We start from the raw sequence: 72,089 nt of genomic DNA, 5'->3' as shown, positions 1-72,089 counted from the left end.
TGCCCGGCCCTGGTATACGGCCAAACAGTTCTTTAAAAAAGTCTGGGTTATCCCAATTTGGAGCGTACACACTAACTAGGACCACCGGCACGTTATAAAGTCTACCCTGGACAATAACAAAACGCCCGCATTTATCCCTAATAACACTGGTTTGTATAAATTGTACATTTTTGCCAATCAAGATGGCTGTACCGCGAAATTTAGAATTTAATTCAGAGTGGTAGACCTGTGATACGCATCCTCTCTTTAATTTAGGAATGTCTGTAGTGCGAAGGTGTGTTTCCTGTAGGAATATTATCTCTGCTTTCAATTTGTTTAAATGTGAAAACACCTTACTTCGCTTTACAGGATGATTGAGTCCCCTCACGTTCCAGCTCACAAATTTAGTCGCAGGTCTATTCATTCCATCTGCAGAACCCATGGCTGATAAAGTCCAACTCAGTGCTATTATGAAAACTCATCTCCAACGCTAAGAAAAAGAAAGAAGGTAAAGGGGAAAGGAACAAAGACACAAAGACAGAGAAAAAACAAACTGTGCAAAGTAAAAAGAAAACTTTTAACTCACCCATTAACAACACAAACCCCTGCTGGTCCCTCCCCAAATGAGAGACTGCACCCCCCCAACCTCCCAAGCCACTATGGAGTTTCATAGAAAGAAGAAAATAAAACTTACCGAGTGGAGCTGAGGCCCCACACAAACCTTATAATAACCATTTAGCCGAACATTTTAAAACAGTCAAATTATCCATACTTGTTCCTACATTAGAAGACAGTTCTGAGTGAGACAAAAAAAAAAAAAAAAAAAACACGCCTCAATCCGCATATGCAACTAGCCGTCAGTACACCCACTGTCCAATGCCACTGAACTGATCCAATGTCCCATGGCATTACATTGCAGCAATATTGATCCCCAACAATAATTGGTTCACTCCAATACTCCCACCAAATATATCGAGGTGTGTAGCCGAACAGACACCCATATTAATCACTCATAAGTCCCCTGACGAAGGTAACCGCCTTCTCTGGGTCAGTAAAGCTCTTCTGCTGGCCGTCCCGAGTCGTAATCCTCAGTTTTGCAGGATACAACAGCCCGTATTTTACTCCCTCGCATTGCCGTAATAACTGTCTCACCTGTCCGAAAGCCGCTCTCCGTCGCGCCACGTTCTGCGTGTAATCAGGGAACACTCTGATAGTGTCGCCATTTTCAGATACGAGTTTTGGAGATGTAACAGCCTTTCGTAGAATGCTTTCCTTCTCTTGATAGTAATGGCATTTGACGACAAAGGCTCTCGGTGGCTGCCCATCTCCCGGGGCTTGCTGCAAAGTACGGTGAGCCCTGTCAATAACTGGCGGCTCGTCCAGGCCCATCACTTTTTGTAAAAGTTTTGCAACGAAGGTGCTCGCTGAAACGCCTGCCTCTCGTCCTTCTTTCACCCCAAAGATGCGTAAATTACATCTCCGTGATCTCGCTTCCAAATCCTCAGCCTTTGCCACCAAACTCACCACCTCTTTTTTCAGTTCAGCCACCTGCTGCTCCAGATTAGCGATAGCATCCGAGTGAGTGTTAGCTGCAGTTTCCAAGCCTGCGGTGCGCTCCTCTAGCGCGTTAGCTTTGGTGTTAGCCTGATCGATTGCACCTTTCAGCTCGTCTCTCAGACCACTGATTTGCTTGCGTATTTCTTCATTTTGCATTTCTGCTTTCTCATCCATTTTCGCCAGCAGTTCATTTCTTAATGAATTTATTGCTTGCAATATAGCTGACTGCCCCGAGCTCGTGCTTTCTGCTGGTTCGCTAGCTTTAGCAGCCTTCCTCAGGTCCGGCATGTTTATAGATGGCTCAACTCAATTAACAGAATAAAAAACAAAATTCTCACAGTTTACCAATGCACAAAGTGTCTGTATGGCTTCATACACCGAAAAAAGTGTCTTGTCAACGAATTTTAAGGTTCATGTGGGAGAGCTCAGTTAGACACGTCTACATCTCTCCGAGGCCCAACCGGAAGTCTCCGACTAATATACATTTAATATGTTTTAAACGGTTCGCGTCTCCAATACGCATTAAGCCAAATAATGAACAAAAGACTGACTAGGAGGCAATGACATTATTTTTAGGGGTTCAAACATGCAGTGCTGAAAGCCTATTGTAATTGTTAGGATTTGTATTATTATTATTATTTTTATTATTATTTCACCTTAAAACTGAAGGGGCAGCCCAAACCGTAAGGCCTAGAGAGCTGAAACTTGGTCATAAGGTAGTAGTCTTGCTCTCTACTCAGGCGCAAAGAACTGGCCCAATCAGCCCAATGGGGGGCACTACAGCGATCAAAAATGCGTTTTTGCTAATATGTCCTAAACCGATTGTCGTAGACTAAAAAATGTAACATTTAGGAAACCTTGGGTCATGGCAAATTTGTAACGGTCACTGTGATTTATGGTCTAGGAGGCCTTGTTTTTCTGCAAATTTTACATATGTCCAAAACCTACTTTTGCAAACTAGTCCATGTTTTTCGCCCAATTGGAACCAAACCACTGCAGAAATGTTCTCTGGACAGTGAATATTAATAATTATCAAAAAAAAGTTGAAATTTCCATTCACTGTGGCAATGGGACGCCAAAACGTTCGAAAGTCAAGGACCAATTTTACGCAACAGACTATAACTCAATGAGATATCTTGACCAAACTCGCTACACCTTTGTGGTAGCTAAAACTTTGGTCAAATAACAAAAATGCACAGATCTGCCACTTGGTGGTGCTATAAAAGGTAAAAACATAAAAATGGCTATAACTACTTAACCGTTGGTCCAATCAACCTGAAAACCTTGGTTTGCAGCATCTTTGTCCAAAATGACAAAAGAATCTATGAGGACATAGGCGTATCTCAAAAAACATGGCCGCCATTGGTCAAAGAATTCTGAGTACCTATTTGACAAAGTTAACAGAGGTCAATCGGAACGAAACTATGTCGGCATGTTCGACTGATGGCCCTAAAGTACTGTAAGAATTTTGAAAGAAATCGGCCACTAGTTAGTGCTAACGAGTAGTATGGCTCTGTGATCACTCGGTGTTTCATATTTTAGGGCTGTGCGATTAATTGAAAACAAATCAAAAGCGCGATTTTAGGCATTGCGATTTGCTAATCACAAAAGCCTGCGATGTTGACGCAATATTACTCTGTTCCAGAGCATATGCATGACTGTCAGCCTTGAGTGACAGTCTTACCAATAGAGTGAGGGCATCTTCGTTCTCCCTAATCAGCACTGCTCTAACCAGGGCCGTCGCTAGTGGGGTGAAGAGTGGTGACAATTAAAGGGGCCCCCACTGCCCAGGGGGCCCCACAAAACCCAGTAGCTATAGCTATAGGCCCCGTTCTGTGAATTATTATAATATTAATAATAGACGTATGCCACAGATCTTAATAAAAACCACAGAAACATACAATTTGATATAAGTCTTTCAAATATCTGCTCGTCACCCCTCCCTAGAATGGTTTAGTCCGATATGAGGTATTTATTAATTATTCAGTAAATGCCAAACATGTGAGGGACCGAATAAGTCATAAGTCCCACCCTAGCTTGTGAAAAAGACCAATCTGTGTAGACGCGGCATTCTTTACAACAGGTTAGTGTTGTAATTTCGATGCCGGGTTTACTTTTGTGGGAAAACTACCATCGGGCGGGAACTGTCAGTTTTTTGTTTTTTTTTATAACCGGCGCGCAAAACAAAACTTGATACGAGTCATTATTCTTGTCGCAAGCATTATATTGTATGAAGTGCTTATACATATAAAAGTAACATTATGTCACACACCTGTTTGCTGATGATGCATTAAATCATATTAGATAAAACATGCATCCAACAGTGCTCTTGGATGGATATATTTAAAATATTATGCAGTACCAAATTATCTTTATAAAGATTGAGAAAATTAGTAATTTTAGTTGTTTTATTTAATTTATTTATTTTTTGCTCTTTCCTGGATTCTTGTCAATTTCTTTATGTTTACTTTTTGATTTATGAATTATATCGACTGATAAGAAACAATTAAATCGCTGGTCTTAATAAAATTGGTTTTACTATTTAATTATTTCTTAACTTTTGTTCTTTTTTTTTAGGTTAGTTTGGTTAGTTTTTTTTTTTTTTTTTGGTTTAGTTAGTCATGAATAATTGCCTCTTAATAATTCTGTTTAATAGGTTATTGCTTAATGGCAATTTTTGATGTAATATAAACATTTACCTTTTAAAATACTGGGCCCGTATTCATAAAGATTCTAAGAATCCTCTCAGAAAACTCTTAATTTAGCTTAAAAACTTTTACGTAGGAGTCTTAGCTTAAGAGCTATTTGGGATCAATCTGAGAGCAACTCTGAGTAAGGAAAAGACAAAAACTTTCATCTTAGTGAGGAGGCGGGGTTGACCCCGTTGCTATGTATGACACAATCTTTTGAAGACTGATTGGTTGGTTCAGACGTGATTGGTTGGTTGTCCAAGCACTTTGAATTTACCTGAGTAATTTTTCCTTTTTGACAGTTCTCTCTCTCTTTCTCTCTCTCACACACACACACACACATTATATGTGTGTATATAAATCGTGCGCGGTTACGAACATAACCTCAGTTCCCTGAGATATGGAACGAGTACTGCATATGGGGAAAAACTCATTTTTCCTCGATACTGAAGCCTTTTTTCAAAAATGCAGTGCAACTGCACTGCCATTGGTTTAATCTGTAAACTTTTTTTAAACCAATGAGAGCGATGCGTAGCTGCCCGAGCCTGTGGCGATGCAGCGCGCCAAAGCCCGCCAGAATGGGCGGGGCAAATGGCTATATAAGCAGGCAATCGCCAAAGGGAAATCAGGTCATACGACTGAAGCGACAACATTGAACCCGCAGCCTCGTGGCACGGCATATAACGCAGTACTCGTTCCGTATCTCAGGGAACCGAGGTTACGTTTGTAACCGAGTACGTTCCCTTTCGATACTTCACTCATACTGCGTATAGGGAATGAATTAAACTGCGCCGTGCCACGGTAGGGAACGACAAGACTTATATTGAACACCCTGGGGTCCAGAGAGGGCCGGAGCCGTCGAACCCTTGACGCTACACTGCTAAGCGGGAGCTAGCTCCCTGGAGGTGGTATGATGACGGAGTCTGTTAAAGGCCGTCGCATCAAACCGAAAGAACCCGAGCATGTAAGGTCGGGATATCCAAGTTATAGAATCTGACAAAAGTGGACGGCGAGGACCAGCCGGGCGCCTCACAGATGTCCTTGATAGAGAAACCACTAGACCAGGCCCATGAAGAGGCCATCCCTCTAGTAGAGTGGGTTCTTACTCCTATGGGGCACTCAAGGCCCATAGAGGAGTAACATAGAGCGATAGCTCCAACTATCCAACGCGAGAGGCGTTGCTTTGAGACTGAAGACCCCTTGGTGCGGCCACCAAAGCAGACAAAAAGCTGGTCAGATTGCCTGAACGGCTGTGACTGCTCAATGTATATCCTCAAAGCCCTCACTGGGCAGAGTAAATCCAGCTCTCGCTCACCTGACAATGGAGGCAGAGTTGAGAGGGAAATTACCTGTGCTCTGAATGGTGTCGAGAGCACTTTAGGGATGTAGCCATGCCTGGGTTTTAAATGACTACCTTCGAGTCATTGGGCCCAAACTCAAGGCATGCAGGGCTCACCGAGAGTGCCTGCAAATCGCCAACACGCTTGACCGATGCTAGAGCAAGTAGCAGAGCGGTTTTGAGCGTTAGGGCCCGAAGGTCAACTGACCGCAGCGGTTCAAAGGGAGGTCCTTTGAGTGCTCCAAGGACCGTGTGAAGGTCCCAAGTGGGAACGGTGAGAGGACGTGGGGGCTTCAACCGCCTAGAACCTCTCAGGAAACTCACAATGAGGCTGTTTCGACCCACTGATTGGCCAGCAATAGGAGCATGAAATGCTGCGATGGCTGCTACGTAAACCTTGAGCGTGGAAGGGGTGAGACCCTTGTCTAGACGCTGAGGAAATCAATGATTTGACTCAGCATGTGCATGGACCCACACACAAAGGTAGACACACTCTGGATCTAATCATCAGTAGGGGTCTTAACATTTCATCCATTGTTATTAAGGACATAGCACTATCTGATCACTTCTGTATTTTCTTTGATATTTTGATGTCTGCTACAACTGAATCTAGATCGGTCTCTGTCAGAAGGAGATGCATTAACGAGAACACAAGTGTACTATTTATGGAGGCTATATCTTTGACACCAAGAATTTCTGCAGATTGTTGATATTCTCCTTGATTCCTTCAACTCAAAAGTTAAGAATGTTTTTGATGATATTGCTCCAATAATAGTCAGTAACAAAACAAACAGACAGAAATCAGTTTGGAGAAGATCAACAGCAGTTCAGACTATGAAAAGACAATGCAGAAAGGCAGAGCTGATGTGGCGGAAGACAAAACTTGAAATTCACTATAGCATCTATAAAGACAGCCTTCATGCTTTTAACCCCTTTGCGTGCAAACATCGCTGACGGCCCCAGTTTATTATTGTTTCACTTTCACAGCACATTAAACATCACTGTCTTACTTCATCTGGACAAACTGTGCATCAATGGAAAGTTTAAAGACTCAAGCTTCGATATTTGACCAATATTTTGATAAAACATTGTTGCAGTGACAGATATTTAGTGATTTATGTCAGGAGTGCAAAATAATAAATCCGTATTATGCCACATTTTGAATAGAAATTCACAACTCACTCATATTCAGTCACGTCAAGAGCGGTTTATTTGTGTTCACATAGACTCACTGAACAGCGTCAATAAGGATTTATAGACCAAAGATGCATATCTGCGGAGATATATGGATATATTTACTGATGTTTACTTCATATTTCTTCAGACAGAATCGTCATTTCTATTCATTTTCCACGGATTTACGCGATCAGATGATAAACAGCCTCTCCCAGCGATCTCTGTGTGTGCGTGCAGTAGTCACAGCTCGTGCGGTGTGTGACTCAGACTCTGATTGGGTCTTTCAAACGTCAATCTTAGAGTTTCATATCTGGACACCGCCCCATCGTGTCACATGCTTCCTGCACACTTCCTGGTAGTTATCTGGCCAAAACAACACTGAAACACCTCTGTACACACAAAATATCCGAATAATAAACCCGCGATTACGATAGTAAAGCTTGGTATGAGAATTTCTTGAGATCTGGGGCGTTTTTATAAAAAAAATCGAAAATGTACATCGGAAATGCTAACTTGTGCAGCGATGAAAAAGGCTACAAATAACATATTTTTACAACAGTAAACGACCAAATTCCACCCCTGATCGCTAAAGGAAGTTATTATAAACACTCGATCGGGGTTTAAAGTGAGTTTTGAGTAAAAGTGTACTAATAATTTCATAAATTGTCAGATGTAGCTTGATGCTAACGTTAGCACCAATGCTACTAATAGCAGGTGCTTTTCTTCTTCATAATGCATTTTTGTCTCAATAATTCACGTAAGGTCGTAAGAAAATGTTTTGTTGTATTTTTATAGTAAGACTTTTGATAAATAAGGGCTAAATGCAAAGAGAGACTGAAGTGAGATCGCTGCTTTGTTGCTTTGTAAAGCCTGAAAAACCACAATCAAGGCTAATAAAGGTGGAATAAAAACAAAAGAATAATGATAAAAGAATAATGCGGATAATGTGTCATACTTGGCGGAGGTGTGAAAGAACCGTTTGGTGAGAACAATACAATCATGATTCGGGCAGTTTTCAACAGTGAAACATACACATGTTTACATGTGAGATCTTACAGAGATGACAAGGGCCATAAATCAATCTGATTAGCCTTCTCTAAAAACACACATGACATGGCCTTAGAAAATATTTCATAAAATTCACAGTTTTACAGATTCGATTATGAAATTTTTTATGAAGTCTTGGAAGACTTGTGGCCTTAGCTACACTGTGTTTTCAAACTCATTTCCTACATCAACATTTTTTAAATACATTTAAAACATATGTTTTTAATATTTTTATTTTTGTTTTTATGTTTGAGCTTATATATCTCTATTATCATAACAGTCTGAGTGATTCTGATTCCTGAACAGTAAACTTTAAAGTGTCAGCTTTGTGAACAAAGGTTGATTATGTATCTAGTCAGAAAGAATCATGAGCAGAAACCTTTTTATTTTGGGTATGTAATTTCGGTCTCCATGCCAAAAAAGGGGGGTTACTAGTAAGGGGTTAATGTGAAACTAGCCACAGCTAGACAGAATTTCTTCTCAAACCTTATAAACAGTAACTTAAATAACACTCGTACTCTTTTTGCCACTGTTGAGAGACTGACAAACCCCCCCAAGTCAGATTCCCAGTGAAATGCTATCAGAAAGCAAATGCAATGAGTTTGCATCCTTCTTTTCTGAGAAGATCATCAATATCAGGAAGGCGATTAGCACATCCTCAAGTAATGCAGAGGTCAGACAGATTAGGCCACAATATCAAAAAGATACTATGTCGATTTTTGAAGCAATTGACAGCAAAATTCTGGAAGACATAGTGCAGCACCTAAAATCGTCAACCTGCTATCTTGACACACTTCCCACATCTTTTTTCAAAAATTTGCTTAACTGCTTAGAAGCAGATCTTTTAGAAGTGGTAAATGCCTCACTTCTTTCTGGGACATTTCCAAACTCGTTAAACACTGCAGTTGTTAAGCCCCTCCTGAAAAAGAGCAATATTGATAACACCATTTTGAGCAATTTTAGACCAATATCGAATCTTCCGTTTATAGGTAAAATTATAGAAAGGGTCGTTTTTAATCAGCTGAACAAATACTTAAACTCAAATGGATACCTGGACAATTTTCAATCTGGTTTTCAACCGCATCACAGCACAGAGACAGTACTCATTAAGATAATAAATGATATTCGCTTAAATTGTGACTCTGGCAAAATATCGGTGCTGGTATTGCTAGATCTCAGTGCTGCATTTGACACTGTCAATCATAACATACTACTAGAGAGACTGGAAAACTGGGTCGGGCTTTCTGGGATGGTACTCAAATGGTTCAGGTCATACTTAGAAGGGAGAGGCTATTATGTGAGTCTAGGAGAGCATAAGTCTAAGTGGACATCCATGACATGCGGAGTCCCACAAGGGTCAATTCTTGCACCACTCTTGTTTAGCCTGTATATGCTTCCACTAAGTCAAATAATGAGAAAGAACCAGATTGCCTATCACAGCTATGCTGAAGATACCCAGATTTACCTAGCCTTATCTCCAAATGACTACAGCCCAATTCACTCCCTCTGCCAATGCATTGATGAAATTAATAGTTGCATGTGCCAGAACTTTCTTCAGTTAAACAAGGAAAAAACTGAAGTCATTGCATTTGGAAACAAAGATGAAGTGTTCAAGGTGAATGCATACCTTAACTCTAGGGGTCAAACAACTAAAAATCAAGTCAGGAATCTTGGTGTGATTCTGGAGACAGACCTTAGTTTCAGTAATCATGTCAAAGCAGTAACTAAATCAGCAAACTATCATTTAAAAAACACTGCAAGAATTAGATATTTTGTTTCCAGCCAAGACTTGGAGAAACGTGTTCATGCCTTTATCACCAGCAGGGTGTACTATTGTAATGGGCTCCTCACCGGCCTTCCCAAAAAGACCATTAGACAGCTGCAGCTCATCCAGAACGCTGCTGCCAGAATTCTGACTAGAACCAGAAAATCTGAGCATATCACACCAGTCCTCAGGTCCTTACATTGGCTTCCAGTTACATTAAGGATTGATTTTAAAGTACTTTTATTCGTATATAAGTCACTAAATGACCTAGGACCGAAATATATTTCAGATATGCTCACTGAATATAAGCCTAACAGACCACTCAGATCATTAGGATCGAGTCAGTTAGAAATACTAAGGGTTCACACAAAACAAGGGGAGTCCTCCTTTAGTTACTATGCCGCCCGCAGTTGGAGTCAGCTTCCAGAAGAGATCATATGTGCTTAAACACTAGTCACTTAAATCTAGACTTAAAACTTTTTGTTTAGCTGTGCATTTATTAAATGAGCACTGTGCAGTGTCCGAACTGATTGCACTATATTTTCACTGTTTTTTTATTTTATTTTATGTAAAATCATTTTCTAACTGTTTAAATTCATTTTAAATAAGACCATTTTTTTATAATTTTAAAAGTTTTAAAAATGCATTTTTTATTCTTGTTATTATTTTTCTTCATTATTTTTTTTACTTTCTTTTATGTAAAGCACGTTGAATTACCATTGTGTACGAAATGTGCTATATAAATAAACTTGCCCTTCCCTTGCCTTGCCTTGCTCTTGGAGAAATGACCGTATCGGAGATACATCACACTCAACAGGGTCTTAGTTTTGTGCTGAGCACCAGTCAACGAAGACTGACCATTTCTGGGCGTAGAGGCGTCTTGTAGACGGGGCTCTTGCCTGAGCAATGGTATGTAGCACGTCCCCGGGGAGGTTCAGAGGCTCCCATCAAGGGAGCATACATGCAGAGCCCAGAGTTCCGGCTGTGGATGCCAGATTGTCCTGTTCACCTGAGAGAGGAGGTCCCTCCTCAGGGGAATCGGCCATGGGGCTTTCATGGAAAGCCTGAATAGCTCCGAGGACCAAACTTGGCTTCTCCAGAGTGGGGCCACCAGAAAGACTGTGCCTGTCTTCCCTGACTCGTCTGATGACCTGAGGGATCAGAGCAATCGGGGGAAAAGCATAAAGAAGGAGGCTGGGCCAGTCGTGGGCCAGCGCATCTGTTTCCTTTGAAAAATAAGTTGGGCAATGAGAGCTGCTTTCTGAGGCGAAGAGGGCGACCTCTGCCTTCCCGAAAATCTCCCAGATTTTGAGAACTGTCTTGGGATGGAGCATCCACTCGTCCGAGGGGACATTGCTGAGAGCCATCTACTGAGCTGAGAGCTGCAGAGGAAGTGTGTAAGCGGGCCGAGTAGGGGGCGCCTACTTGACGACATGGAGTCGTCAAGCGGCTCGTCCTCTGATCCGCCAAAAGAAACAAGGTCGCTCACTTCAGGGACGCTGCTCTGGGCGTGAGAAGAGGACAGGGGACGGCTCTCTCATTGGAGAGGGTGAGGCACGCGGGTGCTGAGCCGGCGTGAGCTCACCCAAATCCGGGTGCTGAGCCCCTCTTCCCCGCTGTCTTTTCCTGGCCGGCTCGCGGTCAATTAAAGACAGCAATCCGCGAGCACAGAGAGGCGAGACTCATGCTCTCACAAAAGCAGCATGAAGTCTCAGTGAGTGCAGCCTCAGCGTGGGGTTTACCCAGGCAGAAAACACACTCACCATGGCCGTCGTCATCATGCAGAGGGGCTCTGCATGTGTCACAGCTGTGGCGCGGCATGGCTGCCGCCGTTAAAACGGCGTTAGAAATGCTCTTTGAGAGCAGTGAAAACTGTTGGAAAAAGCTCTTTTGTGATCGCCGGATGGCGGCAGGAGATCGCTGAGAAGCGGCCCGAAGCGGGCTGCCCGAGATCAGCGCTAAGAGCGGCTGTCTGCTAAAACGCCGGCGCTGCAAGCGGTCGGCAGTCTCAGCTGGTCCGCTGCGGTGCCTCTTCGACGGCGAGAGCTCGTTCCAGGTGAAGGCGTTCAGCAAAGATCCAGCGAAGTGAAGTCGTCGCTGAAGGAGTAAGATCTGATTTCCTCTGGCGATTGCCTGCTTATATAGCCATTCGCCCCGCCCATTCTGGCGGGCTTTGGCACGCTGCATCGCCGCAGCGCTGTCATTGGTTTAAAAAAGTTTACAGATTAAACCAATGGCAGTGCAGTTGCACTGCGTTAATGAAAAAAGGCTTCAGTATCGAGGAAAAAAGGAGCTTTGCCCCATTCGCAGTATGAGTGAAGTATCGAATCCTTTTTTTTATTTATAAGGTATTTGATTGGCTTACAATGATAAAAATTGTTCCACTCTTTCCAATTACAGTGATTGCTGTCCTAAGTGGCAGTTTGAATGTTGGTTTTAATGTATCAAACATGGAATCAAAGCCAAGAAGGGCGAGAAAGCCAAACTGGACAGAGGAACAGTGTTTACTGTTAGCCCAGTTAGTGGATGTGTCACAAGGTGACGATCTTTAGGGGCGGAACCAAAATTCGGGAAGTTTGGTTCCACCCGGAAGTGTTTCCGCCCGGAAAAACAGAACACCGGAACTTCCGGTAGCGCCGTAAGAGGAAAAATCAGGGAATTCGATGCACCTGTGCCTAGTTAGGGACAGCGGTCGGTGATTGGAGGATACGCTGGACAAGGCAGTACTTAAGGCCAATTTATTTCACAGTCTGGGAGCTCTTTCTGGTGTGTGTGAAGCACTGTGTTGTGCCCGTCTTGGTGCGCTGCTGGTGGTTGTCTAACTCTCTCTCTCCCTCAGGCTGGAATTGTATGATTGTGAAGACATCGCGAACCTTAAAGGTTGAGAAGTGAACGGATTATACGGCGAACCGAGACGACGTGAAAAAGGGGATTGGAAGCGGCATTGATGTGAGTACTAAGAGCCAGTCGAAAGTGCCCTGTATATTGACCTGGCGTTGTGTAGATCTCTCCAGGAGGAGGAGGGCGGCCCTACCCCTAATATAGCGTGGTGGGAGAGCCGAAGGAATACTTATTGAAGTAGTCACAACGACGACATCACTAGCTAGGCCGCATTTTCCATCGCCAGATCCGAACCAAGCGAAGTGAAGGAAGACGGGTGTCCTTTTCGTACACTGAGTGTGGTGGGTGAGTCTTCGTGCTGTGAAAACCTATAATTTTGACGTGGTGCTGTATATTGCTGTGGGTTGCTGTGTATTGCCGTGTGTCCTGTCAGATAAACCCCCGCCTTCACGCACTTCGTCGCGGGAGGACAAGGAGACTGCTGGTCCTAGCCTAGTTCAGTACAGTATATGTTGTGAGCGTGCTTCAGATCTCCGGAGATAGCACGGTACGCTGTGTCCAGCCCAGAGGTGAGAGCCATCCAAAGCAGAGTAACTGTGCTTTGTGTCCAAGTTGATACCTGTGGAGAGGAAAGGAAAGAGAGAGTGAGTAACACAAGGAGAAACAGAGGAAACCTGTACTTACAGTACGCTGTGTTCAGCCCAGAGGTGAGAGCCATTCAAAGCAAACTAACTGTGCTATTGTGCCCAAGCTGATACCTGTGGAGAGAAAAGGAAGGAGAGAGTGAGTAACACAAGGAGAAACGGAGGCAACCTGTACTTACAGTACGCTGTGTTCAGCCCAGAGGTGAGAGCCATTCAAAGCAAACTAACTGTGTTATTGTGCCCAAGTTGATACCTGTGGAGAGAAAAGGAGAGAGAGTGAATAACACGAGGAGGAATAGAGCGAACCCTGTACTTACAGTACGCTGTGTCGTGCCTAGAGGTGAAAGCCATCCAAAGCAGAGTAACTGTGCTTTGTGTCCAAGTTGATACCCGTGGAGAGGAAAGGAAAGAGAGAGTGAGTAACACAAGGAGCAACAGAGGGAATCTGTACTTGCAGTACGCTGAGTCCAACCAAGAGGTGAGAGCCATCCAAGGCAGAGGAACTGTGCTTTTGTGTCCAAGTTGATACCTGTGGAGAGAGGAGAGAGGGTGGATAACGCGAGGAGAAATAGAGCGAAACCTGTACTTACCGTACGCTGTGTCCAGCCCAGAGGTGAGAGCCATCCAAAGCAGAGTAACTGTGCTTTGTGCCCAAGTTGATACCTGTGGAGAGAAAAGGAGAGAGAGAGTGGGTAACACGAGGAGAGACCGAGGAAACCTGTACTTACGCCGCTGCCTGTGGAGAAAGAGAAAGCGAGTGAGCACCCAAGGAACGAACTGCGTGAACCAGTACTTACTGTGAGCTGTAATCAGCGAAGAGGTGAGAGCAAAACCAAGCCGAATTAACTGTGCCTTTGTGTCCCAGCCGTTGCCTGTGGAGGAAGAGAAAGAGAGTGAGCACCCCGAGAACGAACTGTGTGAACCAGTACTTACCGTGAGCTGTATTCAGCGAAGAGGAGGAAGAAGGAGGGCGCTACGGATACCTAAGACTCAGGCCGGGGCCCGAGTCCCACGCCCCGGATCCCCGTGGCCCCCTTTTGCTCCCTGACCTCTTCCCGGCCATAGCCCATCTGGAGGGCCGAGTCAGAGTTTAGTTTTAATTGCCCTTTCCCTATTCCCCAAGCTATTTTTAAATATTTAAATAAAGATTGTTTTATCACTTACTTGTTCTCGTGTTGTTTGGCCATTGGGACCTCCTCGAGGTGGAAGTTGAGAAGGGGTGTGGCTTAGTCAAAGCATAGCCAGCCCCTGGGTGTGACAGATTTGGCGTAGTCGGCAGGGTTTCCACCTCGAGTTGAGTAACCAAGGTCGTCCAATGACCGACAACGCGGGGCCTTCAGCCCAACCCCGTGCTATGCCCGTTTTTATGGGGAGCCCCTGGATCCAAAAATATGGGGGGACAGAATCCGAGGTACGATTGTCTGAATGGAAGGCCCAACTAGAGTACCTGGCCGACCTACAGGGCCTTAGTGCAGCCCAGCGGCTTCAATTTGTGTTAAACTCCCTGGATGGAGAAGCGCGGCGAGAGGTGCATGCCGCCCCCGAAGCCGTTAGAGCCAACGCCCAAACCGTGTTCCAGTTCCTCACTGAACAGTATGGTGACCACACCCCCGTAGCTGTCCTTCGCTCCCAGTTCTTCAATTGTAAGCAGGGCCCCCGTCAACCGATTAGAGCTTTCGCCCTGAGGTTGCGAGAGCAATTCGCCCGACTACAGACCCGTCAGGACCACGGGTTGGGAGATGGAGAGACTCTATTGCGGGACCAGTTTCTTCTGGGGCTGAAGGAGGGTCCGGCCTACGTATCCAGTTTCGAAGGGACCCGGGTCTTACGTTCGAAGATCTGAAGAAAGAGGCACTGGCCCTGGAAGGTGATGAGACTGAGGTGAGTGGTCCCCCAGTGTGTGCGGTCGTCAGTGAAGTAGCACCAGCACAACCCGGAGGCCCTGACTGGAAGCAAGCACTGAAGGCTGAACTTTTGAAAGATGTCCGCGATCAGATGTCTGAACTGTCTAAAGCCCTCGTAGGAGAATTGCGCCAAGGACGGGCGCGGGAGGAACCACGGCCGGCGCCTCGAGACCGAGTGTACTCAGAGGGAGGCCGAGAGCCGTTCAGGCGCCCGAACCACTTTAACCGGCCCCGTTTTGAATGGGACGAGCAAGGGCGACCCATCTGCAACCGCTGTGGCAAACCAGGTCACTATAGCCGCCAGTGTGGGCCCCGCAGGGCGTCAGAAGGGGGTTTTTAGGTCGGCCGGCCACTGTGGGTCGTGTGGCCGGGACCCCTCGAGAAGACCCTGGAAGAGGATATGGCTCTAGGAGCCAAATGATTGGGCGTAGCCCCGTGGCGAAGGTGAGAGTGTGCGGCAAGGAGATTCAATGCCTGGTAGACACAGGCTCCCAAGTGACGTTATTTGCTGAGAGTTTATCCGAAGAAGTGTTTGGGAAACAAGGGGCACCAGGGGCGGAGGCCCCCTGGCTTACTCTGAAGGGCGCAAACGGCCTCGACATCCCATATATTGGCTACCGATTGACGGACCTAGAGGTTCACGGAGTGATGGTCCCCCAGAAAGGTGTGATTATCGTGCAAGACCATTGTCTGGGTGCACATCGAGCCCTGTTGGGCATGAATGTCCTCGCTGATTGCTGGGAAGAGCTATTTCGGGCTAGGCCCGTATCGAAGATACCACCTGCAGAGAGGCCCAAGTGGGAGTGTGTGGTAGCTGACTGTCGAAGGGTGCAAATGAGCCAAGTCCGCAGAGAACAGGAAGAGGTAGGAAGAGTGATGTGTCGTTTTGCTTTGTCTGTCCCCGCAAAAAGTGAGGCTGTTGTGTGGGCGCGAGTACCGCCCCGAAGAGCGGGCCCAGAAGAGTGGGTGCTGGTGGAGCCCCATGTGGATTGTCCACAAGTGGAAGTGGCACGAGGACTAGCGACGGTCCGGCGGGGGAGAGTCCCCGTGAGGATACGGAATGTACACCCATACGCGGTGCAACTACATCGGCACCAACGATTAGCCCGTCTGACAACGGTTACACCCCACCAAGTAAGGGAAGAGAGGGATATTAGTTTTCGTCAGGTGTGCCCCACTGTCATCGAGGTGGCCCTGACACAAGTAGACACCCCATGGGGTGGTATGGAGAGGAGTGTGCCGAGCCACCTGGCGGGTGAGTCATTACAAGGGGAGGATTTAGAGCAAGCACAGACACAGAAGTTACAGGCCCTCCTTCGGAGATGGCAGCATGTGTTCGCCACCCACGATGAAGACTACGGATGCACCCAGGTGGTACAACATCATATACCTACCGGGGATGCAGGGCCCAGCCAGGAGAGGTATCGCCCAATTCCGCCCACTTTGTATACCGAGGTACGTACACTCCTGCAAGGCATGCTGAAGCAAGGAGTTTTCAGGGAAAGCAGCAGCCCGTGGGCGGCCCCCATAGTGCTGGTGCAAAAGAAGACGGGGGCTTGGAGATTCTGCGTGGACTACCGTAAGCTGAACCTCGTGACTAAGAAAGACGCTTTCCCTTTGCCGCGGATCGAAGATTCGCTTGCCAGCCTCACGCAGTCGGCATGGTACTCTACCCTAGATTTGGCCAGTGGCTACTGGCAGGTGCAGGTGGCCGAAGCAGACCGGGAGAAGACTGCCTTTACAACCCCGTTTGGACTATTTGAATGGGACCGGATGCCTTTTGGGCTCTGTAACGCTCCGGCCACCTTCCAGCGGCTGATGCAGCGGTGCTTGGGAGGTCAGTTAATGGAGTCAGTATTAGTTTACCTGGATGATGTGATTGTCTACTCCCCAGATTTTGATTCACACCTGAGGCACCTCGAGGAAGTCTTTCGGGCCATGGAGAAGTACGGATTGAAACTACAGCCCAATAAGTGTCACTTACTACGGAGAGAAGTTAACTTTCTGGGCCACGTGGTCAGTGCGGCTGGAGTGTCCGTAGATCCTGGAAAGGTATCGGCCGTGACGGACTGGAAGGCCCCGAGGACAGTGAGGCAAGTGCGATCCTTTTTAGGATTTGTGGGATACTATAGGCGTTTCATAAAGGACTTTTCAAAAATTGCTAAACCCCTTAATCAGTTGCTGGTTGGCACAGGTCGTAACCGGGGCCGGGGGTCGCCCAACGTAGACTGGGATGCAAATTGTGAGTCGGCGTTCCAGACATTGAAGCAGGAGCTGCTACAGGCCCCTATCTTGGCATACGCAGATTTCACAAAACCATTCCTTTTGTATACAGATGCCAGCAATCTCGGGCTGGGAGCGGTGTTGGCTCAACGGCAGGACGGAGTCGAGAGGGTCATCGCGTACGCCAGCCGGAGCCTCCACCCAGCCGAGAGGAACGATGCGAACTATAGTTCTTTCAAATTGGAGCTGCTGGCGTTGAAGTGGGCCCTAAGTGAGAAATTTAAAGACTACCTCTGGGGTGCCAAGGTGACGATCATTACAGACAATAACCCATTAGTACACTTACAGACGGCGAAGCTGGGAGCCGTGGAGCAGCGGTGGGTGGCCCAACTGGCCAACTTTGACTATCAACTACAGTACCGACCAGGGCGTGAACACACGAACGCGGACGTCCTCTCAAGGCTGCCCGAAGCGGAAAGCCCCGGAGGGGCCAGCCCGGAGGAGGGCTATATGGTAGGAGCAGTAGAGGCACCAGGCAGCAGACAAGAGGCCGTGCCTGAGAACTGGGGATGGGATCCCCGTCGGTGGATGGAGAGACAGGCCAGGGATCAAGATGTGCGGCTGGTAAGAGAATGGCTGGAACAGGGCCGACGGCTGACGCCAGCGGAGAGGTTAGCCCAGACGGATACTGGGAGGAGGCTGCTGGGGCAATGGGACAGGCTGGAGCTGAGAGATGGCGTTCTGTGCAGAAGGGTCAGTGACCCGAAGTTGGGCGAAGAAGTACGCCAGATCGTGGTACCCGCAGATGAGGTAACGGCGTTAGTTTCGGCGTACCACAACCAGTTGGGGCACCAGGGACAGGAGAGGACCGTGTCCCTGCTTAGGAGATTCTTCTTTTGGCCCGGGCTAGAGGCATCGGTGCACGCCCTAATTCAAGCTTGCCCGAGATGCATATTGTTTAAGTCCAGACGGGAGGTCCGAGCGCCAATGGTACCCATCCATGCGAAGGCCCCCCTTCATATCATGGCTATGGACTTCTTGACACTGGGCCGACCACGAGATCGCTACCAGAACATCTTGGTAATAACGGATTTGTTCACAAAGTACGCTTGGGCTATCCCCACCCTCGACCAGACTGCAACCACCACCGCTACAGTTTTATGGCGGGCCGTCTTCCAGACGTTCGGATGCCCGGAGTTTCTGCACTCCGATCAAGGAGCCAACTTTGAGTCCAGGGTAATTAGAGAACTATGCCAGTTGTACGGTTGCACGAAAACTCACACCACTTCGTATCATCCTCAGGGGAACGGCGGCTGTGAGAGATTCAATCAGACCCTATTGGGGCTGCTGGGGACCTTGGACCAACAACGGCAGGACGATTGGGTGAGTGCATTGCCAAACCTCCTACAGGCCTATAACAACAGTATACATAGTACTACGGGTTACGCCCCCACTTACCTGATGTTTGGCACACACATACGAAAGCCTACTGACCTGGTCCTAGGAGTGACAGCCGACCAAGAGGAAGCAAGTGTAACGGAGTGGGTGGGGCGCCATCACCAGCGCTTGCATTTCGCCTACGAGCAGGTGTCGAAAAGGATACAGACGGCAGGAGAGAAAAGTAAGCGGTTGTATGATCGGACTGCTAGAGAAGCCCCTCTACTGCCAGGAGAGAGGGTGTTGGTGAGAGATAATCGGCGGCAGGGGAAGGGGAAACTGAGTGACCGTTGGGAGGCCACCCCTTATGTAGTCTGCCGGCAGCAGAGGCCGGGACAGCCGGTCTATACCATCCGGCCAGAAGGGAAGTCAGGCCCCGACCGTGTGGTGCACCGGAACATGATTCGCCCATGCCCTAACTACCCTGAAGCCGTGGAAGAAGTCCCCACGGAACCTGTACCAGCGGCCCCCTGGATTGAAGGTTGGGCTGTGGTACCAGGGAGACCCGTGGTGGCACCACCCCCGATCGCCCCGAGAGAACCAGAAGCAGCCCCTGAACAAGCTGAGCCCGATTCACCAGTGAGACGATCCCAGCGAGAGAACCGAGGCCGACCCCCTGCCCGCTATGGGGAGTGGACAGCCCGAGGACGTTCTAGGGACTAGAACGGATTGGCGGGGGAGGATGTCACAAGGTGACGATCTTTAGGGGCGGAACCAAAATTCGGGAAGTTTGGTTCCGCCCGGAAGTGTTTCCGCCCGGAAAAACTGAACACCGGAACTTCCGGTAGCGCCGTAAGAGGAAAAATCAGGGAATTCGATGCACCTGTGCCTAGTTAGGGACAGCGGTTGGTGATTGGAGGATACGCTGGACAAGGCAGTACTTAAGGCCAAGTTATTTCACAGTCTGGGAGCTCTTTCTGGTGTGTGTGAGGCACTAAGTACTAAGAGCCAGTCGAAAGTGCCCTGTATATTGACCTGGCGTTGTGTAGATCTCTCCAGGAGGAGGAGGGCGGCCCTACCCCTAATATAGCGTGGTGGGAGAGCCAAAGGAATACTTATTGAAGTAGTCACAACGACGACATCACTAGCTAGGCCGCATTTTCCATCGCCAGATCCGAACCAAGCGAAGTGAAGGAAGACAGGTGTTCTTTTCGTACACTGAGTGTGGTGGGTGAGTCTTCGTGCTGTGAAAACCTATAATTTTGACATGGTGCTGTATATTGCTGTGGGTTGCTGTGTATTGCAGTGTGTCCTGTCAGATAAACCCCCGCCTTCACGCACTTCGTCGCGGGAGGACAAGGAGACTGCTGGTCCTAGCCTAGTTCAGTACAGTATATGTTGTGAGCGTGCTTCAGATCTCCGGAGATAGCACGGTACGCTGTGTCCAGCCCAGAGGTGAGAGCCATCCAAAGCAGAGTAACTGTGCTTTGTGTCCAAGTTGATACCTGTGGAGAGGAAAGGAAAGAGAGAGTGAGTAACACAAGGAGAAACAGAGGAAACCTGTACTTACAGTACGCTGTGTTCAGCCCAGAGGTGAGAGCCATTCAAAGCAAACTAACTGTGCTATTGTGCCCAAGCTGATACCTGTGGAGAGAAAAGGAAGGAGAGAGTGAGTAACACAAGGAGAAACGGAGGAAACCTGTACTTACAGTACGCTGTGTTCAGCCCAGAGGTGAGAGCCATTCAAAGCAAACTAACTGTGTTATTGTGCCCAAGTTGATACCTGTGGAGAGAAAAGGAGAGAGAGTGAATAACACGAGGAGGAATAGAGCGAACCCTGTACTTACAGTACGCTGTGTCCAGCCTAGAGGTGAAAGCCATCCAAAGCAGAGTAACTGTGCTTTGTGTCTAAGTTGATACCTGTAGAGAGGAGGAGAGAGAGTGGATAACGCGAGGAGAAATAGAGCGAAACCTGTACTTACAGTACGCTGTGTCCAGCCCAGAGGTGAGAGCCATCCAAAGCAGAGTAACTGTGCTTTGTGTCCAAGTTGATACCCGTGGAGAGGAAAGGAAAGAGAGAGTGAGTAACACAAGGAGCAACAGAGGGAATCTGTACTTGCAGTACGCTTAGTCCAACCAAGAGGTGAGAGCCATCCAAAGCAGAGTAACTGTGCTTTTGTGTCCAAGTTGATACCTGTGGAGAGAGGAGAGAGGGTGGATAACGCGAGGAGAAATAGAGCGAAACCTGTACTTACCGTACGCTGTGTCCAGCCCAGAGGTGAGAGCCATCCAAAGCAGAGTAACTGTGCTTTGTGCCCAAGTTGATACCTGTGGAGAGAAAAGGAGAGAGAGAGTGGGTAACACGAGGAGAGACCGAGGAAACCTGTACTTACGCCGCTGCCTGTGGAGAAAGAGAAAGCGAGTGAGCACCCAAGGAACGAACTGCGTGAACCAGTACTTACTGTGAGCTGTAATCAGCGAAGAGGTGAGAGCAAAACCAAGCCGAATTAACTGTGCCTTTGTGTCCCAGCCGTTGCCTGTGGAGGAAGAGAAAGAGAGTGAGCACCCCGAGAACGAACTGTGTGAACCAGTACTTACCGTGAGCTGTATTCAGCGAAGAGGAGGAAGAAGGAGGGCGCTATGGATACCTAAGACTCAGGCCGGGGCCCGAGTCCCACGCCCCGGATCCCCGTGGCCCCCTTTTGCTCCCTGACCTCTTCCTGGCCATAGCCCATCTGGAGGGCCGAGTCAGAGTTTAGTTTTAATTGCCCTTTCCCTATTCCCCAAGCTATTTTTAAATATTTAAATAAAGATTGTTTTATCACTTACTTGTTCTCGTGTTGTTTGGCCATTGGGTTGGCTTTGGGGACCTCCTCGAGGTGGAAGTTGAGAAGGGGTGTGGCTTAGTCAAAGCATAGCCAGCCCCTGGGTGTGACAGATGAACACAAGGCCATTCTTAAAGGAAAATTCGGGCTCGGTGTCACAGCAAGGGACAAGAAGCAGACATGGGAGCGTATAGTACAAACTATTAATGATTCATTCCCCTTGCTTGTGTGCACCTATAAGCCTGCTATATTCATAGATGCGGTTTTTTGAGCCTGCAAGGTGGGACTGTCCAGAACTAAATGAACTGCGACACAATAAGATGTTCTGAAAGTGCTGTAATTGTTTGTGTGATCACTCTGCTTACAGAAGGTTGTGACAGACCCAAATCATCACTATTGCATTGTTGCATTTTCCCAGTTGCCAAATATCGTAATGTAGTGATTAATTTAATATCTGGCGCTATGGCATTTCTGCGCTATGTCAGAGATGTTAGCATGTCTCTAATAAGATCAGTCACAAACATGATCCCTGCACGATCTAATCTATAGCTTCTTATTAACTCACTGTCATCCATTGTCTGCAACACATTTCTTCTGCCTCTGCGTCTTTCTGCCATTTTCTCTTCTGCTAAAGAAACTCTTAAGCCTCTTAAAAGTCTTTGTCTGTGCTGCTAACAAGTTTGACCTTAAAACCTCTTTTAAGGGTTAAGATGCTTTCTGAATTACTTTTTTCTTTACTAGGATTTTTTCTTTAATTTTAAGAGTAAACGCCCACATTTCTAAGATTTTTCTTAGAATTTTGTCACTAGGAGCTACTTTTTGCATTAAGATTCTTTATGAATACAGACCCTGGGGTTTACAACTACTTGACCATATTCTGTTGCATGTAAATAGACTGTCAACGTGATATGATATTAAGACTAAACTTACTACAATGTCCTGTAGATGTGGCATCGTCTGATTCACAATCCCATTCCAAAGATGACTTGGAGAGTCAGTGTGTAAGATACTCATTGGTCATACTGAATTCACATTAATCTTTTAATAATTTGTATTCAGTATTTATTAATCACAACTATATTAAACAGAACCAGATAAGAAAACACTTATATATATATATATATATATGAGTCATGGTATTTGTTATTTACACAGCCAGGTTCCTCAATCCAGCAAATGCATGAACGTAGGCCAGCATCAGTAAGTCAAGTTCCAAGTGAAGAAGCTGAAAGTAGCACCAGTCAGGACACAGTCACAGACAGCCCAAATCCAGCAAGCACAGGGAGAAATAAAGGTGATAGTGAAGGAGATTTTTTGACAATTGATCCAGGATTATGGCCAGAGAGTTTCACAGATCGTGAACGTGAGGTGATCATAGGAAAGCTAGCCAATGCCAGTCAGACAGACCTGAAAACTATTATGCACAAGGATTCAGAAGGAAAGAAATTTCCAGAGTATCCCCAGTTTAGTAAGTCAGCAAATGGGCGAGAGAAACAGAAGAGATTCATTATACTGTGTGCCATGCATGCTCTTTTCACACAATGACCTCAGAAAGACATCAACTAGTGCACTAAACTCTAAAGAAGGGTACAAAACAGCAGATCTAAAAGGGCGGAGAATGTACAATAAATTCCCTGACCATGAAGCAAGTAAGGCACACAAAGCATGCTACCACAAGTGAAAAAATCTGAAATATTCTTTGATAGAAGCAAAAGGAATAGATAGCAGAAAAAAAACATAGTTGAAAAAAACAAAGCAATTCTTGAAAGAATATTAGATGTCTTACTTTTTTTGGCATCAAGGAACTTACCATTCAGAGAGACCACAGACAATTTAGGTGATGTTTGCAACGGTAACTTTCTTGGCACATTAAGAGCTGTTGGCTCATTATGATCCTTTGCTCAGTGATCATTTGCAAAAACTGTCAGAAGACAGGTGCAAGAATGACACATTACCTTAGCCCAGAATCACAAAATGAATTTATTGAACTCTGTGGAAAAAAGGTCTTGGAAGAAATATTGAAGGAAAGGGAGAAAACAATTTATTATTCTGTGATTTGTGATGCAACTCCTGATATTTCTCACATGGAGCAGAATGTGATTGTTTTAAGATATGTTGCAAACAAGGAGGATGATCAATGGGAGATAATTGAGTTTTTTTTTTTACAGTTCAAAGCGTTCAATGGTAAGACTGGCCGGGAAATATCAGAAATGATACTGAAGACTTTAGAGGAACATTCCATTGATATTTCAGATTGCAGAAGACAGGGGTTTGATAATCAGGCAAATAAATCAGGCAAAGTAAAAGGGGTTCAGGCTGAAAAAAAGAAAATAAACCCTCTTGCCACATATTCACCCTGTGCCTCACACTCTCTGAATCTTGTTGGTGTACAAGCAGCAGAATCATGTCCTGATGTTTCCAAACTTTTTCGCTGTTTGAACCACTTGTACAATCTCTATAGTTCAAGTCCCGAACGTTGGGCAATTCTTAAAAGTCAGACTGGCTGCTCCCTTCAACACTTATCAGAGACCAGGTGGAGTGCACAAATAGCTGCAGTTAAACCTGTGGCAAAGGTTTTAAACTTGCCATCAGTTATAGAAGCTCTGGACACCATCCGCCATCAGTTATAGAAGCTCTGGACACCATCCTTGCTAAGTGCAGTTTAACCAATGAAGCTAGGTCTGAGGCCAGTGGTCTAAAACAGTACTTCATGTCCTTCAAAGCCATAGTTCTTCTCACTGTATGGAAGAAAATCCTGCAGTTCATTAAAGACAGAAACCTTATTCTACAATCAGGGAAAAATTTCAATCAAAGTTGACATCCGTGGGGTCGAGGCAGAAGCCCACCAGGGCGGAGCAGATGACCACCACATCCGTGTGGTCGAGACAGAAGTCCACCACATCTGTGTGGTCGCATTAACCGGAGAGCAAGTCTCCACGGGAACCTGACTCGACTCTGGAGAGTCATCTGTGGCAGTCATTCTGTGCAGAGGCGCTGGACAAGCAGCCATCTTGTGCCATGACTCTGGACCGGTGGTATTCTTGAACATTGGTGCTGGGCTAGCGGCCAACTTGTGCTGTGGTGCTGGGCTGACGTCCATCTTGCATCGTGACGCTGAGCTGTTTCAGTGAAATTCAGTAACTAAGTTAATTCTATAAAATTAGTTATACCATTATAATCTTGTCTGCTGAAAAAAAAAGTATATATTATATATATATATATATATATATATATATATATATATATATATATATACATATATATACAGTCTTGTTCAAAATAATAGCAGTACAATGTGACTAACCAGAATAATCAAGGTTTTTCGTATATTTTTTTATTGCTACGTGGCAAAAAAGTTACCAGTAGGTTCAGTAGATTGTCAGAAAACAAATGAGACCCAGCATTCATGATATGCACGCTCTTAAGGCTGTGCAATTGGGCAATTAGTTGAATTAGTTGAAAGGGGTGTGTTCAAAAAAATAGCAGTGTGGCATTCAATCACTGAGGTCATCAATTTTGTGAAGAAACAGGTGTGAATCAGGAGGCCCCTATTTAAGGATGAAGCCAACACTTGTTGAACATGCATTTGAAAGCTGAGGAAAATGGGTCATTCAAGACATTGTTCAGAAGAACAGCGTACTTTGATTAAAAAGTTGATTAGAGAGGGGAAAACCTATAAAGAGGTGCAAAAAATGATAGGCTGTTCAGCTAAAATGATCTCCAATGCCTTAAAATGGAGAGCAAAACCAGAGAGACGTGGAAGAAAATGGAAGACAACCATCAAAATGGATAGAAGAATAACCAGAATGGCAAAGGCTCAGCCAATGATCACCTCCAGGATGATCAAAGACAGTCTGGAGTTACCTGTAAGTACTGTGACAGTTAGAAGACGTCTGTGTGAAGCTAATCTATTTTCAAGAATCCCCCGCAAAGTCCCTCTGTTAAAAAAAAGGCATGTGCAGAAGAGGTTACAATTTGCCAAAGAACACATCAACTGGCCTAAAGAGAAATGGAGGAACATTTTGTGGACTGATGAGAGTAAAATTGTTCTTTTTGGGTCCAAGGGCCACAGGCAGTTTGTGAGACGACCCCCAAACTCTGAATTCAAGCCACAGTACACAGTGAAGACAGTGAAGCATGGAGGTGCAAGCATCATGATATGGGCATGTTTCTCCTACTATGGTGTTGGGCCTATTTAGCGCATACCAGGGATCATGGATCAGTTTGCATATGTTAAAATACTTGAAGAGGTCATGTTGCCCTATGCTGAAGAGGACATGCCCTTGAAATGGTTGTTTCAACAAGACAATGACCCAAAACACACTAGTAAACGGGCAAAGTCTTGGTTCCAAACCAACAAAATTAATGTTATGGAGTGGCCAGCCCAATCTCCAGACCTTAATCCAATTGAGAACTTGTGGGGTGATATCAAGAATGCTGTTTCTGAAGCAAAACCAAGAAATGTGAATGAATTGTGGAATGTTGTTAAAGAATCATGGAGTGGAATAACAGCTGAGAGGTGCCACAAGTTGGTTGACTCCATGCCACACAGATGTCAAGCAGTTTTAAAAAACTGTGGTCATACAACTAAATATTAGTTTAGTGATTCACAGGATTGCTAAATCCCAGAAAAAAAAAAAATGTTTGTACAAAATAGTTTTGAGTTTGTACAGTCAAAGGTAGACACTGCTATTTTTTTGAACACACCCCTTTTAACTAATTGCCCAATTGCACAGCCTTAAGAGCGTGCATATCATGAATGCTGGGTCTTGTTTGTTTTCTGACAATCTACTGAACCTACTGGTAACTTGTTTGCCACGTAGCAATAAAAAATATACTAAAAACCTTGATTATTCTGGTTAGTCACATTGTACTGCTATTATTTTGAACAAGACTGTATATATATAATATATAATTTTTTTTTCAGCAGATATATATAGAACCCCTCCCAAAACATTTCAGGGTTATAATGGGAATTGTATTGGACAGAACAACAGTAATACCTATTGGAATAATGGCAAAAACAAAAAGGAATTTTGTAAATGCAATGCAATTGAAATGTAACTCATAGTGTGCTGCACATTATTGACAATATTGAGCTGAAGATTGACTTTGCAAATTAAAAAAATCGCAAATCAAATCGCAAACGCAGTATCGGTCAAAAAAAAATCGCAATTAGATATTTTCCCCATATCGCACAGCCCTATCGTACATCCACACGATATGCATAGAATTCGATAGATCTCCTCATAATACACAAATTTGCCTCAAGAACCATTGCTGTCAATCAAATTGTTCTATAATTATTCACAAATATGTTAAAAAACTTCTTATGTTAAGAAACTTGTTGAAAATATCTCTAGGGAAGATATTAAGATATTGAGGGAGGAAATATGACTCTAGGGAAGCTCATAAAGTTTCATGGTGATCGGACCATAGGTGGGGCTATAGTAAAAAATAGAACTGTCCCCACATTACCCATTATTGGTCTAAAATAATTGAGACTTTGTCAACAATTTTTTATGTTAGACTTCCAGCAGATCCAGTGATGTCACTATTTGGTGTTGTACCTATAGATATACATTTGAACATCTCACAAATTAACGTATTGTGTTTTGTGATGCTGCTAGCCAGACGTCTAATTTTACTAAACTGGAAAAATAAAATTCCTCCTACTCATCAAAACCTTCTTAGATGCATAATGCAATATTTACAAGTGGAAAAAATTTAATATTCTTAAAGGAAGAAAGAACAAACATTTTACTCAATTTGGCAACTTTTTATTCATTATTATAACAAGTATATTTGGACGACCCTCCTATTGCCTGATTTGATATATTTTTACTTAATACTTCAAGTGTGTGCAGGATTTTTGCTTTGGTTTTGTGTTCTTTTTACATTCATACATATGATTTGTATAAAACTGTTGGAAAATGGTCATAAAAATAACAGAAAATAAAGAAAATTACCTGAAATTATCGAACATATTCATATATTCACACAAACACTAGATCTTCATATCATATGCTAGATCTCCTCATTCTGAACAACTTTGCCTCGGGAACTAACGCTGTCAATCACATTGTTAATTAAATATTCACAAATGTATTTAAAACCTATTTTTGCAAACTTGTCCTAGGTTTTTTGCTTAATCTCAATTAAACCACTGCAGTAATATTCTATGGACTCTCTAGATCAACAATTATCAAAAAAAAGTCCTTTGGTTAGCTATAACAGGTTCATTTTTAAAGAGGTGTGGCTACAATACCCAAAAGCTTATAAAACCTAAACAAAAGCTCAACACTTTAGGAAAACTGGTGAAAACATTTCTGAGAGGACTCTTAACAATTTTGCAAAGTATCATAGAGATCGGACCACAGATGGCGCGGGTAACAGTTAAAAATGCCACAAAAACACAAGATTTATATGGTAAGTGGCCTCAAATAGGTTGAAAATTTTCATATATTCACACAAACTTTAGATCTCCATATAATATGATAGATCTCCTCATTCTGAAACACTTTGCTCCTTGGAACAATGTTGTCAATAAAAGTTTTAATTAAATATTCAAGATTAAAAAAAAAATACTTTTGTAAACTAGTCCATGAATTTTGGCTGAAGATCAATAAAACCACTGCAGTACAATTCTCTAGACTGACTAGGTCAATAATTATAAAAAAAATGTTGAACATTTGCATTTGGACAGCTATAATCATTTTATAATATGTTCTTTACATAGTGTAAAAAAAGGCCTATTAATACAAAAAGAAAGCCCATAAAGGCCTAAGAATGTGTAAAATAATGCATAATTTCATTCTAAACAAGCATGCAAAATTTAAAATGGAATTGGGCAAAAAAATAACATAATAGTTATAAAGGTTGTGTTTAACTGTCAGCCATACATCCAGGTTAGCCGAGACCACCCCAAAGGCCTAAACTGCTTGAACCCCAATAAATGCTGCTTGCAGCTTTAATCTTATGAATTGAGTTCAATAACAAATTAACTTTACCATTAACATCAACTGAGCTAATAATAATGACACTTATAATGATGACATTTAATTTTGACAGTGGTGAATGTAAAATCCAGTAAAGTTTCAAAAATGAATTTCATATTCACAAAGTTGTGTCTGGAAACGAACCAAAATTTTGAGAACAACTAGACTATAACGAAGTAGATGGTCAGAGGACTTATGTTTCTTTCCAGAATGTGTTTGCAAATGTCGTTTCAGGTCTTGTTGATATGTAAAGGTTCTCACTGAAGACAGGTAAATGTTTCTCTTCAGCATGAAGCCTCATGTGAATCTTAAGATTTCCCTTTTGTGTGAAGCTCTTCTCACACAGTTTGCAGTTAAAGGGCTTCTCTCCTGTGTGATTTCTAATGTGGGCATTAAGGGTTGATTTACTTGTGAAGCTCTTCTCACCGTTTGCAGGTATTCGGACCCTCTCCAGTGTGACATTTCATGTGTGAGTTAAGGGCTGCTTTACGTCTGAAACACTTTCCACACTGATCACATGGGAACGGCTTCTCTCCAGTGTAAAATGTCCATGTGATCCTTAAGAGCTGCTTTGCGTGAGAGGCTCTTCCCACACACTTTGCAGGTAAAAGGCTTCTCTCCAGTATGAGTTCTCATGTGGCAATTATATTGTGATTTATATGCGAAGGTATTCCCACACACGTTGCAGGTAAAAGGTTTCTCTCCAGTGTGAATCCTCCTGTGATTCTTAAGGCTTATGTTCTGACTGAAACTCTTTCCACAGTTAGTGCAGGCGAAGGGTTTCTCTCCAGAGTGGATTCTCATGTGAACCTTGAGGTTTGCTTTAAATCTGAAACTCTTTCCACAGTCATGGCATGTGAAAGATGACTCTCGAGAATGAACTGAACGAATGCATTTTTCATCCGAGTTTCGGTGTCTCTTGTCTGGGAATCCCTCTCCACACTGATCACCATTAAAAGACTTCTCTTCTGAGTGAAGCCTCGTGTGATTAGCAAGGGCCATTTCATGTGTAAAACATTCTCCACACTGAGCGCACACAAAAGGCTTCTCTCCTGTGTGAGTTTTCATGTGACCCGTAAGATGTCCTTTTTGTGAGAAGCTCTTCTCACAGAGTTTGCAGTTAAAGGGTTTCTCTCCAGCGTGTCTTTTCATGTGAAAATCAAGGCTTGATTTATGTTTTAAACACTTTCCACACTGATCACATGGAAACAACTTCTCTCCAGTGTGAACAATCATGTGACCCGTAAGATGTCCTTTGTATGAGAAGGTCTTTCCACACAGTGTGCAGTTAAAAGGCTTCTCTCCAGTGTGAAGTCCCGTATGAGTTTTGAGGCTTACTTTACAACTGAAGTTCTCTCCACACCAATGACATTTAAAGCCATCCTCTCCTGAGTGTTCGCTCTTTGTGTGAAAATTAAGGGTTACTTTTTTTCTGAAGCCCAATCCACAATGATCACATGTGAATAGCTTCCCTCCAATGTGACGCTTCATGTGGGAATTAAGGCCACCTTTCTCTCTAAAACTCTTTCCACACTGTTGGCATGTGAAAGGCTTTTCTCCAGTGTGAATTTTCATGTGGTTTTCAAAGTTATATCTTCTACCGAAACACTTTCCACATTGATGGCAGGTGAAGGAAACGTTTGATTTGGTCCTCTGAACTTTTTTTCGTGATGAAGTTGTTTTAGTGTGTATGGATTTTCCCACAGTCATTAAATCACATTGCGTATATTCATTTTTCTCTTCTATCTCTGTAAGTTCTTGCCTCTCTTCCTTCAGTGCCATCAGGTCTTAAGCAGAAAATGAAAAAAAAAAAAAAGTTAGTGGCAGTTTATTGGCTTAAAGCAACAGACTTCAAAACCAAGATAAAGTATTAAAACATCAAAGCCTGCATGAATCATCATAGACAAACAAAAATAAATAGCCTTGGCTACAATGTTCTTCTGCAAGACACATTAACTGCAAAAGCAGCAAAAGTTACAGACTGCAGCTTCAAATTTTGTCGATAATCACTAGCACAGATTAGGTCTATAGGACTGCTAATACTGCGTGTAAACAAATAGACATTTGATCAAACACAAATATTGAGTGCATCAGGGGCCCGTTTCAGAAAGCAGGTTAAGTGAAAACTGAGTATGTTAATCCTGAAATGAAGGAAACTCTAGGTTTTCTGTTTCAGAATTGGAGGTTTGTCAAAGCTGAGAAAGCAGGGTAAGCCCGTTTCTGAAAGAGAGGTAACTTATACTCAGAGTCAGTTACCAGGTTAATTACTCTATGAACCTAACCTGGTCTAGAGCAGGTTTTCTTCGGTAAACCCAGAGTTTCTTTTGGTCTTCTCCCCCTTTTTAAAGTGCAGGCGATGTTTGAAATCTTAATTCATTCATTCATTCATGCACGCTGCATAATTTTTTTTTTTTACCAAGTATTGTTTTCTTATTTCAAGTACAAATATATATATATATATATATATATATATATATATATATATATATATATATTTAAGATATTTAGTCTTGTTTCATCTAAATTAAGTAAAATTATCTGCCCGTGTTGTAATAAAAATAATCTTGCAAATGAAAAACAAGATTATTCTGAGTGTCTAAGTGTGAATTTAGAGTAGCTCTGCCCTCCAATGTCAAGTTAATTACGATGCGTGTGAAAACCGGCATCAGTGGTGAAGGCATTAACGCATTCTGCGCGGATAACTAGCGTGTGGCTTTTGCGGAGCTCACTCTTTCTCACTTTTCCCATCACATTATAATTTATTTTCAGTGAAAATTAATAAAATGTTCTAAAAGTGGAAGTGGCTAACTAGTGTTTAATAATAATAAAACTATTTATAATTTTAATAAATATAATAATTTACACTTGTTATTTCATCCAGTTAATATACAACAATAAATAGTATTTATCTGCCTGTATAAAGATTAAATAGCATCTGAACTGCTAATTTTATATGGTAAATATTAGGGTTGTGCCGATAGACGATAGTATCGTGTATCAACGATAGTCAGAGATATCGACATAAGCAAATTTCTCAGTTGACAATCAAGACGATATTAGGCTTGTTTTCCTATAAATGTATTAGATTATAATAATAACAACTATTATTTCATTTTTATTAGGCTGCTTATTATAATTCGGCTATCAACTGCCCAGCTATTTCACTTCAGCACAGCATTTTCACACACACACACAGCATGCGCTCGAGCCTGTAGTCACTGAAGTTGTCCGCTTTGACTCGGATAACTCGTTAAATCTATTAAATGAAAGAGATAGAAAATGAGGAGTTGGTGTCCCACACATTTAATGGCTGATACATGGCAACACGCTCTTCTCAAACATGAGAGATTAACTCTTTCTTGACGTTACAAATAAAGTAAAGACAAAGTAATAACATGGCGACAGAGCAAACTTATCATCCATAGTGGATATCACGTAGTCCTTTGTAGTCCGTTACAAAGTCTCCATCCACAAACAGACGTATATCGTCTGCAGATATAAGGAATTTCATTGCACTTAAACAAAAAAATCTGAACGACCTGTATATGTGCAATGTTTTAAACGAGCCCTAACTAACCTAGTTTAATGCCACAGTTATGTTAGAATGCATCTCATTCTTGTTTCTGTGGCTCTGCGTCGGTCTCGTCATGGAGCACCTGGTCCGGAGCGCTGTATGACTTTAGCATCAGTTCAGTTCAACTTTACTCCAGATATAATGAACTTACCTGTTTTGAATACTTTTATATTTGCAATGTTCGATTATGTCCAATATTAGTGTTAAATTGTTGGGACTTCTTCTATTGATTTTCACCGTTGACTGATTTTACAGAACATTTATAGACTGATTATCTCAATGCGTAGATGTGGCATATTTGTCACAGGACACGCGATATGACAGCTGCATCTGACTATATATGAACTAGCTGTTTTAAATACAGTATTTTTATATTTAACGTTAGTTTATCATTATGTTTGAAAGTATATTTTTTCAATTATTGGTGATTCCATAGGCTTTCTCTCACGCACCATGGTTTAAAACACCAAATAGTGATGCTATGACAAGAACAAAGTCTCTCTCTCTTGCTCAACCCATGCACGATAATATCGTGTATCGTCGATCTCACGGACTGACGACATGACGATTTGAAAAATTACCATATCGCCCAACACTAGTAAACATTTTATGTAACTATTTTCACTAAGTGTAAATAGCATTTAGAGCTAAGAACGTATGTTACTTCCCTATCGGCAAATAATTTGTAAAATAAGAAAAATACACTTAAATCATTATTATTTTGTTTTATTTGATTTTATTTTTAGATACCATTAAAATAAATAGCTTACACTCTTAAAAGATTCTTCAAAAGGTTCTTCAAGTGATGCCATAAAAGAACCATTTTTGGTTGGTCAAAGGTTTTTTAAAGAACCATCTCTTTCTTAACTTTTTATAACCTGAAGAACCTTCTTTCACCACAAAGAACCTTTTGTGAAACAGAGAGGTTCTTCAGATGTTAAAGGTACTTTATGGAAATATTTAGACAAAAATGTTCTGGTATCGTGAAGCACTTTTATTATTAATAGTGTATTATTTCAATAACCTACCATTCTGCCAGTTTTCACCTGGGATAGTATAGCAGTGATAAGAATTAAACTTGAATTGGCGGGAGCTGTTGCCATGGTGAATCGTCATTTCGGAGCTCTGTTGATCATGGCTTTTCATAGTCATGGTGCACACGCTAAACTCACGCGATTGAACCTCCTTATTGAAATGGGCCCCAGGGCTCAGTATTAGGTCCTCTGCTTTTCTATATGATGACCATGAGGAACTTTATCATTAGAGCCCACGTTATGCCAATTATCTATTTTTACATTTTATAACAAAACTAAGTAATTGTTTTTTTTTTCACTCAAAAAAAGCTCAGATTAAAGAGGCCTATGATGAATCAGTTCTAAAAATAAATACAAAACCAGTCATAATAGTAAATTAAATAAAAAACAAGTTGACAAAAAGATCAATACCTATATTTGGTAATAATATAGAATAACAAGAGATTTATAAATGTTTTTGTATGCCGGTCATTTTTTACAGTGAACACCACAGATACATGTTTAAAGGACTTCAACACAACACAAGAGATAAATACATTTCCCCCTATTTTAGTTTTTAATGATAGCCATTTGATATTTAGTGTGTTTTTGTCTGGTATTTGTCTAGTAAGCATGAAGACCCACTACATGTCAAATAAAACAACTTTAATTAGGATGCTTATATGACATTCTTCAGAACTATCATTTCATTTCTGTAGAGCTGGACATTTTAATAAGGATCAGATAAGTGAGTTCAGCTTTGAGAATGAAAACTAACCTGTTTGTTCCTCAGTATCTTTATGTTTGACTCTGAATGTTTCTTCAATCTTCATGTCTTCACTCTCCTCTTTAATGAACTCCATCTTTGTTTGCTCCTCAGTATCTTCATGTTTGACTCTGAATGTTTCTTCACTCTCCTCTTTAATAAACTCCATCTTTGTTTGCTCCTCAGTATCTTCATGTTTGATTTGGAATATTTCTTCTATCTTCACATCTTCAATCTCCTCTTTAATAAACTCCATCTTTGTTTGTTCCTCAGTATCTTCATGTTTGACTCTGAATGTTTCTTCAATCTTCATGTCTTCACTCTCCTCTTTCATAAACTCCATCTTTATAACAATGTGTCAAGTCGATCTCAGATGATTAGACCAATAGTTTTTCTGTGTGTTGGGACACTTTCTTCTGTTTAAGAGGAGAATAAATAAGTTACTTGTTACTACATTGCTAAGTAAATTGATTGTAAATGTATGCTTTTGGAATGCCAGCCCAGAACAATGCTTATGAGAGAATAGAAAAAAAAAACTACATGTCTGAGTAATTATTTAACAATAAACAAATAGTTATTGTAGCCTAAATAATGTGCAATTACATTTATTCAAATTTAATGTTAAAGGTTCATATTGATCATGTTCTATTTTTTTAATAGTAATATTACGCATACACTTAGAATAAAAATGATTTTATGCCTGCAACAGCCTGTCACTGGAAGTCCCTTATCCAAATGAACCATGCTTTTACTAAAGTGTTAGTAGTTCAACTATTGTACATGTAGATTTCCATGGTTAACACAGTAAGCATATTTTAACCATGTGTACTGAGCGTTAAAATGTGTTTCAAATATAAAGTCAAGTAGGTATCATTACCCATTTTATGCTTAGTAATTTAATAAATTAAGAAATTACATAATTTAGGAGTTAATCAGTTTTGATATCGACGATACTGGCATTTAAAAGTATCCGTATTGTATTGAAAAGCTAAGTGGGATCGTCCATCCCTAATTTGTACTTGGAATCACTGAATCATTTTGCGAAGCAATTGATTGAATAAATTAAAATAAGTTACATAAAGCTCCGTTTCTCTCATCAGTACTTGGCAGTGAGTGAACTGGTCTTCACAATAAACTGATTCACTACATATGGAGCAAAAAGACACCTAACTTTTGTTACTCATGTGCGAGTGCTTACGCATAAAAATAGTGTTTATTAATGTTAGATATACTACGGGGGCCGTTGAATGCTTGAATCTGATTGGCTGACAAACATTCTGAGGTGTGGATTTATTTTCAGGGAAACGCACGGCGAACGTAGTTCCAGGCAGCTCTCCTGACCGCGTTACAGGTCAGTATCACTTCGCAGAGTTAACAGTGATAACATTCAAGCGGCTTTCCACAATAAAGGTGTTTTCAGCGCTGCTCTGACGATTTTATCAGCATATATAGCGTAGCAACTTGAAGGATATGCATGACTTTTCTCACTATGTTATAACAGCGCCGTTTAGATGCGCTGCAGCAGAAGCGTGTTTAGAGACACTCTATCTCTGTGTGTCTCTCACTCTCGCTCTCTTTCTAATAACTCAATTGATAATTGCTAGAATGCTATCAACGGCTCAAGCCTCCGTTACCAGCTTTAAAACGACGTTTTGGAACTAGCAAAAGAGGCATTGGATGATATGCGGAAGAAATAGTCCCACTCACAATAGTGATTTAAGTACAAAAACCAGACGAATCCCTTTAGATAAATCTTCAGGTCGAAATATTGAAGTGTGGTAACCGTACTATGAACGAAATAATTGACTCCGGACCGTTAAATTATTAGGAAAAAATGCACACCCGAGGTGGTGATACGGTCACGCGTCACAACGCGAAGCGGAGTTACTACTCGGATGTGCACTGTTTTTCTAATAATTCAACAGCCCGTCGTCAATTATTCCTTACATAAAGTATCATCCATAGTTAAGCTATTTTACGTGTTTTGTTAAACTATAAAAATGCCTTACCTTTTTTGCAGTAATTAAAAAAATTAAATTGCTTAAAAACGCAAACCTTTCTTCAGCTGCAGATGCAAGAGAGTGGCGCAGTCTTATGACGTCACAACATAAGACCAAAATAAAAGTCCCATTATCACGATGCTGTCTAAAAATACAAACGTGAACAGAAAATGTAAATGACAGATGAGTTCAGAGTTATACACTAAAAAAAAGTGATACAAAGGCTTGCATGTATTTCACATATTTAACACTCTTTACCTAACAGTGTTTACCTGGGTTTGTGTATTGTATGTTTGGGACAGCTATTGTTTGTTATTGTTTATTGAATATATCAAATATGTACATATAGTATATTCATATGTATAATGCATAGTGTGAGTGCATGTGTGTTTTCATTTATTCATATGCACACTTATGTATGCAGTACTACATGCTATGCTAACTTAATCCTAACTGCAGATGGTGCGGTTACTACTAGACTTGATAAGCTATGTTTGACATTGATACTAAGACAAGTAATGCATTATAAACAGCCTTTAGCTAAATACTGAATGCATTTAACGTTACCTCAAGCTGATGTGGTTCCTGACGCTTTCTTAATGACCTATAGCACCTGGCCCTAATTACCACTTTCCCTAAAATAATGTTTCAGACTGAAGTGTCCACACACACACACACACACACACACACACACAAACACAGTTATTAATAGGACATTTTTATTATTATTAAACCACTAAATTAAACCACAAAAACAAGATTGATCATTCGGAAATTAGCAATCATGGCAGCTGTATAACATAATACATACCTTGATAATCAAAAAACGAATTTCTCAACAAAAAAAAAATTTATAACCCTTGTTCAATTTTGACTGCCTCACATCTCCCTGAAAACTGTCAACAAACAAACAACATCTGCTATTCTTATTATGGGTAAATGTATTAATGATTGTGAGAAAACGAGTTCAGATTCCATTATGACAATGAATGAATAGCGATCGTAACCGGCGGCGCAGCAACCGGAGGTACCGCTACCCTACTTCCTGTCTCCGCCACCATATTGTGAAATAAGTCTATTTAAGCCAAAGGGGACCCGGCAAATTGCCGGAACATTGCCGGGTCGCCTTCTGTGTGAAAGCAAATACGTCCTGGGATTGATTCCGGCATTGAATCCATTAAGAAATGCCACTGTAATGGAAATCACAATATACATACATATACATATACATACATATACATACATATACATATACATACATATACATATATATATATATAAGAAAATTCAACTTGAATTTCAATACTATTAAACTGACTTTTAAATCTCAAGTTTATAAATTGAAACAGTAAAATATCACAAAATAGCCTAAATGAACCTTATATAAGTTTCCAAAGACCTTAAATGCATTTTAGCATAAAACTAACAATATAATTGATTTTTTTTCCTGTATACAATTCCTGTAAAAAATGTGCCAAAGCTTTATATCAAACATTTGAAATCGTCCAAATCTGAGCAATGCGGGAGGCATGTTCTGCACCAAAGCTTGAACAAAGTAATTTTCAGATGCAATGAAAAAAAAAATAACTGTATAAAATTTTGTGATAGGAAAAGGTCATGAGAGAGTCAAATTGCATTTTATTAAATTCAGAAATAACAGCAGGCCTAATAGTGTTATAATGAACCAACAGGATATTTTTTGTTCCCTTCATTTCACAACAAATACTTTAAATTTAACCATCAGAACAAGAATTATAAATATATAATTTTAATGGATAAATATCATTGCAGTATATAATATAAGCTATGTTATAAACGAAAAAATAAAAATAAAAATATATTAATTTGAAGAGTTTATGAGCAAAAATACCACTGCTTATGCGGAATCGTGGGGATGAATATGTGAATATGAGGCACCAGCGCGATCAAACAGCTGAAACAGAAAATAATAAATTTTTGGTCAAACAGTAAAGGCATAATTCGAAAATGCTAAATGCATTTAACAGAGTTAATAAGACTTATTGCTAAACGCTGGACCGTTCTCATTTTGCTCTGCATATGTAACCTGAAAGATTTGTTTTTTAACCAAGAATGAAACATAATTAAAACATTTAGCTTGTAATCTGTATAAATAAATATATGGGGTGTAACGGTACGCAAAAATCACGGTTCAGTACGCACCTCAGTTTTAGAGTCACGGTTCCGTTCATTTTCGGTACAGTAAGGGAAAGAAATGCAAACATTAAACTGCAGGTTGTTTATTACTATAAACTTTTTTTTAACAATTTGTTTACACTTTTTTTTAAATACTTTTTAATAAAATATAAAATAAAAAAAGAATAATAAAATACTGCTGCAAAGTTCTCCACTAAATAAAATTCAGTCTCAAACCAATATCATATAATAAAATATAATGAAAAATCTAAATAAATAACTATGATTACAGTGCAGCATTACCAATCCCAGCTTATAGGCCTGCTCATATTTAAAAAATATATATAACTTTCCCAAAGTGTAAAGTGCAGCATCAACAGTTTCAGCTTTTAGACCTGCACAGATTTCATTATTTGGTTGGATAATATATATAAATTGGCTGTTTAACAATAATAGCATGCAGAAATTCTTAGAATTTTTGATGAGTAGACCGTAACCTAAAACTATCCTATGTTTTTAAATTAACTCACTGTAAATTTTCTAATGTCTTTTTAAGGATGTTACAATGTTATATTATGTACAATGTTTTAATTCCCATTTACAAACCAACTGTAATGAGTTTGTGAGTGGAAAGAAGAGGGCGGAGAGGTCAGCTCGACTTTTAACGGTTCACAGTGTCAACTACACCAGCATAAACGCAATGGATGCATCCGAAATTGCATACTTCTCTACTATATAGTATGGAAAAAGCAGTAAGCAAGCGAATGAGTATGTTTGAATATTTTGAGTTCATAAAAGAGTAGGTGAGAATTGCAATAATGGACGTACGTATACTTCATTTGCGTTCTGTTATGCCTACTCACCTACTATATAGTAGGGAAAAAGAGGGGTCCCACTTTATATTAAGTGTTAATACCTGTGTACTGACATAGTAACTAAATGTGTATGTAGTATGTAACCACATATGTAACCACAGTGTAAGTACACGTTGGTACATAGTATCTATAGCTCTAATGTTTGTGTAACAGGACATTGGTAACAACACTTTTTGGTAATGAAAGTACAAATGTGTACTAAAAGTGTTACACTTTATATTAGATTTATCATGTAATTACTCCATCTCCCCAATGAATGCACTGATGATTGTTTGTGATAGTTTGTATTATTTATTTAAATAGTCATTTAATGTATCCATATATATGTGAGGCATGTTATTTGAGTTTCGGTTCATTTTTGTGAAGTGCTCCTGTTCAAGACCGAGACAGCATAAAGTGCATCATGTTAGAATTCTTTATTTTATAAAAGCACATTGTTTTGTTGATATTGTGAGTGCACACAAATAAAAGGTAGACCATTTAAAGTTCCAAATGATGCATTACGCTTAACATCATTTACAACAAAAGAAACACAAATTTCATGACCACAAAGTGAGAATTCTGGATAGAGAAGAGGGGTAGTTTACAACCACCTGGATGATGCCACAGCACAATGGCAACAGTGCGCTCAGGTGGGCTTTAGTTGTTTCAGATGAACTTTTTAAGGTAACATAACTTGCAGTTTCTGAATTTGTTAATCTCCAAATATTTTTTAAGGAACATTTTAATGCTTCCATTTGTTTTTATAGAGCATCACAGTCCTGCCCACAGCCCGAGAGAGCTCTGGTGCCGGAAGTAAATTTCCCATTCATTTCTCAAAAATCCGTATCTAAAGAGATTTAGAGCATGTGTGAGGATAACCAGCTACTGCTGAACTCATAAGCATATAACATATTTTGAGTGAAAAAATTAAGAGAAAATCCAAAAAAAGTCAAAGGTACAAGACTGTGTACATATTTTCATTTCGAGCGCAGGAACTACTCATCCCATAAACCACCGCACCCCATTGAATTCGACTGAAGCCACAACCGCGAACGAGGCAACAAGCCTTTTGAGCGACTTCCAAATCTGATGACGGCCGCTCGCGCGAACTTTTTCCTCCAGTGAATTTTATTTTATATAGTGAATGTAGTGAATTTACAATCGTGTAAATAAATTGTGTTTTATATAGGTATTGTGTATTGATTTTTATATTTATCATTGTGTATTTTATATATTGTGTGCGTGTGTGAAAATGGTTAACAATAACGTTAGCAACATGGTGCAGTGCTTTGTACCTGACTGCAATCACTGCTCAGTCGTCAACACATGTCGTTGCCATTATACAAATGTTCAGTAAATGCACAAAAAGGTATGCCTAGGCTAAATACTGTTTTGACAGTGGCATTATAAAATGCTTGATATGACTCATACCATATGAAGGCTACAGAAGCCTAGCTAAGTTACCAACCTCCCTGCAAAACTCTCATGGCAGCCAAGGAGATCATGATTGTACTGATAAGTCTACCGTGCAAAAACGCAACACAGGATTTTATTTTATTTTTTTATTAATGATCTTCAACGCGCAGTATGGAATTTTTGGCCACCAGGGGTCACTCAATCAAAATAATAACATAAGACGTACTTTGATGACGTCGGGAAAGAGCGTAAGGCTAATGGGAGTTGTTGTTCATTGGAACACGCGCTCTGTCGCTCCCTATCATTCCTCACTCATTCTAACTTAGTATTTTGACAATCACGTCTTTTCGAAAGGAGAGATATAGACTGTTTCAACGGCAACAACATAAACAAACGTTACTGCGCGTGAGCGCTTTTGTGGACCTAACTTAACTTTTCCAGTAGACTTCCAAATAGAATCAATAACAACAGCCAAGTCCCTCTAGAGTAGATATTTTTTTATAACAAACAAAATGTTTGCTGCGTGGATCAGGCGGACTTAATGAAAATGCAAATTCATTATTTGCCAACAGGAGATGTTTTAAAGCATAGACATAAAGCGCGAGAAATAGAGGTTTCCCCAGTAACAGCTGTAAACAAAGCAGAGCTGGTACGCTCACACGCTGCTATCAGGCATATGACATGCACGTCTCCTTTCAGAAATACAGCGATATAAAAACACCCGTGCCTCATTTTGATATTTAAACATATAAATGTAAGGAATTATTATTATGAAACGTGCAGTAAGTAACGTTACTCATGTTTATTCAATGAAGCCTTTTTGAAAAAAGATCAGTTTTAAAATTGTGGCGAGTCTCCAAAAATAAATAAATGTATGGGAAACACACCCTGCAGCACAACCACCTGAGCCCAACTTCAGTCTACTCATCACCTTGCCTTTAACTGCGTTTGTAGAAGGCACCGCAGCCAGACCGATATACACGACCGTGTGCCCGATGAAACCGTCTATATGAATAATGAGACCCCTATCAAATCAATATTCCATCTAGCTAGTAGTAATATATGTTAAAAAACACGGCCGCCTTTTGTTAATAATTAGAATTACGTTATACTATGATATCGAACAAGTTAGAGAACTGCATTTGAAGCTACTTTATTCAGCTAGATATAGAACAAATGTAGATTTACATGAGAGCTAGTCCGTCTGCGTTTTACACAAGACATCATATCGTTTCACAAAATACATGAATAGATACAGTTAGCTGAATGGATGCATACCTGTGTATCAGAATGCAAGCGAGTTCGGCATCTCTCTGTAGTTTCAGCTCGTCACGAAGCTCTCTCTATCTTGGAAATGCAACGCCAATATTTACCCGTGTCTTGTAGCTTCTCATGTCCCAAAACCCTCTTGGGTCATTTATTTCACCCGTGTGTTTGCGCTTCACAGAACGTACAGGCAAAGCATAATCATGATCCATAACTAAGTTATTGATTGAGGTTTAAATACGAATATAAATATAAAATATAATAGTCTTAATCAAGGCTACTACTTTTTCTTCTTCGTCTCGTCTTTGTTTCCTTTCAGCTTTGTATTTGGCGGTTCCGCAGGAAGTTAGATAAACTAGTTTATTTGACGCCATAGACGGGCGACAAAACGGAAATAAAGAAACTTGCCGTGTCTTCTAATTAAACTATAATTTTCTCCGGATTTGAAAGTTCGTGGAAACTGTCGGGATGATGTAAGTACACAACTAAAAAATATATATAACATAGATGTAGTGATTTCTGCTATTTTTAAAAGCAGAAAAAATTACATATTGCGCCTTTCAGTCTTCACGGGCCTTCGCGGGGTTTAACCAGACGGTTACATGAGCTCCACCTATTATCTATGGCTCCACCAATCAGATGCAACACTGTGGGATTGTTCAGGATTGTGGGTAATGAAGTACTTAGCCAAGACATCGCGAATAAAAGGCATTTATATCAAAACAAGGTTAGTGCCCCATGATCCTTTTGCGTTTATATGAGCATATACTATCGCTTAGTACAGCTGTAGCTGGTTTTAAGTCTACCATGTATGGTTACGTTTTTATGGCTTATACCCCAAATGTCAATGCAGAAATTGCGTTGAATTTTTACTTCCGGCACCAGCTGTGGGCGGGACTGTGATGCTCTATTAAAGAACACATATAACAAGCTCTGAGCATGAAGTCCAACTCTGGCTCAGCACCAGCCATAGCACGAAAGCATATCTGAATTTAGCAGTTAAATCACATTCATCAATAATCAAACCGGTATGGTTGTACATGTTAAACTTTACATCTGAAACATGGATCACATGTAAGGGGCTTCTCTCCAGTGTGAATCTTCATTTGTTTGTTAAGGTCTTCTCTTTTAGTGAAACTCTTTCCACACTGTTGGAACGTGAAATGTTTTTATCCAGAATGAATCCTTATGTGCTCCTTGAGGTGGTGTTTATATATAAAACTTTTTCCACATTGAGAACATATGAAAGGTTTCTCTCCACTGTGAACAGTCATGTGGAAGTTAAGGGCCGGTTTTCGAATGAAACTCTTTCCACACAATTGGCAGGTGAATGGTTTCTCTCCTGTGTGAATTCTTGTGTGGACTTCAAGGTTATGTTTATATGTAAAACACCTTTGACATTGAGAACATTTGAAAGGTTTCTCTCCACTGTGAATTTTCATGTGGGTTTTAAGGTTGGGTTTTTGATTGAAGCTCTTTCCACACAGTTTGCAGGTGTAAGGTTTCTCTCCAGAATGAATTCTTGTGTGGTTTTTAAGGTGAGCTATTTGATTGAAGCTCTTTCCACACAGTTTGCAGATGTAAGGTTTCTCTCCAGAATGAATTCTTGTGTGATTTTTAAGGTGTCCTTTTTCTGTAAAACTCTTTCCACATTGTTGGCAGACAAAAGGTTTCTCTCCAGTGTGAATTCTCATGTGGGAATTGAGTTTTCCATGCTCTTTGAAACTCTTTCCACACTGTCCACAACTTCTGTTTGCCACCTTTTGAGCTCCTTTTTGTGTCTTGTCAGAATTAAAGTTTCCTTCCTTTTCATTGAGTTCTTGACTCTCCTCTTTCAGTGTCATCAGGTCTAACACAAAAAAAGACATAAAAATTAACACAATTCAGGGTTCCCACACCTTGGTTAACTGCAAATTCAAGGACTTATTGTCACATTTCAAGTGATAGCGAGGTTACATTGTGTTACCTCGTAAGATACATTGTTACAGTTTTCATGTGTCAAACACATCTATGCAAAAATAATAATAATAATTAAATATAGATTTCTTTCTTTTGGAAGGCCAATCAAACTGGTTTCGCTTTCTCAACAAAACAGCATCACACACCCCGGCCTTGAGTGCGCCGTGACCAGAGGCCTAGAGTGAGTCACAGCTCAATTAATCTTGACAAACTATATATAATTATAAAGATTTCACTGGGGCGAGCTCCGCAGCAGACTTCTACCTGAAAGTCAAAGTGGCACTAGATCACAAAAGTGCGGACTCAGAGGAAGACCGCAAGGGTTTAGGGAGCCATTTGGGACAGGACCATTAGTGATTTCCTAGATTATTACTTCTATGCATACATGGATTTCAGCACAAGAGCACCCTCCAGCTTACAGTATTAATTAAACAGTCGTATAATTTTTTGTTATTTGCTACCCTATTTTAGGGTAACAAATTACAGACCAATTTCAAATCTTCCTTTTCTGGCTTAAGTCCTAGAACATGTTGTTATGCAACAATTGAATTATCATTTGTCTTTAAACAACCTTTTAGAGCCTTTCCAAAGTCTGGGCACAGTACGGAGACCACTTGGGTTCACGTTATGAATGAACTCCTGGTTTCAGCTGACTCTACCATTTTGGTTTTGCTAGACCTGAGTGGTAGAGCCCCTTTCACACTGCTTGTTGGACGCGGAAAATTGCCAGATTCGCCTTTTTTTGTGAACGCAAACACGTCCCGGGATTGGTCTCGGGTTGGGACCTAGTAACATTGCCGGGTTCAGTCCCAAAACGAGCGCTGTGTGAACAAAAGTCAGAGATAATGCTTTAAAAGGTGTGTCGATGACTTACGTTATCACACGCCTGTTTTTGAAGGCAGATCAACATAACCTGCGAAACAATATGTGCAAACTGTAATGAAGCAGAAATTAGGTATTTCCTCACTTTCCACGCTGAAGTGGAGATCGTTCGCAAGCTTTAGTGAAAGTTAACGTGCCTAGCATTTTCGACTCGTACATTACACGTCACATACTGATATCACGTGTCTTTATGGGACCTTCGGGGTAATCACTGGCAGTATCATTTTTATGCCGATGATACCCAAATATACATCAGTTCAAAGTCTTGATGTTACAGTTTGTTCTGCAATACCGTATTTTCTGGACTATAAGTCGCACTTTGTTTCATAGTTTGGCTGGTCCTGCAACTTATAGTCAGGTGCGACTTATCAAAATTAATTTGACATGAACCAAGAGAAATGAACCAAGAGAAAACATTACCGTCTCCAGCCGCGAGATGGCACTCCATACTGCTCAGTGCTCCTGTAGTCTACCACTGAGCAGCATAGAGCGCCCTCTCGCGGCTGTAAACTGTAATGTTTTCTCTTGTTTCTTGGTTCTAAATGAATGCGACTTTTCAGTAGGGCTACCAAATTGTCTCAGCACAAGGCAGATCTCCCGCAGGTCTTTAAAAACTCCTGAAGTGAGTAGTATAAAACTTAAAGTCATAAAAAGTTGCAAATAAGTTAAATGGTATAAGAAATGTCTTAATGATTATTTCAAGAGGTCTACAGAATGAATTTGCATTTCCAACAAGCCTTTCTTGCCGTTTATGGTCAGATCAATGCAAAATCAACTTATTTACCCAGCAAAAACAGACTCGTAAATGAGAAAGAAGTAAATGTGCCTTCTAAAAAATCTAAACAATTAAAGACAGTAATATGTATGTTTTAAATTGACAATTTATATGCTTGATTTATCCCGTTTCATAGAAAATGGCCTAAAGGCTGAAATGCGGTTATATAAGATTTTTCTTTATGTGAAAATCTGTATCTGAACTAGACATTGTCCAACACCACTCACAGTGTTCATTACTTGTGCAGCTCATAAAATTGGTCATAAATTGACTTAAATTTACTTTTAAGAAGTCTGAAGATAACTTGTAAATACTGAAAATTAATTGCTCCATATTTGTTGATATTTGTGTATTAAAAATATTTGAATTGGCATTTATATTCTATTAAACTACTTTTATTACAACACCAATGTGGCATTTTTAAAAAATGTTATTCCTTTTCTGTAGTGTTAGACATTTTAACGGTCAAATGGGTTCAGCTTTGAGAATGAAAACCAACCTGATTGTTCCTCAGTATCTTCATGTTTGACTCTGAATGTTTCTTCAATCTTCATGTTTTCATTCTCCTCTTTAATAAACTCCATCTTTGTTTGTTCCTCAGTATCTTCTTGTTTGACTCTAAATATTTCTACAATCTTCATGTCTTCACTCTCGACTTTAATAAATGCCATCTTTATAACAATGTGTCACGTGGATCTGTAAGAGATGAATCATATTTCTAAAGTTATCAACAACACAGAGGCTGTGGTCGAAATGCCATACTATCATACTACTCTTACTATTGCTGCAGTATCCAGTATGAACGCTGTGCATAGTATGCACATTTTATGTATGCATGGAATACCCAGATGACCTACTATATCTGCCAGAATCTGCTAAACATAACTCAAGTACACTGAAATCAGTAACGAAGCTGTGTTCTATTTAAATGCACTGTCAGAAGTGAGTGAATGCTCTCTGTAAAGCCCCTTTCACACTGCACATCGGACCCGACAAACTGTCGGAACATTGCCGGGTTGCCTTCTGTATGAAAGCAAACACGTCCCGGGATTGATTCCGCCATTGAACCAGAGTCTGGGACTTATGAACATTGCCGGGTTCAACCCGGGACGAGCGCTGTGTGAACAAAAGCCAGATCTAATGCCATGTCGAAGCGATGATCTTTTACCGGGTGTTTTGAAGGAAGATCAACATTCGCGACAAAAAAATATGTGCAAACTGTAATGAAGCAGAGATCAATTAGTTCCTCACTTTCCGCGCTGACACAGAGATCGTTCGCTTGCTTCAGTGAAAGTATAATGTACCTATCGTTTTCGACTCATATATTACACGTCACTAGTGATGTTACGTTCGTGAACGAATTGTTCTTTTTGAACGAATCGTTCTTTTTGAACCAATCTTTTAGGTGAACGAATCTTTTAGGTGAACGAATCGTTCTCGTTCACACAGTCAATTGACTCATATTTCTCGTTCACTGAAGTTCCTCCCACAACAGCAGCGCGGCGCTATTAGCAGCGCATGCACAGATCAGTGAACCGGGTAGCTGTGAACTGTCAAAGAATGATTAAACCTGGAGCCAATAGCCTTCAGTTTGAGATGTGACCGAGCATGTGATTTGTTGAATTTACTGAACGAATATGCCCTTCTCTGAACGAGTCCCTGCTTTGAATCTGAGAGAGAGAGAGATCATCTCGTTCGTGAACGATTCGAACGAACGAAGGTGCATGTCGTTCGTGACGTTAATGAAAAGAACCCGTTGTTGAATGATTTGCAGAAAAGTAATGTACACTTAACCATTATAATGAAACATTTTTTACTTTGTTTGAGATAATTGAGGGGCATCAAACTACTGATAGTCACAGCAGCATTTGACGGCTGACTTCAAAATGAGTGGCACCAGAAGGAGAAGTGTAGTATGGAGTTATTTTAATGAGGTGTCTCTAACACAAGATGTGTGTACAATTTGTAAAGGACATTTGTCATTTAAAGGAGGATCTACAGCTAATCTTAACAGGCATCTAAAGGTGAAGCATCCATCTGTGCAGCTGACACAAAGGGAAACTGAACAAGCTGAGGAGCCTGGAACATCCAGCAGTACCAGCACTGCACAACCTCCTTCTACATCAACTGCCACTACCAGCACTTCTCATATGACTGTCCCACGCAGACGACAAGCAGGGCAGACCACTCTAACACACTTTGTGGCTCGGCCACTTGACCCACTTAGACAAAAGACAGTGGATCAGGACCTGGCAAGGTTGTTTGCATTGGATCTGCAACCTTTTTCTATTGTGGAGGACAGAGGATTCAGAGCATTTACAAAGGCCTTAAACCCCTCCTATATATTGCCCAGCAGGCAAACCTTGTCAAAATCAATAATTCCAGAAATGTTTTCGAAGATTCGTGAACAAGTTATGGAAAAAGTTGGCAAGGCATCAGCTGTGTGCCTCACAACAGACTGCTGGACATCTAGGGCCACGTGGTTTTATGTCAGTTACATGCCACTTCATTGAAAATTTTTAAATGGAGTCATGTCTGCTGGATTGTTTTGAATTTGCTGAAAGGCACACTGCAGACAATCTTGCAGACAGTCTTTTAAGAATTGCCAGGGAGTGGAACATAACTGACAAAATAGTAGCTTGTGTTACTGATAATGCTCACAACATAAGCCTGGCCATTTACAAAACCTCATGGAAGCATCTCCCATGCTTTGCTCATACAATTAACTTGATTGTGAGGGGTCGACTCAGTGTAATCCAAAATACACCGAATAAGATCAAAGCAATTGTGGAGTACATGCACCGTAGCACAGTGGCAGCTGAAAAACTTAAAGCAACTCAGCAGCAGATGGGTTTGCCGGAGTTAAAACTGAACCAAGACTTCCCAACATGATGGAACTCAACCTTTTATATGTTACAGAGATTTCTTGATAACAAGGATGCCATCATCACCACACTTGCACTGGTAAATGCCAGACTGGAATCCCTGACACAGGATGAGTGGAAAGAAATGGAAGAAGCCTGTGAGGTTTTAAGACCATTTGAAGAAGTCACAGTGGAAATAAGTGGTGAGAGGTATGTAAAAATACTTTTACAACAATTATTGTTTTATAACAGATTTGACTTAATTTTATTCTACTTTTAAAACATTATTTTACATTTAAAAACATTATAAAAACTGTGTTTTGAAAACAGCTTTTGCAGAGTGTAAAATGTAAAGATAAATTAGTGTAAGTGGCACTGTTATTGCCACAGTAATGCAGGACATTTCGTATTATTAATAATTAATAATTATATAATTGTTTTTGCTCACTACAGCTATGTGACTGCCTCTTAAGGTGATCCTGCTGTCACGCAGTCTCCAAAAAATAAGCACAAGATACCTGAGGTCAGGAGGGTTCAGAAAACCTATCATGGACATGCTTGAGACAATGACCAAAGACATGGCTACCAGGTTCCACAAGGTGGAATTTCACCATCTGTTCTCAGAAGCATCTGCACTGGACCCAAGGTTCAAAAAAAGGGCCTTTTCAGATGATCATGCAGCAAATTAAGCCTTCCAGAGACTCAAAAATGCCCCTGGGAGATTAAGATTGTCCTCCTCAGCACATCAAACAGAGCAGCAACAGGCAGCAGCAGCATCATCTCAGCCACTACAAGATACACAAGAAAGCTTGGTGTGGGGTGATTTTGATGAACAAGTTGCAGGTCTTGTGACAAGAACAAGTTCTTCAGCAGAGGCTGTTTTGGAAATGTGGTCGTATTCAGAGGAGCCCCTGCTAGCAAGGTCCTCCAACCCACTACTCTGGTGGCAAAACTGGGCACTGATTTACACCAGACTGACCCAACTTATGATGGAAAGGCTTTCAGCAAGATGGGACAGATAATATCTGAAAGGACAGATAATATCTGAAAGAAGAAGCAGAATCAGCCCCTCTAAGGCCTGACAACTGATATTTTTAAATGCCAACCTAAAATAATAATGTTGTTGTTGTTAACCCTGCTTACGTGTCAGGGTCTTTTTTCATGCAGCTCTGTTTTGAGATTTTGAAACTCTGTTTTGTATTTTTGCACTACTGTGTTTTGGATTTTTTTTTGTATATTTTTGCACTTTAAATACTGTTTAGTTTTAATATTTGCACTACTGTTTACGAGCTGCTCTTACATTCTCAGAGAAACTTAAAACGTGAATTTGTTTACTTGATTCAACTTTACACTACTCTTTACCAGTGTATCTTAGAATTATTTTTTACTACATGTCGTTCGTGAATGAATACGTGTACCGCGTATGTCGGTCATTCAGCATGTCAGTTTTGTTCAGCAATGATCAGAAAGCGGTTGCAAAGCGCAACAGTTAGGATACTATGCGCATAAGCTCGTTCATACATATTCATATTTAACATACAGAACATAAGTGTACGATTTATTAATGTGTAAATGTCTGATGCAAGAAAACCTTGTTTTGGTCATCTGAACCTTATTTTATTTTTCAACGACTACATTACACATTTGAATTATGTCAAATCAGTTTTCTGTAACAAGTAATTAGTAATGGTGTACAATTGTTGACTTTTTCGCGCCCTTGGTGGCTAATATATGTAATTTGAAGAAATTGTTACTGAACAAATCAGTGAACGAATCTGAACGAATCATTTTGGTGAACGAACTGAAAACGAACGAATTTCTCGAAGGAATCAAAATTTCCATCACTACACGTCACGCCCTGATGTCACGTGTCGTTAGGGGATCTTTACGGGTTGTGTGTGAAAACACGCACATATCCCGGGTCATCACTGGCAGTGTGAAAGTGCAAAATTGGTTGATTATTATGTTATTTATTTTTATTTATATGGATAATTCTTATGAATAGCTGTCATTTTTTTTATTATCATTGTATATATAGTTCGAAATAAAGATTTAATTCAATTCAAAATCTAGCAACCCGGGAACAATTGCTGGAACACTTTACCCGTGTATCTGCCGGAATGGCAGTGAGAAAGGGGCTTCATTGATTGATTCTGCCTTACAACATATGCATGTGTGTGTTGAGCAGGAAAATCCCTTCCACACAATTATTTGCAATTTAATTTGCTAATTCTTCGACCAATTTAAGGCATATTGTAGGCATTATTTTTTGTTTAATAAACAAAATCACTGGTAAATAAAAACACCTGAGTATCAATACTTTTGATTGTCACATCAGGATCGATTCGCACATCCCTACTAGATGGGATACTGCTTCACAGAATGCAACACACTCAATGTGACCTTTCATTTTCAAATGTGAGTGAACTGGAGGCAGGGAAAAATAAAATGTATAATAATATTCCACCAATATAATATGTAAATAAATATTGAAATCAAATATGTCTCTCCAATATGTAAAGTTAATCAAATATGAAATGAGTTATTGTATACTGTTTCACACACTATTCTTTAAATAATAGTCGGCAGTATCCACTGTGTACTGGGCAGTCAGCAAGTATGCCATTTCGAACACAGCCAGATCTTCTGTCTGACACAAGCAACTGTGAAGTGCTATTGATTCATAATTAACTATGAGCATGAGATATTTCCTGTTAAGCATTAAGTCAAGTAACTTTATCTTTATAAAAATACAGAAAATAAATTAATATGATTCAGATTAAATCCGTACATGTTCAGTTATATCAAAAAGCAAAAAAAAAAAAAAAAAAAAAAAAACAAGACTCAAGTGTTACTCCTCATCTATCGTTGTCAGGAGTGAATGATGTTCAGTTTATAAAATATAAGATGCTTTAAGCAGTTATATCCTAAGTACACATACATTTGATTCCATTAGTGAAGATAGTTTTAGACATTAAACCCATACCACATCCAGTAACACCTTCAGGAAACTTGGAAGTGAAGATCAGCACAGATGGATTTGAGGAGAATGAACCCGATATTTCTTTAAACCGGGTCCCAGTGAATAAATCTGAAGACGTCGCTCTCGCGTGTGAACAGCGTCCCACGTGTCGCTCCGAGTCGCACACCGCTACGTCACGTAACAACAACAACCTGAACATACACTGAGCGACTGTCCTTGTAACTAACATTAACACAGATTAACAAATGCATCGTTCCGTGTTTGTTTGTATACCGCGCGCAAGGTTTATGCGCACTGTCGAAGTCTTCTTCTCCGGTTTTAGTGTATCTCTGTGTCAGAATTACAGCGCCACACGCTGGTCTGGCATGAATACTACAGCGTTCTGTGTCGACTTCGTCTGGACGCGGACATTTCTTCAGACGAGGAAAAAAAAGAAGGGTAAACTACGTCTTCATCAGGTTCTTGATTGAGATGGTTTTGTGTGGCGCTGCAATCATCAAGACTGATTAAACACTGAATCACTGTAGTTTATACATACTCCAGGAGGCCAGGATTTTCACCAACTCTAATCCAATCAGCATAACTATAACAAATTATATTCACAGAGATCAGGGACGGTCACGCCTGCATTCACACTTAACCTTTTGAGCACATATGGGATTTAGAACGTTCGGTGACGTCGCATAACTGCCAAATTCAAACTGCGTTTTCGCGCTAATGGGAACGTTATAAAATAACGGTCGTCTTAAAAAAAAACTCACTGGGGCTACCATTTTAAACTCACCACTGAAAAAGGTTATCCCAAAAATGTATTAGCATAAACAATAACCATCAGTTAAAGTAATGAGACTGAAGCAGCAAGAGATGATAAAGACAAAAGTTACTGTATTCACACAGACCTAAAAGTAATGTTATTGAGTGGTCTGTTTATTCTTCAGATTTAAACATTATTGAAAGTATTTTGTATTTACTTTTATAGATAACAACACAGTCCATACAGAAAGGTAATATATTCACATATATGTGAAGCACTGTAAGATATGTTGAAATATATTTTTGCATGTGTGTGCTTAAATAGGAAATTTGTGAAATTATATTCATGCTTCAGATAATTTTTAATCAATGTGTTTATGCAATGCATTATGTTTCTACACTAAGTTTACCATTTTAAATCTATTGTATTTTATTTTATTATATAGATCCTTTATTCTCATTCAGTTTAGGCCTACTATCAACTGAAACAATATGTTATCAAGTTTCAGGACAAGTTTCTAATTTTATGTACTATTAGGCTGTGTAACTTTTATGTGTTTGATGGTCGCACGCGTGTTGAACATTCGAGCTGCATTTAAACTGGAGCGAAGGGAGTCTATCACTGTTGTTTTTACTGCTTTCAGGTAAATTTAATCCCTAAAATCACAAAAATAATACATACAACTTTTCCTGACACTTTCTTATATGTAACTGACACGCTTCTGTTGAATATTTACTTTATAGAAATGGCTCAGTGTCATCGGAAAAAGTCTTTTAGCATCACAACCATAAGCTAACTAAAGAGGCTAACTATAAGAGGTAAGCTAGCTAGATGTGAGCTCTTATTTATAAAAGTTTGGGATTTCAATCACATATTATTTGTAGATTAGTTTTTTTTATAGCTTTGAAAATGTTTTGATGGTAATTTGTTGGACCATCTGACTAGTGAGTAAAACCTCAAACATTCAAAAGTTTATCAGATATATAAAAAATATCAAATATTTTTTGATTCCTGTATATTTTACAAGGTCATCCATTTTAACACTGCATTGAGGACAAGCAGCTGAATTAGGTACAACATAATTCACAATGAGGCACAGATTATAATAAATAAGTGTGTTGAAATGAAAACTAATAATGTTAAGACAGAACCAGTACTGTGACTGCACCTCACTTCAAAGTGAAACGGGCTGTAATGGTCATCTGCCACGCCAGATCGGACGTCTCACTCACAAGGATTGCGGTCTACTAGATATTATGTATTCTCCTCAGAGTCAGGTGCATGCAGATCTTATTGATTTTAGATGTAATGAGAACTCTCTCTCTCTCTCTCTCTCTCTCTCTCTCTCTCTCTCTCTCTATATATATATATATATATACAGTGGGGCTCAAAAGTTTGGGCACCCCATTTCAGAATCTGTGAAAATATGAGTAATTATAATAGAATATTAAAAATATTAAAATAGAATGTTGTGGAAAAGTTCATTTATTTCAGTAATTCAACTCAAATTGTGAAACTCATGTATTTCTACATGTGTTCAGAAAGGATTATACTGGTGCAGCACAATTCTCAAGTTGTCTGACGTGGATGTGAAGGTGGTGTCCCTTACGTGTGATGGTCCATCAACACATTTTCTATGTTTAAGGACCCTGGAGATCCCTGTGGAAACAGCATAAAATGGGAATATATCAAGTCCTTATCATATAAGGACTACATCTAGGCAACAAACTTAGTTCAGCTCATATAGATTGGCAAAGTCAAAAATTGAAGCTAAATCTTGCTGTGCAGACCATTAGCGCTAATGTTGCAGATGCTCTCAGGTTCTGTCAGAGACACCTGCAGTTCCCCCAGTTTGTGTGTGAGCCAACATGCAATTCCTGGAGATTTTTGACCGGCTTTTTGATATGATGAACTCCAGAAATACTATTGGCAGGGGATTTAAAAGTCCACTCAGACAAGTTAATGAGAGAACCAGCATGGCCTTCTTAATGGAAGCTTACAATTCCATCATTGGATAAAAAGAAAACGACCCCTTGTGATAACAGACAAGAAAACTGCCTTTCACAGCTTCCTGGTGCCAATAAAAAGTTTCAAACAAATATATATGACACATATGTGTGACCACCAACTTCACAGTTACAGTACTTGCTGACCTACAAATTTAGCCAAGACCACCTTGAGCTGTTTTTTGCTGCCATTCTCACAGCTAATAGATGTAAAAACAATACCAACCACAGCAAAGCAGTTTAAGTCAGCATTCAAAAGAATGGTAGCGAGACATGCCATCAAAACCATTGGAAACTCCTCCTCACTGGACAGCACAGTAGTACTAGAGGCTACACCTTCTGATATGTTACAAATTCGGAAAAGTGACACACAACCAAAAAAAAAAAGAAGAAACATACATCCCAAGCCTTCCCAGTCTGTCCATGTTCAAAGAGGCTGTGGTTGGTTACATAGCTGGCTTCGTAGCTAGAACAGCTATGAAGAAGATTCAGTGTAGCACCTGTTTATCAGCACTCAGTGTTGAGAGGAGTTTCTTACAAGATGATCTTGGGCACACCCTCATGGACATGAAGTCCAGAGGTGGACTTGTCAGGCCATCAGACAGTGTCCTACAAATCTGCAAAATATCAGAGAGGTGCATTCAACAGCAAATTTAAAGCCAGGCTATCCACACAGGTTCAGGAACGCCATGGTGGCTTTGCGTTCAAGGAACTTGAGGCACATGTTCAACCTGGAACCATACAACAACCGTGTTTTCATTCTCATTAAGTTCATTGCAGACAGCTACACCAATATCAGGCTCCACCTCCTGGCAAATGAAACATCATCTGCATCACACTGTAAAAGGCTGCGCAAAACTCTGGGCAAGCTTGTTATGCACAAAAATCAATAAGATATATATCATCATCATCATTTTCAATTGCCAGTGATCCTCACCTCCATTAATTCAATAAAAATAAACCTTTAATCTTTAACGTTGACCATTGCTGTCTCTCTTTTATTTTCTAAATAAAGTTATTTGTTAATATGTTTATAATAATATATTTTTTTATAAGAGAGTGTAATAGTTAAAAAACAGTTACCACAGTATATATTGAGCAATGCAGTGTTATAGCTAGTCTATTGTAATGTTAGGAAAAGTATTTACATTGTAATATAGCAATTCATAGCATCATTTTCTTAATGCAACAATTCATCACCTTCTTCTTATTTGTGAATATCTTCAATGAATCAAGGCCAATCGGTGTGTTATCATTTTGGTTTTTGTAAATAATAAACAGTTAAAGAAGTTTTCATTGTTATTGTTACCTTAATTAGTCTAAATTAATCTAGCAAGCAAGTGGTATTTCATGTAATAACTGTACAAATAACTGTACAATGTGAATAAAGTTGTTCTCATACTTCACAAGTTGTTCTCATACTTCACAAGTATCAAAAATCTATTAAGAATGAACACTAGAAGAACAAGTTGGCAATCCAAGTTTCTGAAAATAATAATTTTGTCAGTGCTGCATGGCGCATCTTAATCGAAGGACATTACGTAACATGACCTCTCTTAAGAAATCCTTCTTTCTTCATTTAAAGGGCAGAGCACGCTGTCAACCAAGACCAGAGACATCCTATTGACGTGGAGGGATTTAAAACTGGTGTTTCGTTAGGCAATGTTCTCTCATTAAAATCGTACAATTTCCTATTAATTTAATAGAAGATTTACAAGCACTAGCGATTACCAATATGGCGGCGCAATGGCTTCACTTTCATGTTGTCTTGAGCAATCCAGTTCTCAATGATTTAATCCAATTTAATAAAACGGAACGTTCCGATCCTTGATTCTGATTGGCTGAGCCACGTTCGAAGCTGTTGTACATTACACTACAAACATACACCTTTGTTTACTTCTGTGTGTTGCTCTGTAACCACTTTGTTGGAACCACAACTGTTTCTGAGGAACTACTTTGTTTGGTGGAAGAATACGGAATTATTTATATCATTACACTTTATTTGCTGTGTTATATTCTGTGAAACCTAACTACGTATATGGAATAACTGTTTTATAAAAGCAATAAGCCCCATGAAGCATGATTTACAGTGAATTTATAACAGCTAAGGGGTGCCGTTAGGTATGCCAAGATCTCACTCTCTGTGCTATATGATATTCTCTTCTTCGTCTTCATTGACTGTTTTGTTTGAAACATAAAATGTTTAGTAGTGCATGTTTCCAACTTGCCCGAGAACTGAACACGCAGAAACCCGTGTGAACTTAAGGTATCAGACCAAAGCCTCTGGTGAGAAACTCTTTGGTCATTTTTGAGCGAGATGCTAGCGGTCTAATCTGGTTCAATGATTTATGCTAAACTAAGCTAACAGTGCTACCGCCAGATCCAGAGATTCAATGGATTCGATAACAGTGAAACTCAACATATAGAGGAGTATATTTATTGGAAATTAATTGATGTATTTGTTTTCATTTTAATGTGTTGTCATGTGTTGTCTTATAGTTTTGTCAATACAACTCCAACATTTAAATGTTGGTATATGAACCAGTAACAAGACACAATATTTAAGTTTACATATCAAACTGTGTGAATTCTAAATTAATTTATTTGAACTTATGAATGTCAAAACAAGTGCAAGTGCACCTCTAGCGCGGTAAACTGCACAATGTATGTAAAATGTTTTGCAAGCTTTTTTCTCAATTGTTCCATTTCAATAGCTTTTGTTGTGCTCTAGTTCTGTGAATAAAATCAACATCCACATTTTCTTTCAAGAACCGGTAAAAAGACACAACCCTTAGATCAGTTACAAATTATCATTACTTACCTATAAGGCCCTAAATGGTTTAACGTACCTAACTAGCCTTCTACCACGCTACAATCCAACACGCACCCTAAGGTAAAAAAATGCTGGACTTTTGGTAGTTCCTAGGATAACAAACTCCACTAAAGGAGGTAGAGCTTTTTCACATTTGGCTCCCAAACTCTGGAATAGCCTTCCTGATAATGTTCGGGGTTCAGACACACTCTCTGCTTAAATCTAGATTAAAAACATCTCTTTCGCCAAGCATTCGAATAATGTATCTTAAACTGTGAGTATAGTTGCATCTGATCAAATGCGCATTCTTATTCTTTAGCTTGGGTTAAACTAATTAGTTTTACTTTGTTGGAACAGCAGCTATGCTAATGATGTCTCTATTTGTTTCTCTTTTTAGCCACGGATTTACACAAGATCCAGTCTGGATCCAGAAAACCTGAGAATAGATGATGCTAACCCTGAAACAACAAACAGAACTAACAAATACATTTACTGACAATCACCACTTACAAGTTACTACTAAATTTATTATGGATACACATTGTACAGCTGCAATAATTTGTAACGTGAAAAGTGCTATACAAATGAACTTGAATTGAACTGAATTTAAAAGCGAAGAGTGCTTTAAATCTCTTCTGTCAACATACATGGATTGTAATTTAATTTGTGATATAATTTGCTTTTAGTACTATTTTAATGCTTACATTTGTTGTATTATTTTGTTTATTATAAAATGCTTGGATTTATTGTTTATGTGTTTAACATTTGAAAGATCATAATGCCTGTTTGTTATTAAGGCGAAAAATGACTTTTATTTTGGTCTGGTGTTGTGACGTCATAAAGCTGCGCTGCAGCGTCTGCGACTCGGCTGAAGAAAGGTGAGCACTTTTTGTTCAAATCTTTAAAGTGTTTAAAATTAATATAACTCCTCCTTTGCGTTGCACGCGAGTGCTTAACTTGAACATGACTGATTACTTTTGCTGCGTCCCAATTTGCTTACAATCCGTTCTAAATATTATTCGAAAATAGAATTAGTGTGTTGAAAATTATGCCAAAGATTCCCGGATGGTTTACTACTTGAGATGTGCAGATCGAGAAATACAAACACGCATAAAAGTGTTCAAAAACTACAAACAGCGGATATGCGAGCCCAACGACAGGCGGATTCGTAATGCGCGTTATATTTTAGCTGCAGCAGATATGTTCGGTAATTAACATTTAAATGCATCATTATGCAAACATGAAGAGAGTTTGCGTCATGAAAGATCCTGACAGATCATTTTAGCTCTTAATTTCTTTCCAGTACGGTAGGAGATTAAATTAAAACACATGTGATTTTGTTAACTGTGTCAATTGACGGCAGTTTAATTACTCGCCTCTGGTTATAAAAGTGTCTAATGACTAGTAAATCTTGCACTTCTTTCATTGTACGTTGCAGTGATTTTAAGTGATTCTGTGATAAAACAACATGACATGTCCAGATGTCAGACAAAACACACACACACACACATATATATATATATATAAGAGATAGAGAGTTGGGTAAGTGATTACATGCAATCTTGATTAATCAAATGCCAAAATTACAATTACATTTTAAAATACTTGTAATAGTAATCAGACTAAACTAAAATAATAAAAATAATAATATTAATCTAGTTATTTTTAATGTATTACATATTATTTACACAACAACAATCATTCATTCAGAATTTATTGATTCTCCCTAAACACTCTTTTTCATATTTTTAATTTTCCATTTTTAAACTAGTTCACCACTTATATACAATCAGAAAATCTTCTGGTTTTCTGGACCTTCACACAGAGATCAGTCATTGCCATTGATCGAGCCTCGTCTTGGCTTCCTCGGGGCCAACGGCCAGGGTTTTTTGGTCCTTTGTTATAACCTTGGGTCAAAGCAGCCAGCTGGGGCTAGAGGAGGGGATATGAACGAAGGATGAGTTTACCCATTGTCTGGAGAGCATCAGCATCGTAGATCATTACAGAAAGATAACATAACACCAGCCTTGGAAACTTGTAAACATTTTTTACTTTCAGTCAGCAGCGAGTGTTTGAAATTTCTGACTGTGATTTTGATGTGGATTATAATCACTAAACAAGGCAGAAATATTTGTAAGCGATGCAAAAGACTATGCAGACAAGCCATTAACGTTACCATAGTAAACATGGCATATATAGCCCTATTCAGACGGGACTAGTTTTACAGGGGGTCGTTAGAGAAATCTGCGTTTCACAGACGTACTTGGTGATTTTAATCCCGTCCGAATATGACACGTCTCTGTTTTTCTCACACAACCTCTGTGATAATTCCAGAGTAAATTACCTACTGTTTTTCAGCAAACTCAGTGATCCTCTGTGAAAACTAATCCCGTCCGAATGCGAATGTCTGTGATTGCTGGTGATAATGTATTTCACCATTTTATTTCCTTGTTTTGGCCAACGTGAATTACCGTAGATGCTCTTACCGTGCGGATGTTTGATATATTTGCTTACCGGTACATAAATAATAAAAAATAATAATAATAAAATAATAAAATTAAGAGCCAGATCACGTAAACTGTTAATACCGGCTATTGTAATATCAGCATCAGGAAAGATTACTCACGTTCATTTATGTACTCAGTTACATAATGTTTTAATTACATTTAATAAAAAAAAAAAAGGAAAACAAGTTAAACTAAAGGAACCACACATTAATATGGTTTTGTTATACTAGCCATTTAGTATTTATTGTGTAATAATACTAAGGCTACGTATTAATAAATAATACTATGTTTCAGTTTAGATTCTTACCACCTGACGTCTGTGATTTTCATGTACCAATTCGGACGGGACTAGTATCTCCGTGTTTATTACAGAGGTGGGAGGGTCTGATTTGTTTATCTGGGCGTCACAGAGATCATGCGCTCTGTATTCATGTTCTGTATTCAATCATTGCATTCATTCAGAATGATTGCCTTAGTATTATTACACAATAAATACTAAATGGCTAGTATAGCAAAACCATGTTAATGTGTGGTTCCTTTAGTTTAACTTGTTTTCCTTTTTTTTTTTTATTAAATGTAATTAAAACATTATGTAACTGAGTACATAAATGAACGCGAGTAATCTTACCTGATGCTCATATTACAATAGTAACAGATCGTTTACGCGATCTGGCTCTTGATTTTATTATTTGTATTATTTTATTATTATTATTATTTATTTGCCGCTAAACAAATATATCAAACATCCGCGCGGTAAGAGCATCTACGGTAATTCACGTTGGCCAAAACACACATGGAAACGCGTTGTGAAATACATTATCACCAGCAATCACAGACATTCGCATTCGGACGGGATTAGTTTTCGCAGAGGATCACTGAGTTTGCTGAAAAACAGTAGGTAATTTGCTCTGGAATTATCACAGAGGTTGTGTGAGAAAAACACAGACGTGGCAGATTCGGACGGGACTAAAATCACCAAGTACGTCTGTGAAACGCATATTTCTCTAACGACCCCCTGTAAAACTAGTCCCGTCCGAATAGAGCTTTAGTCTATAGAATACACCCATGACCGGTGCTTCAGGCGCTCCTTTTTAAAAAGAGATCTCCAGTTGAAACAAGGAGGGAATTTGGGGATTTTGGAACTTTGGCCTTTGTTTGGTTTTGGGACTTTTAGTTTGACTTGTTTTTTTTTTTTTTTGGCATTTATGCTTTAACATAGGATTACATTTCCAACCATGCACTCTGCTTTACACACTGACGTTACTGATGCACACAGACACATTGTGATTTTCCTTTAATCGTTTTCATTTTACTATTTAATGTTATCTTAATTTAATAGTAAATAAACATTTTTCTTGACCTTAAAGGTACAGGTTGTAGGACCTGCCACTAGAGGGCACATTATCAAATCGGAAAGATAAATCATGGATTTAACACGAGTTCAACGATTTGCATGAGTAGATTTATGTTACAAAGTCAGTGCGAAGATGGATCAGACGCATCCTCGCGCGGGTCTAGAGAAGCGATGCCCCACGTTTGGCATGTATGCCCCATAATACTAATCTTGTTGATTGTTATAATATATGTTTTCTGTAAAAATAAGAATCAATACAACTCACCTGTCGAGTAAAACACAAGTGAGAGCGGCATCTCTTTCTAGTTTGTTTATCGCGAAGCTACTTCCACATTTGTCCACAACACTGTTGTCATGTGTTTTCTACGTCAGTAAAGGCGTTAACAAAGGGTAACTGACGTCATTGACAGGCGACTACACTGCCCCGTGACACTGTTTAGAATGGGAATTTTGTCATGATTTGCAAGTAGTTGAAAACATTAGATATATTGTTAGTAATCAGCTGGACAAAATATTTAACAGTAGCCTAGTGGTTTTTTTATATTTTACTACAAATATCTTACAAATTGTACCTTAAATATTTGGTTTTGCGTGTGTCCCTTGTCTTTGTTGCTTCCCTTGAGCCAGGGGTCGTAACCAGGCAGCAAGGAAGTCGACCGGAAGTTGAAGTTGGCTGCGTGCCGCCATCTTGTAGCAGAACTTCACTTGCGTTAGCATTCCCATTGACTCCCATTCATTTTGGCGTCACTTTGACAGCGAATAACTTTACATATGAGGCGTTTTATGACTCCGTTTGTCCATTATTTATTTCTAAAGATACACGACAATGTATAAAGGGCTCCATTATGTTCTTTGTTATATTATGGCCACGTAGAAACAGTTTTTGGAAAAAAATAGGCTAACGATTGCGTCATAACCACTCGACTCTCTGTTGCATTACCGTACAGACAGGAGGAGAAGCTCACAGGCAATTAACTTAATATGGCGTACTGGCGTTATATTTTAAAATACTATACAAAATAATTAATCATAATACTTACTCCTGCTCACTCACGCCAAAGAACTCCCCGCTCAAGCTCGCCGTCTCTGCAAGATTAACGATGGCAGTTTGGACGCACAGCTACTAGAAGATTTACATCTGTCAGACAGGTTGCTGATGTCATCAAGCTTCGTTTGAGTCTGCGTGTCAGAAACGGAAGTGCTAAAAAACGCTAAAAATGGGCTTCACTTGTCTCAATTGAGTTCCAATGGGGTCGCTGTGTCCATTTCTTTTACTGTCTATGGTCGTAACATATGTAACCATGAACTGCACTCTCCACAATGACGAGTAAGTATCAGCAAAGGATTTCTAGCCCTTTACTACATACATTTATGTAGTATGCTATGATCCAGCTATGATCAGCTGTTCGGCTGAACAATTGCAAGCAGTTTTAAAGGAATGGCATTCGCGTTTTCAATTTTGAACCACATACTTTCTTAACTATAGTTGCACGCACATATAGAGCAACATGTTTCCACTTTCAAATGTATGGCATTGTTTCCGCTAAGTCACACAGTTAAAATATGCTTTGAAAGTTTAAAACTTAACAGAGCAGACTTCCAGCACTCTGCTAGTGAGGGAGGGGCAGTGTGAACTGCAGTATCTCCAGCAACACAGAGCTGCCTGTGGACGCCTGTCTGTAAATAATGCCGGGAGCAAACACAGCAGCCACGTATTGGCCGATACCCACAAAACCCTCAAAAATCGGTCCGATATATCAGCCGGCTGATCTATCGCTCAATCACTAATTTTGGTGTCTGTGCGTTGTAACACGAATACATAAGACCCCCACCCCCCTTACATTAATGCTTATGGATCATTATTATAAAAAAAATAAATAAAAAAAACGTTTTAAAGACTACAATAAAAAACAGTGACAAATTCACCAATATTAATCTCTTTTATATAAATAAAAACTTATTAATAAAATAAATAAGGATGTGTTTTACCCTCATTCAACACTCATATGGATTTCACCTAAGGCTACCTTAAAACAATTATAGTTTGTAGTTTATTATCTTATTAAAACACATCAGCCATAAAATAGTACATTGGCAAATTTGCTCATGCTATATAAACATCTAACTTTTATTAACAAAATGAACATAAGGGTTAAAGACACTCACTTATATTAAACAAATAAATTTAAGTTTTCTTAACAAAAGTAGCTCTGTTTGATACATCATTCTCCTTGCATCACTCTTGTCATGGGATCTCCCGTGGCTATATATCAATTACGTAACTTGAAAAATCGCAAATGCTCTGTAGTTAATAGGGAATTGAGAGCACTTCACATTTGGTTTAAAGATATGTGTTGTTGATAACTTAAGGAATCTGTGATTAATTTCTTACAGATCTATGCAACACTATTATAAGATGGCATTTATTAAAGTGGAGAGTGAAGACATTAAGATTGAAGAAACATTCAGAGTCAAACATGAAGATGATACTGAGGAACAAACAAAGATGGAGTTTATTAAAGAGGAGACTGAAGAAACATTCACAGTCAAACATGAAGAAGATACTGACGAACAAACAAAGATGGAGTTTATTAAAGAGGAGAGTGAAGACATGAAGATTGAAGAAACATTCAGTCTCAATCATGAAGATACTGAGGAACAAACAAAGATGGAGTTTATTAAAGTGGAGAGTGAGGACATGAAGATTGAAGAAACATTCAGTCTCAATCATGAAGATATTGAGGAACAAACAAAGATGGCGTTCATTAAAGAAGAGAGTGAAGACATGAAGATTGAAGAAACATTCAGAGTCAAACATGAAGATACTGAGGAACAAAGAAAGAAAGAATTTATTAAAGAGGAGACTGAAGAAACATTCACAGTCAAACATGAAGAAGATACTGAGGAACAAAAAGGTTGGTTTTCATTATGAATGGTGAGCTCACTCATTTGTTCCTTATTAAAATGTCCAACTCTACAGAAAATAATTGTATTTTTTGAATAATGTCATTTGAGTTTTGTAATTGAAAATTTTTGATTTCACATGGAGCTGGTCGCATTGTGTAAGGGTTGCCACCTTGAGCAAGGCAAAATAAGGGACACCCATTCATCCCCCAAAAAAATAACCAGGGAAAAAAATAATCAGTGTCTCAGTTTATTCACTCAAAGCTCAATAAATAGAAAACATGCTCAAGAACAGGTGCATCTCAATAAATTAGAATGTTGTGGAAAAGTTAATATCAGTATTTCGGTAATTATTGTATTTCAATAATTCTAATCAAATTGTGAAACTCCAGTCTGTGTGCACTGAATTTATTTAATACAGAAGTAGTTTAAGTCTTTTGGTTCTTTTAATTGTAATGATTTAGGCTCACATTTAACAAAAAACCCACAACCACAAATCTCAACAAATTTGAATATGGTGACATGCCAATCAACTGAAAACACCTGCAAAGGTTTCCTGAACCTTCAAAATTGTCTCTCAGTTTGGTTCACTATGCTACACAATCATGGGGAAGACTGCTGACCTGACAGTTATCTAGAAGACAATCATTGACACCCTTCACAAGGAGGGTAAGCCAATCGTTGCCAGAGAAGCTGGCTGTTCACAGAGTGCTGTATCCAAGCATGTTAACAGAGGGTTGAGTGGAAGGAAAAATTGTGGGGGAAAAAAGATGCACAACCAACCGAAAGAACCGGAGCCTTATGAGGACTGTCAAGCATCGATACAAGAATTTGAGTGAACTTCACAAGGCATGGACAGAGGCTGGGGTCAAGGCATACAGATGTTTCAAGGAAACAACAGTTGTCATATTCCTCTTGTTAAAGGGTAACTAAACCCCTGGTCAGAGCCTGACTCCACCCACTGACAATATTTGAAAAGTGTGCAGAGCATAGCGGAGATAGAGGGAACAAACCGAGGGCGGGGCTGAGCGAGTGCGGCGTGAACCTGAGACCCGCTGTGACAGATTGATTGACAGCTGCTGTCAGAGACGGTAAAATAGAGAGTGACTGTAATGACGCAAGTAGCTTTGCAATGGAGCGTTCATTTGTAGTAGAGGACTTTTCTCCCCCACCTTCACCTAAAGTGGAGGATGTGGAGGTAGGTGTCTGTTCATATCAATTCGAGCAACTGGCTCAAACTGTGGTCTTAACTCCCACATTGCGTCACTTTTCAGCGCGAGCTGTGTGGAGAAGCCCATTTCCACCTCCATTGCGTTGGATAAGCAAACCCGTGTAAAATGCACTTTGCACACTCCAGCTCTAGGCGGGAACTCACGGTCTTCCAGGCCAAGTGCATGCAACCACTGGCGCCTAATTTTAAAGTCTGCTGGAAAACTATGCAGTCCAGCAGTGCTGTCACAACCAGCAACACACCAACGTACCGTCCTGACCACTGTACTAAATACAGATAAATCTAAGCCAACTTGAAGATCTAAATAACTTTATAATTGATATGCTAAATAGATGCTATAATAGTCTATGCTGGTCGTTTTCAATACTCGCAATTCCAACTCCTGACTCACTACAATAATTTTGACGGAACAAGATGGTTTTATACTCCCAAGGGTGTGGTAGCTCGTACCAAGGGGCGTGGTGAGCTGGAAACTGCTTGCGTCACTTGCCACCGCAACATCCAATAGGAAAAATCAACTGCCACCGTTCAACCTGAAAAGAGGCAGCACTCAGACGTTTTTACAACATATATTGTAGAATTAAAACACTTTATACTCAAGTGTCAAAAAAGTTAATCAAATGAATGACCAGCATTAATAAAGCACCATTCTTATAGATCATTAACTTAAAAAAGTTGGTTTAGGTTTAAGTTACTCTTTAAAGGGTTGGTTCACGCAAAAATGAAAATTATGTAATTAATAACTCCAAAACAGTAAGACCTCCATTTATCTTTGAAACACAGTTTAAGATATTTTATATTTGGTCGGAGAGCTCTCAGACCCTCCATTGAAGCTGTGTGTACGGTCTACTGTCCATGTCCAGAAAGGTAAGAAAAACATAATCAAAGTAGTCCATGTGACATCAGAGGGTCAGTTAGAATATTTTTAAGCATCGAAAATACATTTTTGGTGTAAAAATAGCAAAAACTACGACTTTATTCAGCATTGTCTTCTCTTCCGGGAATATTGTAAGACAGTTCAAAACAAAGCAGTTTGTGATATCAGGTTCGTGAACAAATCATTAGATGTAACCAGATAATTTTGAACCAGTTCACCAAATCGAAGTGAATCGTATTAAACGGTTTGCGTCTCCAATACGCATTAATCCACAAATTACTTAAGCTGTGAACTTTTTTAATGTGGCTGACACTCCCTCTGAGGTAAAACAAACCAATATCCCGGAGTAATTCATTTACTCAAACAGTACACTGACTGAACTGCTGTGAAGAGAGAACTTAAGATGAACACCGAGCCGAGCCAGATAATGACTCGTTCACGATTCAAGAACCGTTTCTGTCAGACGCGTCCGCTTCATGAACAGAGGAGCTGATGATACTGCGCATGTGTGATTCAGTGTGAAGCAGACTGACACACACAGAGCGTCTGAACCAAAATGATTCTTTTGGTGCTTGATTCTGAACTGATTCTGTGCTAATGTTATGAGCGCAGGTAATCCGAAGGCTTGAACCGGTTTATTGAATCGAACAAACTGGTGATCCGGAAACCGATGCAACCGGTTCTTGACTCATGAACGAGTCATTATCTGGCTCCGCTCTGTGTTCAATGATCATCTTCAGTTCTCTCTTCACAGCAGTTCAGTCAGTGTACTGTTTGAGTGAATGAATAACTCCGGGATATTGGTTTGTTTAAGGGTGTTTGGTGAGTTCTGTCACAATTTATACATCATTCAAGCCGACCAATCAGTCAGAAATGCCAGTGTGAACGCTTCAGCAGACCAGGACCAATTGTATCAAAATGTATCATTTTACTTTTTTGGTCCGGACCAGATTAACAAATTGAACCCAACACACCCTTAAACAGCACAGGTTTAGCACATGCTGCTTTAATACACTGCATTTTGGCATCTTTGCTTTCGTAGCAACAATCACATTCAAGTGGGCTTCTCCAATACTTTTATATGAAATTGGTTTCATTATATTTGCTATTTCTTTTATAAACAGTCCAAATTAATTATGTCGATTAAACTTTGAACTTTATAAAATATGGGACAAATCATGCTCCGTATTGATTTAATCTGGGACACATCAATTTACTTATAAATACGGGACGATTCTGAATTTAAAGGGATGGGTGGCCACCCTACTTCGCGTGGACAGACTTGGAGATTACATTAACCATTACCTTTAAACATGCAACTAAGACCTTACTTTTATTTTTTTATCATCATCGCTTTCAGAAATTCTTAAAGATCACATTTAACATTTCCTTTTATAGCTTATTGTGTATAAGATTTATGTGTTGTTGGTTTTGATGTTTGTTCTTTTTGCCATTATAAATGGTGTTAATCTGGATCTGTCTTTTTTTGCATTAGACCTGATGACACTGAAAGGGGAGAGTCAAGAACTCGATGAAAAGGAAGATAAAGTTCAGCATGAGAAATATGATTCCATGACTGGAGAAAAATCATTTAGGTTGTTACATACTGAAAAGCCTTCAGGAAGCTCAAGAACTCAGAAGACAGAAAATACAAGTTATTTCACCTGCCAACAGTGTGGAAAGAGCTTCATTAAAGAAGAAAACCTTAAAAAACACACAGCAATTCATACAGGAGAGAAGCCTTACAAATGCTCTCAATGTGGAAAAAGTTGTAAAAATAAACAGGACCTCGTTGACCACAAGAGGATTCACTCTGGAGAGAAACCTTTCACCTGCCAACTGTGTAGAAAAATGTTTAACAGTAAATCAGACCTTGAAACCCACATAACAATTCACAGTGAAGAGAAGTCTTTCGTATGTTCTCTATGTGGAAAATGTTTTAATAATAAACAACACCGCGATGACCACATGAGGATTCACACTGGAGAGAAACCTTTCACCTGCGAACAATGTGGGAAGAGTTTCAATCAAAAAGGAAACCTTAACAAACACATGCTGATTCATACTGGAGAGAAACCTTTCACCTGCCAGCAATGTGGAAAGAGTTTCAGTCAAAAAGGGAACCTTATGAAACACATGAAGATTCACACTGGATAGAAGCCCTTTACATGAGTTTTGGATGTAAAGCAGCCCTTAAACATGTTCAGTCACACCGGTGTGATTATTGTTCAGTCTGTCATTTGATTAACAGCTAAATTCAGATATGCTTTCATGTTCACCTGCGCTTGTCATATCCCTTTCAGTAAAGCTATAGTAACCATGACTGTAGTAACCACAGTTTTACTAAAGTAGGTTCTATTACATTTAACAAAAGTTGTGCAGTGGACTTCTACAAAATAAAAAATAAGTTACTATTCTATTATACAGACTTTAGTACCACTTTTTTTTCCATATCAGTTATGACAGTAATACTATTTAGTGTATATAGTAATACTATAAACCAGAGATTCCTAAATTGTGGTGCGCGCACCCCCAGGGATACGCGAGCTGCCACCAGGGGGTGCCCGAGAGGAAAAATGTAATGGCGGTCTGTTTTTTTTTTATTTTTTCCGTACAATAAAAACATGAACATTAAACATTTCTTTTGTAATCGCTTTTATTTTAACTAAAAAACTATCATTTATTAGTTTTCGATAGAAACGTAGAAGACAGATGGTGTCTTCATCGCACTGTTCTTCTTTTATGTACTGCATGCTAGGCTATATGCGTGCCAACTCGTTTCATTCATTCCATAATATATATTATAAATATGCTTAACTGGCTGAAATCAGGGAAACTGTCAAGTGGGACATCTTATGATAAAGTTGTTAGTCAGGAGGAGAGAGGCCAAAAGAGAGTGAGGATTTGGAGGCAACAGAGACGAAAAGAATTTAGAAAGAAAATGAGCAAAGAAAAAATCCTGAGGAAATCTCTCTCTCGCTGCAGGCTGAGCGGCTTTTGCGCTGCACTCGAAAAGTTACAAATGCATCCTCTTTTATTATATTTTATGTTTGAGCCTATGCTCTTTGCAACTTAATTATGTTGTGGATCGTGTGTAGGCTGATTTTATTGTCGCACTTGAAAAGTTTCAGATTGATCCTCGTTTTTATTTATTTTATATATTTCTGAGCTTATTCTCTTTAATGATATGGATCATTTGTAACTTCATTGCCATTTAATTCAATGTACTGTCGTTCTATAGTCGTTCTCAAACTTTTTTTCCACCGGGCCGCACTATGGTCCAAGTGCAAGTCTCGTGGGCCGCACGCATATCATTTACATATTACGTCACCAATACAAACCAACCTGATTTATAATATTCCAGCATAAATATTATGATATCTAATCGAATACATTCATTTAAATAAATAAATAATTCTACTCCCCATATAAATAAAACACCTGATGTTGTCGGGAGCTTATGTGAAATCCAGCTCGAAAGGAGTAACAGCACAATGAAGTTGCAATTGTAAAGCCTGTGTTATATTTCCGAAAAGCAAACGTGTACAAACAGTTGTCCAGAATTATTGCACATCTGGTTGTCTTTACATTCTTTTATTGACGGATTGCACAGGTTCGAGTAGCAATGAGCTTCTTCACACTGCCTCCACATGTGCAATTGTGCTTTTAAAGACTACTGACCACACGCACCTGTCTGCGCGGTCATAAAAAAAAATGGGAGGCACGCGTTCGTCCTCTCAGAGCATCCGCACACACTCTCCAATGATGATGTTTACGTCACGCCTACCTAGCGGTCCATAACGGTCTCCCTGCGGACGCGGAAAGTTTAACGGAGAAGCAGAGCAGAAGCAGCAGTGCCGCGATCGTTTCGGCGCTGGGTCTATTTTTGCTGCGCTGCTGACGCTCAGTTAAAGTGATTTCACACAAAAAGTGTTCTAAATGCACAACATAAGCACATCTAGGGTGTTTTAACAAGAACTGGAGTATGTTAGGAAAGAAAATTAATATAAAAAAATATGTATAGAATATAAAGTGACAATGATCATGGCCAAAATACACATCTACTGAAACGAAAAAGGAATTTTGCCCAAATTTTGCATTAATGATATCTACTGTGTTCTTAGCAACTTTAAATAATTTATACTGCTAGTTTAGCCTTGGAGATTTATTTATTATTATTAGTAGTAGTCGTATTCTTAAAACTAGGCCTATATATTAGCAGAAGAACGGATGTCGTGCTGACAATCATAAACAACAGCACGTGGTGTCACAGGCGGTGGTCTTCAGAGTGCCCCTGGAAAGACAATAATGGACGACACTCGTCTCATCGTGGAAGTTGAGAAATATCAAGTTCTTTATGATCCACACAATGTACTGTACAAAGACTTGCAGGAGAAGGAAAAAGCATGGGATGAAGTTGCAGCAGCTCTTATTGCAGATGGTAAGTAATTTTATAGTGTTTTGACGCTTTCGCTGGCACACAAGCAAACAACTCAATATTTGATTCAAAATTGATTCAATTGGAACCATTTATTTACAATTTCTAAATTACACATAAGCACACAAATAACAAAAGCAGGTGATACATGCATATATATATATAATAAACAAGTAAATGCGGATTTCAAGATGAGCAGGAAGTCAAAGCTGTGAACCAATTACAATACACATAATTTAAAACCGTTTATTAAATTGGTTTACAGGGTGTCCTTTGGTAAATTTGCTTGCAAACAAACCCAGTGACAAGATGGTAATATGCACCATCTTCTCTCCTACGTCGGTTAATGGGACGAACCCAAAGTCTGTGTCGTTTTCACAGTCTCCTTAATAACAAATATAGCGCGGTGGCCTTTCTTCTATCAACAACACATACTGCACGGAAAACAAAGACCGAAAAACAAAGATGCAACAAAAGTTACAATGAAATTATTAATTAAAAAAGCTTCTTGCCAAGTCTTTTTATTTAAATGTATTTTAAATGGAAATAAAGCAATTCTAATGTACCCATTATAGAGCACTCTGACCAAAACCCGTTGTTCAGTTGCGCGCTTCCTCTGCTGCCGGTGTGAAAGCAAAATATCCCTGTGCTGATTCTGCTCTGCTTACCTGCTGTTAACGCACTGCTTCTGCTCTGCTGCAGCTTGCGGTGTGAACCCGGCCTTAAAAGTGGAAGCTTGTGAGTAGCTTTGTTGCATTATATTGAAACTTTGTTGATGTTTTTATTAGCGCCGGGACTCGATTAAAAAAATGTATCTAATTAATTAGAGGCTTTGTAATTTATTAATCGAAATTAATCGCATATAAATATTTGACCTGAGAACAGTGAGAATAATTTTTTTTCACATGGATTTATATTACACCATTGAATAATGACTGAATACATTAGCTTAAGCAACAAAATATTGTTTATATAAAATATACAGAGATGTATAAAGTACTAGAGAACCATACTTGAGTAAAAGTACAAGTGCTCTATCAAAAAAGTGACTTGAGTAGAAGTTGAAGTGCTCTTTAAGCACCACACTTAAGTAGAAGTACTATAGTATTCAAAAAATTTTGTACTTAAGTATTACAAGTAGTCTATTTTAAAATTTACTACTCAAGTACTGAAAGTAAAAGTACAAGTATTGTGTTATGTAATTATTAAAGAATGTAGTCAAAAGTTTGAACATATTGTTTTTACTATTTCAAATGATTAACCTAAAGGACAATCCCAATTCCTTTGACTATAACTTTTTGTAAACAAAAAATGATTACAGGGTTAGTTCGCCCAATTTGCAAAATTATGTCATTAATAACTCACCCTCATGTAGTTCCAAACCCATAAGACCTCTGTTTATTTTTGGAACACAGTTTAAGATATTTTAGATTTAGTCCGAGAGCTCTCAGTCCCTCCATTGAAGCTGTGTGTACGGTCTACTGTCCATGTCCAGAAAGATAAGAAAAACATCCTCAAAATAGTGTGACATCAGAGGGTCAGTTAGAATTTTTTGAAGCATCGAAAATACATTTTGGTCCAAAAATAGCAAAAACTACGACTTTATTCATCATTTTCTTCTCTTCCGTGTCTGTTGTAAGACAGTTCAAAACAAAGCAGTTTGTGATATCCGGTTTGCGAACAAATCATTCGATGTAACCGGATCTTTTTGAACCAGTTCACCAAATCAAACTGAATTGTTCGCGTCTCCAATACGCATTAATCCACAGATGAATTAAGCTGTTAACTTGTTTAATGTGGCTGACACTCCCTCTGAGTTCAAACAAACCAATGTCCCGGAGTAATTCATTTACTCAAACAGTACACTGACTGAACTGCTGTGAAGAGAGAACACAGAAGATGAACACAGAGCCGAGCCAGATAACGAACAACAGACTGACTCGTTCACGAGTCAAGAACCGTTTCTGTCAGACGCGTCCGATTCGTGAACCGAGGAGCTGATGATACTGTGCATGTGTGATTCAGCGTGAAGCAGACCGACACACAGAGCGTCTGAACTGAACTGATTCTTTTGGGGATTGATTCTGAACTGATTCTGTGCTAATGTTATGAGCCCAGGTAAACCGAAGGCTTGCAGTTAATGCCAATGACGCCATTACGTCGAGCGCAAAAGACCGGGGAACTGTTTTCTTCAACCGGTTTACTGAATCGAACTGTCAGAAAGAACTACTGGTGATCCAAAAACCGATGCAACCGGTTCTTGAGTCATTATCTGGCTCGGCTCGGTGTTCATTTCTCTCTTCACAGCAGTTCAGTCAGCATGCGCAGTCTT

At 39.9% G+C, this 72,089-nt stretch overlaps 3 protein-coding genes across 4 annotated transcripts; 1 reads left to right on the top strand and 2 right to left on the bottom strand.

Annotated features, from left to right (window-relative positions):
- Window positions 1–27,136: 27,136 nt before the first annotated feature.
- Window positions 27,137–35,818, bottom strand: LOC113066170 (gastrula zinc finger protein XlCGF26.1-like). Of its 2 annotated transcripts, none has more exons than XM_026237907.1 (3): window positions 35,728–35,818; window positions 33,731–34,134; window positions 27,137–30,152 (listed from the first exon to the last, which is right to left on the bottom strand). In XM_026237907.1, exons 2-3 carry the CDS (start codon window positions 34,059–34,061, stop codon window positions 28,879–28,881), a joined length of 1,605 nt encoding a protein of 534 aa, XP_026093692.1. In that variant the 5' UTR covers window positions 34,062–34,134; window positions 35,728–35,818; the 3' UTR covers window positions 27,137–28,878. The 2 variants fall into 2 exon arrangements, with proteins under 2 accessions (XP_026093692.1, XP_026093683.1); XM_026237898.1 differs by having other exon boundaries at window positions 35,774–35,818.
- A 6,381-nt stretch (window positions 35,819–42,199) lies between these two features.
- On the bottom strand, window positions 42,200–51,190 carry LOC113066945 (gastrula zinc finger protein XlCGF7.1-like). The gene is made up of 2 exons (XM_026239088.1): window positions 50,878–51,190; window positions 42,200–43,260 (listed from the first exon to the last, which is right to left on the bottom strand). Exons 1-2 carry the CDS (start codon window positions 51,101–51,103, stop codon window positions 42,581–42,583), a joined length of 906 nt encoding a protein of 301 aa, XP_026094873.1. The 5' UTR covers window positions 51,104–51,190; the 3' UTR covers window positions 42,200–42,580.
- Window positions 51,191–57,212: 6,022 nt separating this feature from the next.
- LOC113066515 (zinc finger protein OZF-like) lies at window positions 57,213–67,738 on the top strand. The gene is made up of 3 exons (XM_026238394.1): window positions 57,213–57,324; window positions 62,702–63,222; window positions 66,815–67,738. Exons 1-3 carry the CDS (start codon window positions 57,251–57,253, stop codon window positions 67,474–67,476), a joined length of 1,257 nt encoding a protein of 418 aa, XP_026094179.1. The 5' UTR covers window positions 57,213–57,250; the 3' UTR covers window positions 67,477–67,738.
- Window positions 67,739–72,089: the final 4,351 nt, after the last annotated feature.

Source organism: Carassius auratus, chromosome 4, assembly GCF_003368295.1.
Source record: "Carassius auratus strain Wakin chromosome 4, ASM336829v1, whole genome shotgun sequence".
Classification (NCBI taxonomy): domain Eukaryota; kingdom Metazoa; phylum Chordata; class Actinopteri; order Cypriniformes; family Cyprinidae; genus Carassius; species Carassius auratus.
This window is presented reverse-complemented; position numbering and strand designations above follow the sequence as displayed.

Bases quoted from the DNA above. Each gene is read 5' to 3' on its own strand.
- LOC113066945 (XM_026239088.1), bottom strand. From the start codon at position 51,103: ATGTTAGTTACAAGGACAGTCGCTCAGTGTATGTTCAGGTTGTTGTTG. The intron at 43,261-50,877 runs GTATGGGTTTAA...TTTTTGTGTTAG, and splicing joins TGAAGGTGTTACTGGATGTG to ACCTGATGACACTGAAAGAG.
- LOC113066170 (XM_026237907.1), bottom strand. From the start codon at position 34,061: ATGGAGTTTATGAAAGAGGAGAGTGAAGACATGAAGATTGAAGAAACA. The intron at 30,153-33,730 runs GTTAGTTTTCAT...TTTCTGCTTAAG, and splicing joins AGATACTGAGGAACAAACAG to ACCTGATGGCACTGAAGGAA.
- LOC113066515 (XM_026238394.1), top strand. From the start codon at position 57,251: ATGACTTTTATTTTGGTCTGGTGTTGTGACGTCATAAAGCTGCGCTGC. The intron at 57,325-62,701 runs GTGAGCACTTTT...AATTTCTTACAG, and splicing joins TGCGACTCGGCTGAAGAAAG to ATCTATGCAACACTATTATA. The intron at 63,223-66,814 runs GTTGGTTTTCAT...TTTTTGCATTAG, and splicing joins AGATACTGAGGAACAAAAAG to ACCTGATGACACTGAAAGGG.